Raw genomic sequence first — 71,068 nt, forward strand, 5'->3', positions numbered from 1 at the left:
AATCACGAGCTACCAACGCAGTGAGTTGTCTCCCTCCCCATGCCCTCACCCCTCCACCTCTCTTTAATGAGCTATTACTCTGCCCTTGTTCCCCGACAACAAAACAAGCGGTCGACACCCTCCACTCCCTCTTAATTACGGGTCCGTTCTGATGCCATACAGACCAAGAGGAAGAGAAAGGGTAGTAAATTTGAGAGGTCAACCCCTGAGGGGATATGACTTGATCTGTGGCACATTGAGGGTCAGCTGCATTGAACATTATCACAGCATGAATAAGGAATCAGAGAGACTGATTATTCCGATTAGCTAGAGACGAGCTGGCTTCGGGGCAGAGCGTCCACGGAGCAGAATGCATGCAGACGATCGTGTCAGTACTCGTCTTTTGACCTCACATAAACCCACTAACTGTATCAACTCAGTCACAGCCTGAAAAGCCATCATGACACCAAAGCGGCTCCGGCTGCTTCTACATGAAGTGCTGTCTGTGTGACTGGAGCGTTAATAAATAATGATTTGCCACAAAGAGTCTGTCTTGGTCTGCGCATTCCAATCTCTTAGATGTGCAGTCGCCATCACCCCCGTCTCGTGTGTGTGCGGTTACTCGTGGAGACATACTTTCCGCAGAATGCCTCCATTGATGTTAGTCAAGTCAATGGCATCTCGCAATAGTCATCCACACAGTCAATTACCTCACAGAGAGACGGGTTATCTCCCAGATAGTCTGAGCTGGAGCTGGCAGTATGCCCAGAGTGTGTCTGTTTGGCATGAATGTATTTAGAAAAAAAGCTCCTTTTTGAAGGAAATAAAAAGAATTCAAATATTGAGCCTGTCTGCAATATACACTGAAATGTGCAGAGAAACTGAAGTCAAGTGAGGAGAACAGTTTTTTATTTTATGTCTGGATCAAATCAAATCTCATATGTCCCCTCTCTCAGCTCGGGTTGTGTATGGGTTTGTCTCCCATTAGTTATCTCATCATCTTTGGTATGGGATAAGCAGATTTGACCGTATTTGCGATGCAGGTTAGAGGCACTGGCTTTAATCTCTCCACATCCAGCTGACACTATCACCCAGGGGTTGTCACACTTCTGCAGACTGGAGCTCCAAATTAGTTTTTTAATCTTGCTCCGGGAATTTAGCTCATTAAGTATTCTTGTAGTCTCATGATGTGGGGATGAGACAGAAACTGGACTGCAGTGATGCCAGAATCATCCCTTTGTTCACACACAATAGGGGTTTGCATCCACTACATTTGACATATGTGAAGAATGGATGCATTAGCTCAACGGTTTCGACTTCATTAAAATCCCCTCAGAGATTCCAACATTACACAAACGTGTTCTTTGAGCAATTATTGGGAAGAAAGCAAGATAGAGAGGTGTAAAACAAAGATGAGACGAGCTGGATATGAGAGAGGGACACAGGGCCTGTTTGAATACAACAGAGTCAAACCCACCCGGGGGTTTGTAGCTAGCGCCTGTTAATTGAGCGCCACAATGAATAAGCACGCATCAGATGAGCCCTTCCTATTTAGGCGTTGATCAGCTGTGGGAGACGGATGAGAATCAACTGAGAGTCTCAATTTCCAATAGCAATCACAGTGTGACATGTCTTTCTCCAATTAGTACTGGAGAGGAGAGATGACTCCAGTGGGATCTGGTGTTGCTTTTAATAAGTTGTTGCTTACTTTAATAGTCTCTCTCTCTCTCTCTCTCAGTCCCTCTCTGACCTGTAAATGATTCGGACACTGTGTTAAGCCATGCACATGTTCCGACGCCGGGTATCGTGCGCTGCTGGGAGAATTACTTTTCCACATATATCGTGTTACTTCCAAACAACTCTTTTATTTTTCTTGACTTGATACGGAAAGCAATTTGGCTTCGCGCGGGAACGCAAGTCATCCATGAAGACCACATTTGTTCTGGCGAACGGCAGGAAGCTGTGCCTATAAACAAGATAATTTACGGAAAGGGGAACACAATCGCAAGCGGTTAGTTGTTTCTGACTCCGTGATCGCACGGCAGACCTGGTCCACCAACACGTTCACGGTAGCCACAGAGACCGTGAAAGCCACCGAGGAAATGTAAGAAAATTAGTGTCAAATGCAACCACTTGGGATTTTTTTTAGACTAGCCAGCCTTATGTTATAGAGAGTCGTTTTGCCGGACGTCTCGCGCTCGATGGAAATCAGGACTGGAATGCGATGCGATGCTTGCCATTAAACAATATTTAATGGCAAGAAGTCTAAAAAACAATCAAAGCTCACGCTCGTGGGTTCGAAGTGATCCGGGCTCCACAGGTACGAGCTAAAGCGAGTGTTGCTGTCTGACCAGGTCAGGAACGAAAGAGCGATTTCTCCCAGCACAAAGAGGTATTAGTCGTCAGCAGCCAATCAGCTGTCCTCAAAAGTTAGTCCTTTGTTATTCAGTCCTGCAACACCTTCTCGTTGGCTAAAAGCCCGCTATCAAAACGGAGAGGTCAAACGTCACGACCCCGGCTCACAACGTCACTTCTGGTGAGACTACTAAAAAAGTTCCTTCACAATAAAAGTCCAGTATTGTTATTCTCCGGATTAAAGTAACGTCACCGGCTTCAACCGGCTTCGACATTTCTGAAATACTAACTAACATTCATTCCCATGCAACATACATATAAACAGTACCTCTTGCAGTTCACATTATATCATCACACAGTCAATTCAGAAAACAGTGTCTTTCCCTAATGCTTCACAATAAAATCATAATAGTCAGAATAATATTCTCCCTAATATTTCCTATTATAATATCTTTCGATATGTATTAATTTGAAGCATAAGATTTCCTCTATGTACATATGCAGAATCAAAATAATCTATTACAACCTAACAGTTATGAATATGTTTTTACACACATTTGCTTTCTTGTATTCTTTTCTATAAAGTGTGTCATTGTACCGGGAATATTTTGTATATATGCAAAAGGGAACAACTGTATGTATAGGTCACTAACATGAATGAGTCTTATTATAAGAACATATTATTTCTGACACCATTAATGGTATAAATTATATTCATTTTGCTTGATGCAATTGTTTATGCAAGTCTGCTGTACATGTATCAGTAACAACAACACCCATTGTATTCCTAAACCTATTGTATGGATTCCTTCAAGCGACTGCCACATAATTAAGTTGATCCATAAAAGTTGTAATAAAGAAAAGACCACAGGATGAAACACAAGTAACAAAGCTGAACCCAGAAGAAAAAAATATTAACACCTTATATGCAAACGTCAAATGTGACTTCATGTGTCAGCTGCTAAAACATGTCATCTAATTATAGCTAATTAACACATAGCAGCACGTGTTTAAAGAGCTACAGGTGTCTCCGTGATTCAATATTTCCTTCTGGATAGTTGTTATAATCTGAAATGCAAAGATATATATATATAATCAGCTTGAGATCTGTGTTTCGTTGCTCAGTTACAGAATGCAAAGTAACAAGGGATGATAGAATATAGCTTCATAGATCACCAGTGAGAATCTTTTTTTAAATTATTATACATGCAGTACATAATCTTAGGGCATTTGCATCTATAAACAAAGAGAAGTGTATTCTTTTATGAAGAGACATTGGCCAACGCTGGAGAGATAGCTATCGATTAAAGGTATAAGCAGTGTACCTCAAATATGTTCAACATTGTTGAACATATTTTTTTATTTCTCTGGAGAAGTACAGACTTGACGGTATTGATAAAGCATAAGAAGTAACGGGCTATGGGGACCAATGCTTGAATTTCTGTTTTGTTACCTTCGCATTCGAGAATGCGGAAGGTTATGTTTTGATTGCTGTGTATTTATTTATTTGTATGTGTGTTATTCGCATAACTCAAAAAGTATTAAACCGAATCGCATGACATTTGGTGCGATGATTGGTTATTATCCGGGGACCATTTGATTAAATTCTGGGATCGATCGGGTCAAAGGTCAAGGTCAATGTCATGAAAAGGTCAAAATCTTCTTTTTACCATAGCATGGTCAATTTTTATCCAATTGGCATGCGACTAATGCCAAAATGTTCATAATTCAATGCCCAATCTTGTGATATGCGAAGGTATGCGCTCTACCGAGTGCCCATTCTAGTTAGTTGTTAGTTTGAGATGGTCTGTGTTGTGTGCATGTGTGTGTAGCTCCTTGCCAAGGTTGGTTAGTGCAGCATAATTATTTGTATCACATAGTAAATTACACACAGTCCTGTTGTGTCTTTGTCACGTCCCAACACACTTTTTTGTCAAATATTAAATGCAAAACATGGCTGAAGACATCTCCGGTTTGTTGCTGCTAGGTTACTCTGATACAGGATTACTTGATGAATAAATAAACTCCTAAAGTCCACACTACTACAGTACAGTGGGATCGATCGGGTCAAAGGTCAAGGTCAATGTCATGAAAAGGTACCAAAAAAGTGCCTGCGGCGAAGGTATGCGCTCTACCGAGTGCCCGTTCTAGTTTGTTTTGTTTTTGTTTGTTTTGTTTGGTTTTATTATGATGGCCTATTTATGGCCTGCACGGTGGTGTAGTGGCTAGCACTGTCGCCTCACAGCAAGAGTCCGGGTTCTCCGGCTTCCTCCCACAGTCCAAAGACATGCAGCTCAGGTTAATTGTGTATGTGTGCGTGACTGGTTGTCTGTCTCTGTGTGTGCCCTGAGATGGACCGGCGACCTGTCCAGTGGATTGTGCCCAAACATTCACGGTCCCCAGAGGATGAATCCTATAAACCAACTTTGGGGTTCTTCTGACTTTTTTCTTTTCACCAGCAAGTCACAGTTCACACATATTTAGGGAAACTAATGCAGTGCCTGTTTAAAAACATGCCTGTAGTACTCAGAAACCCTCGTGAGATACAGTCTGGTTCATGGCTTACAACATGTAACAACTCAAATATAAGGCATTAAATAAACTATCCAGCATTATATCAGAATTGAAAGTTCAACCTTGAAAATTAGCCTAAATCTAAAGTAACATTATATTGCAGATTGTATCTGGTAATGCCTCTCCTATACTCTTCACCTGAAGTACACATTTGAATGCATGATTTTGAACTGACTATGCGGTATTAATAGTTTCACTATACAGAATGCATCGTGTTTAACATGCTTATTTATTCTACCACTGACAACAGAACAATTCCAAGTTAGTGAGAGGCTGAAAAGTAAAACGAGACGACGTTAAGCTGATCACTGAAGATGCCCTTGTTGCTGCGGTCACAACCGTCGTTGAAAAACAACGATCCCATGGAGTGTAATTTCGCAACAGGCTATTAGTCCCATGCTCTGGCATTAGCGCTGTAAATAACCCCTTAAAAGGTTTATTGTTTTATGTTGATTGCCTTATTTTGTATCTGCTTTATTGGTTTTGATGTATGCCTTTTTATATTGTATTGTTTTAATGATTTTGTATATGTTTTAATCTACTTCCGCTTTGAGTTAAATTTGACTTTTATTTTGAAATGTTAAAAGGAAGCGCACCTTTATTTTACGTTAATATGCAAACTTGATGGTACGGCTAAGTGTTACGGACGGATGCGCAGTTCATGTGAAGTTTTAATAGTTTTAATGGACCCGTATGAGGCTAATGCTCTTACGGTGGTGACAAGGTGGTTTTTATTCAAGAGTTTTGGTTCATGTTTATACAACGAAAGAAAGGAAATAAAGAAGTTCACCAGCAGTAAAGTCTCACGCTGAATGATATACGGGGATCCGTTACAAGCGCTGTGGTTAGAAAGTAGAGCATGGATTTAATTGACGCCGGTATCTTGCTGGCGGTATCGTAATTAGTGTTATAAGTTAGCGTCATGCTCGGGAGTAATAGTTCTCCTCAGAGCTGGAATAAATACAAGTGAGTCAGAAACAGGCAGGGATGCGGTCTCTGCTTCCAGTCTCAGGTGAAGAGGAGTCTGGGTAACAGCGGCAGGAACGTCCGGCAGCAAAAGAATATGGAGCAAAGAAAATTGACCTCTAGTGCAATATATGAGTCTGCAGAAGGCTATACTCGAAAAGAGCAAAAAGAGTAAAGAGTCGCATCATCACATCACACCAACGCATGAAACACACCCGTCATAGATTATAATATCACTCTTTTGAATGCAGCAGTTTTCAATACCATCTGTCACTGTCACTGGATAGATATACAGGACTGTCTCAGAAAATTAGAATATTGTGATAAAGTTCTTTATTTTCTGTAATGCAATTAAAAAAACAAAAATGTCATGCATTCTGGATTCATTACAAATCAACTGAAATATTGCAAGCCTTTTATTCTTTTAATATTGCTGATTATGGCTTACAGCTTAAGAAAACTCTAAAATCCTATCTCATAAAATTTTAATATTTCCTTAGACCAAGTAAAAAAAAAGATTTATAACAGCTGAGTGTTTGTCAAGGCTCAGGAAACCCTTGCAGGTGTTTCGAGTTAATTAGACAATTCAAGTGATTTGTTTAATACCCTACTAGTATACTTTTTCATGATATTCTAATATTTAGAGATAGGTTATTTGAGTTTTCTTAAGCTGTAAGCCATAATCAGCAATATTAAAAGAATAAAAGGCTTGCAATATTTCAGTTGATTTGTAATGAATCCAGAATGCATGACATTTTTGTTTTTTTAATTGCATTACAGAAAATAAAGAACTTCATCACAATATTCTAATTTTCTGAGACAGTCCTGTACATGCACATGTATTGTTGTTGTTGTGTATTTTATCCAGTCAATCATTGCAATACAATACAATATTATTCTATATAATATACAAAACAGAAAGACTGAAAAGGTATAGGTAGAAGCAAACATGCTTATATATTCCTATCCTAAATGATTATTAACAAAGACATCAGAAAATTAATATAAATTAAAGGTAATTCATGTATTCATGTAGTGGCCCAGGTCCATTCACTATCTATTTAATGGCGCTTGTTTCGATTTATTTATAAACCTGTATGGAATTCAGTATTTATATATTCAGAGGGAGGGAAAGAAATGTTTTAAAATTCAGATAACATTTAAAGAAAATTATAATTACTACTAGTTTCACTCATCCTAAAGTAACTGAGGACTTAATTACAGAAATATGCTATTAAAACACATCTCCAGGCCGGACCCACACACATACACACACATTTTTATATATGCATACACCTTGAAATATGTATATTTTATGTGTTTTTACCATATTATTTACGACAAAGAGGCCATTAAATAAATCTCAGTGTGCATAAGGATGCTCCTGTCTATCGCAATAGAGAAACAGAGACAGAAGGCAAGAGGAAATGATTGGCTCTCGTGAGGAGTGAGCAATCTCTCTGTTATTAAAGATTACAACAACGCAGCAAAACATTGTTAGGTCGTCATATTCAAACACAATGTGCACTTTACAAAGGGCTGAATGTTTGATTCATTAAAATTAAGCAACAGGGAAGGGATGAAGAAGCCAGGGTGCAGGTGTTGTCTCATTGCAGGGAGTCTTCTTCAGGCTCCACTGAATCCTCACGGTGTGGGTGAGAGAACAAGAGAGAGAGAGAGAGAGAGAGGCCGAGGAGGAAGTGTTACACACACCTTTATAAAGTACAGGCTTGGATAGGAAATGGTCTTTAGAGATGAGATGTGGTCTTTTTCCTCCCCAAAGTTTTTCAACTTCAATAATTAGTTGCTGCTGTTGATCTTTAACTAAATGTAATCCGTGACTGATGCGATGTGTGTTGTCTTTGAGAGGACGAGCATGTTCAGTGAGCATGACACGCCCTCATCGTTCCCTCAGACTTTGCATTTAACCAATAAGGGATAAGTATATATAGATAAAACAGAGTTATTGTCATCACTGCATATGTTAAATGATTGCCAATATTATTTATTCAATTCCCTTTAAATCGATATAAATATCAATGTGGCTTTGTGGATCGGTGGTGCGCGGGGTCTCCCTTCAATCAGAGGCTCGGCGGTTCGATCCCCGACACAGACTCAATGTGGTCATGGGCAAGACACTCAACCCCGAATATGTTCCTACCATGTCTGAATGTTAGCTGCTCCTGATGGGCCGATGTCCCCGTTAACCACAGCCATATGGGTGTGAATGGGTTAATGATCATGTTAAAGCACCTCGAGTGGTCAGAAGACTAGACCATCGCTATACAGACACAGGTCCATTAACTGTTAAGGAAATTACATTAAAAAGACATGTTCTCCATGTCCACAACATTGGTTGAAGTGGCAATCAAAGGATGTTTTTTTGGGGTTGACATTTTGGCATTAGAAAATAAAAATGTCTTTGTAGAAAGATGACCTAATCAAATGGTCCCCGGATAATAACCAATCATTACTGGTCCTCAGAGGCCGTGAACAGCACACATCACACATTCTGTAATTATTATATTCCGTGCATTCATACGCACAATGTAGCAGTGACTTCTCTTTCAGACGTCCTCTCGCTCTCGTCTGAAAGATCCGTTTGAAAACAGACGAGGCCAGACGGTGTGCTGCCTTCCTCTAGCGCCACTAAAAGGGGTTTTCCATTAGTGGCTAAAAAGCAGCAAACTAACTCCCTGCTCACAGAGCAACATGTTGACATACGTGCGTGTGTGTGTGTGTGTGTGTGTGAAAACACCTACTCTGTCTGAAGAGGCAGGAAGAAGCGAGCAGTGCGAGATGCAGGTTCACAGCAGCAGGTAGAACGCCTGTTTTCCTTTTAGTCAAGGTAACTCAAAAACATGCGTTCTTTCTTTAAATTTATAGACGTCACCAGAAAATGCCTCATATCTCATACATGTGAGCACCGAATGTGCGTTTCCTCCGAGAGATGGTCTATCGTTTATCGTACGGCATTTTTCCAACTAAAAAAACAGTAAAAAGTGCGTCACAATCAAAACAACAAGACGGACAAAAAAATACGCCGAATGTAATCTGAGGGTTATGATGTCAGAGGCAGCTAATAGCAAAGCAATAAGTGGAAGGTCTTGATGCTCAAAACCTCGAGCTAACACCTATCCATCAATTCAATCCAGTTTATTTTATACAGCCCAATAGCACAAATTATGAGTTTGCATCAGAGGGCTTTAGAATCTGTACACATACGACATCCCTGACCTTTGACCTCACATCGGATCAGGAAATACTCCCCCCAAAAAAACAGAAAAACCCTTTCACGGGGGAAAAAAGGGAAGAAACCTTCAAGAGAGCAACAGAGGAGGATCCCTCTCCGGGATGGACAGAAGAATAGATGTCATGTGTTACAGAGTTACAACACATTCAATGGATATGACGTCTAAAAAGTGCTAATTAGTAAAAACAGTCAAATAAACAGTAGAAAGTGTGTTCATTCGTAACTGTGTGACATTTTAAGCAGTAATGCTACCAGGTCTTAAAAAATCAACTCACAAAGTCACGTTAACAACATTCCTTCCTGGAGCGACTGTCAGTCGGTTTTCTGTTCACGCAAAATTCCTTAAATGTGACAAAATGCAGTGGAATGACCTGAAACTCTGCGCTGTGTGAGACGGCCTGCTGCGTGTACCACGCCGGTTGGTTGCCTGGAATTAGCTTTTAAATCGGTGTCGACTAAAGGTAGCAGAGCTGAACACCTCACTCTTTATTTTAATGTGTGGACGAGCAGCGAAGAGTGTGTGGTCCGACATTTCTCCCAGAAAGGATCCATAAAGGTTTATGATACTTTGAAAGTGTATCGTTTAATTCGATCACACACATCCTGTCATCACCGCCTGTCTTCGTGATGATATTTGCACATAATGTATGTTTTAAGTTCCAAGATAACTTAAAGTAAGGTCAGTTTATATTACTTGGAAAATATATCACACACACACATTCACACACACACCTACACACACATACTTCCTCCATTGTGAAACACAACCTGGGATGTGTTGTCTAATATCATGGATCACTCTGGATAAATACATTTGCTTCCCCACTTCCTCCAAACTCAATCCCGTCTCCACACACACACACACACACACACCACTGGCCCCTGTAAATTGTTAGCACCCGCTGCCAGTAATGTGAAATTACAACAATTAGAAATTAGACACTTTACAACATTGGAACATTGAATTTATGTTTCTGTCTGCGTCTCTTGCAGATGCGATGGTGCCGGGTGTCATTGGGAAATTTTATCGCCGCTCTGGTAATGGAATTGTGGAGGGAGGTGGGAGGGGTCTGAGAGATTGTGCTGTCGGAGCTTACTGAATGACGAGCTCAGACCCCCCCCCCCCCTCCCCCCACCATTCCCTCTATTCACTCTTAATGTAATGAGCATCATTGGTATGAAAGTTCACAAACAATAACATACGATGTACGTATAGTTGAGATAATGATGACCTTCTGTAGGAGCGAGCTTATGGATTTTTGTGTTTCTGAGTGTGTAGCAGAACAATTAAATAAAAAAAGGCAGGACAAATAAAATGTTGAGAGCAACAAAACTATAATAATAAAAAAACATAAGATAATGAGGAGAATGTTCCCAGCTTCATGTGTTGATCAAATGCCTCTGAATGCACCACTTTATGTTTCTGTCTCCCGGCCACTGGAGGATTTTTATTTTCCTCTCGTACATTTTTTTGATCATTAATTTTGCTGAGGATGTATCGAATGGTTGGCATGTATGTATTATTTAAGTTAAGAAGCTCATTATCTGGTTCCTCGCTATCGATAGAATTGACACGGGGAACTTTCTAGGCAGCCGGGGATGCTCGAGTCCATGATGCGGTTGTGGTTAATGAGTCTACATAGTTCATATTTCTCTCAGCTTAAATTGGTTCCACCGGTGAAGTCGTCTGCTAGATCTTCGGCTACTTGAAGAGGAAGAGGAGTGACGTGTGCTATGAGTCATTGTTCATTGATTGTCTATGCTTGCGTTGAAGCAGCTTGTCTGAGGTTGTTAGTGGAGAGTCGTACACCGCCGCCCAGTCCAAAGGGCAACTCAAATATACCCGGCACCGTCCAATCTACATGTATATCATGAAAATGCATCAAGCGACTGTGCGCTCTCGTAGCATCATCAGAAAGTTCCGCAGTCAAACGTCACAGTTTTAAAGCACATATGAAAAGTCATGCCAAAGTCAATAATCATGAAGAATAATGAACAGTATACTTTTTTTTACATTTTTTTTTTTTTATTAAGTCAATCAAATCAAATACAATACAATATTATCCTATAAAATATACAAAAGAGAAAGACTGAAATGGTATAGGTAGAAGCAAAAAATGCTTTTAAATTCCTATCCTAAATTGAAATCAAAATAAATCAGAAAATTAATATAAAATAAAGAAGAAAATAAAACAACAAAAAAACAACAATAAACAAGATAAAAACCAAAATATATTTATATATACTACCACATACATCTTCCATATTAATCCGTTTTTAATTACATTTATAACTCTCAATAATTTTTTTCGAAATAATTCCCTTAAAAAACAAAACTCACTATGTACTGTATACTAGACCACCTGAAAGGTCGGCAACAGAGACGTGACAGGAAAGCCATCGCTCACACACAGACCTGCTGGAGCCAAATCCAGGCCGATAGTTTTGTTTGTTTGAAAAGAAGATTTGAACCTGAAAATTCAAGTTTTGGTCTTGAACGTTGAAAAAGTTGTGTTGGTTTGAATAGAATTTTGATTGATTTTTTTTTCTTTCTAAAATAAATAATATTTTTTGCATTTTTTCAGTAGCAGATTTCATATTTTTAACTTTTCGTAGCAAGTCGTAAGCCTTCTCTGTAGTCACTCATGATACCACGCCTCTGAAGTTGAAACCACGTCCTGCCTGCCAAAAGTCTGAATCTGAATAAACGATATCTTAAGGTGAAAAAAGGATTTGAACCCAAAAAATAAGATTCAAAACTGTAAAAAAAAGTTGAAAGCTGAAAATATAAAATCTGCCACTGAAAAATGAAAAAATATATTTTATTCAAGAGAAAAAAACATAACTGAATCCAAATTATATTTAAATCCAAAAACTTTCCATACACTTATTTTTATTTCGCATATACATTGTTGAATTTTTCAATGTTCAAGACCAAAACTTGAATTTGCAGGTTCAAATATTTTTCTTCAAATAAACAACTATTGGCCTGGATTTGGCTCCATAAATGGCCATTTAAAGGATTATTAATCATCAGTATTTCTTTTTCCAGTCAAATGTGTCTATCTGCTAACTTAATGAATTATTTTTGGGTGGTTTAGGATATTTTTTGGATAATTAATTCAACAACAGCGGATGCCTGAGTTGACACATGCTGTCAACGACAATTAGTTTTGGTGGTGATTTTGGTGTGAACATGTACACAATGTATACAAGAAAATGTGATGATGCAACCCAAAACATTTGATAGACACATCACATTGAACCATTGGTATAAGTGCTGGATTAATTGTCATGTCAAGTCGTTAAAGTTGTGTTTAAAACTTGTTAATATTGCTCGTACGGGGCAAAACAAATCAGTTATGCAGGTTTAAATCATTATATTTGAGCTATCCACATCAGACTTTCAAAATAGAGTGTAACCTGCAATGAAAACGATTGCCAACGGCACGCCGCCAGAGCACATTATCTTGCTTCGCCGATGGCCGAGGGTCACAAATGTTACCTGCTCAGCAAAGCAGAGTAATACCTGGGGTGATTACTGGGGGGGGGCTATTATATATTATGACCCTCAATCATTCTTGTGCAGGCGAGCTGATAGCAGGAAAATAGGTCAATGTCGACATCTGATTTGTGTGATCAGCCATAGAGAGACACAGAAAAGGCATCACACAGCCTCAGAGGCGACGCAGTGATGGCTTCCGAACATCACGCGGGGAAAAAACCTGACATTTACCACTTTCGGCGTCCACACATACACACAAGCGGATGCACTTATTGAGACCGAGACATACATACAGACACACACGCACACACACACACTCCATGGGGTTTATACCCTCGATCCCATTTTAGGAGATGGGCCTCTGGTTGGATTGGTTTCCCACTTTGGAGAGCGAGAGATGGAAATGTATTGTAGAGCTGTCCTCTGATTGATAAACCATGTACGTGGTTTCCACGGATAACCCTCTTTGTGTGCGTGTGTGTGTGTGTGTGTGTGTGAGTATACTGGTGTAAGTGTATACACTTATTTCATTCAGCTCTTCCTCGATCTAAAGAAGAAGTTGTAAAAGCAGCAATGCCACTCTGTTGTATCGAACAAGAACATTAAGACGTTTTCTTTCTCTGAGCTGTCGCCCGTCATTTATCACACACACACACACACAAATACACAGACTTCACACGGACCAACAAAATGCGAGTGCTGCAATAATTGATACTGTTCTCTTTGTGTTCTTATTTTTAATTCACAATGTGTGCTCCAAGAACGGAGAGAAAGAATAAAGAGGGAACGGTGAGTTGTATGTCTTCAAGATCCAGACTAAATACACAGGTTAACGAGACACAGGTGTACACAATGAGGGAGGGGCTTGCAATCAAACAAGAGGCAGAGGAGTGGCAGAGACGCTGCGTATTAAACAGGCAAAGACGGTTTCTTCTATATTTCTGTGTTACTTATTCAGTCTCTCTTTCAAACTCAAACAGAGTTCGTGATTTGTTGGAACAATGGGAAGACAAGGTAGCATTGTTGAGTTTAATTTGGTTTATTAAAGTGTGTTTTTACCAAGATCAGCCAGCAGGCTTTGAGGAAAGCATATTAATGCCATGTTTTGTACATTAATTCATTATAATAAGTGTCCACATGTACAGTAAAGACATCAAAAGAGAATTTGTTTAATGTATTACATTTTTAATTTTTGTCATTTACAATGTTTTGTCACACTTTTTTTTGTTCAGTGAAACAGAAAAAACTCTATAAATAAAAAGTACAAAATGAAACCATAATATTTTTCCTAACAGTGTCAAATGGATACACATGGCACATTGGCTTCGGGTTTAGTGCCTCACAGTAAGAGAGCTGGAGTCCTCATGTTCTGCCAGTGGTCATTTGGATTTCCCCCCTCAGACATCCACGTAGGATCATCTGACACTGCGTTGTATATCTTGAAGAAGACACAGACTAAATACACAGGGTAACGAGACACAGGTGGAAACAATGAGGGCGGGGCTTGCAATCAAACAGGAGGCAGAGGAGTGGCTGAGGGGCAGGTGAAGGGAATGAACAATCAGGGGACAGGGCAGACAATCACAGGGACAGGAAGTGCAGGGAAACAGAGGACACTAGAGACAGGGACTTCAAAATAAAACAGGAAACAAGACATCAAAACCCAGACCATGACACAGAGGATTTATTTTGGACGCACAGACACAAAGTTTTAATCTAGGCGCATTTGAAGGCCGGCAATACTTCCACATTCCGACATAAATCAAGATATATTTGTTTCTTTATAGCCGCATCAGAATCAGCAGCGTAACCCGGGACATACAGAAGATGAGCTGCAGGTATTTTGAGGCCACTTTTCTAATAACACACAACAGAAGTGTGTGTGTGTAGTTCAGTGAGAACAACAAAACCAATAAATTCTGAGAGGCTTGAGTCTAAAAAAAGCAAAAAGTATCTGGTTTGATGTGCAATGCACACGAATGGGGACAGGGAGGTTTCAAGCTAAATTTCCAGCAACCATTCAAGAGGTCTTTTAAATGTGATCAGCATCACGGTCTCATGTTGTGGGATGAGAGCAACGAAGCACATGAAGTGTGATACAGACAGGAATTAAAAAATCCCCATCATGAAATCACACCAGGAGGACAATGCCAAATTACAGCTCGTGTTCAGTGGTCGGTCGATGGCCGCCATGAGGGACACTCGCAGGCAGAAGACGAGGCGATGCAATAAGCCAACGGTGTCCCCCAGTGCTGATATTTAAACAAAAATATACAGCAGTTCAGATCAGATCCAATATAGAGAACATCTCTCTTGTGTGTGGCTGTAAAGCACAGCCGTACAATCTTGAGGGAAAGGTTTTTAGCACGAAAAAAAAATAAAATAAATAAATAAAAAGCCATGATATTGTGTTCTGCATTATCGTCAGATAAAGTGACTGCGAAATATAATCTGTTGTTCCAGCAGCTGCTTTTCTCCGGTGCTAATGGCGGAGGGTAGAGTGACTCAGCTGGAGAGAGGTAGTACCCGTGTCTCGGCTGCAGGATTTTCCATTTTTTAAAAATTGAAAAAAAGCAGCACGCTTTATTAAAAAAGATCAAATAATATTGAAAATATCTGTCGAAATCGAATTATTTTTCATACAGCGAACTGATTTCAAATCCGGAGGACATTAAGTGACCATAACTGGTGCAAAGCAATATTTATTCTAAATCTTATTATTATATGATCCAAAACCTGAGACTAAGAAATGATTCCTCTTAATTTGCAAATTATTGATCACACATGGAAGCTCACACTAAAAAACAGTAATAGCAAAGATTTGTATCATTTTATGACACACAAAGGAATAATGTAATAATTGTGGATGTGCATAATTGCACATGATGATGTCTTTATAGAATAAGTCTTAAAGCCCTAAAAAAAAGAAGTGTTTTCTTCAAATGTAGCCTGCTTGATCAAATGAAAACTTATATTCATTGTTTAAACAGTTACACGCTTTTGGTGATTTCAATAAACTAATGCATAGTTTGCGGTTTGCTGCTCTTTAAGTTGACCCATTGCACATATCCTGATCAACATCAATTCCATCTGGCTGCATGAATATGAGCAAAAGCAGATTTAGATATGAAACCAGTTGCAGGAAGAAACACTTAGATTCACTGACATTCCTTCTTGTATTTTCTGATGTTATTCCTGAGACATCCAATAATAGTGGGGTCTGAGGGTCGCACACAGACGGTCCTCCCAGCTGGGGATGTTCTTTTCACGTGGCGGCTGTGGAGGCTCTTCTGGCGCCGCCACATTTTCTCTTCCAAATATCCGGCTTCGAACTGCACCGCTCTCTTATGTGGAGAACTTCTTGAAGCATTTGTTCAATATTCAGATTACAGAGAGATGTTTCATGCTCAAAATGTCAAGATTGCCCTAATTCCAGGGAAATTGGGTTTCATAAACGCCTTTAATGTTCGTTTTTTTAAATTATTATTTATTTTTAATGAAAAAGTGCATGAACGTGGACTGTGGCGTTGGGATCAACGAGCAGCATGATTCATATCCGGTCCGTGAACCAGCCCGACTGAGAAGAGGGTTCACTGGATTCATATTGGGGTTTTACCCAAAGCTCTAAAAAGTAACGTAGTTTTTACTAAAAGGGCACATAAGGAAAGTTGGTAACACTTTATAATAACTGCACACTATGAAGCATGAGTTAAGTATGAATAAACACTTCATTATTTATAAAGCATTGTTCAACACTTTATTTTTAAATAAAGTGTTATATAAAGCTTCATATTGTGCAGTTAATATAAAGTGTTACCGTTTATTTGTGTTTCTGTTTGTCTCTCTGGTCTTATGGCTCGGGAACACTTTAATAACTATGACTATAACTATGAAGCATTATACAAGAATACATTTAACAAGGGTGAATGCGTTATAGCGTGCAGTTACTAAAGTGTGACCGGTAAAAAAAATATATATATAATCATTTAACTCCCATCGTGAAAACTGGATTGTGGCGCCATGCTAATGCTCGAAAATGATGGAAAGTCTACCAGAATATAGAATCGTCTTTAATAGAGCAGCAAAACAACTATTTACCATGTGAATGAATAGAGGAATAATGTCTCCCTGAGCAGAGAACTCACCGTCTGTGGTTGTTGTTATCCGAGCTTCCGTGTTCTTTGTTGACATGTTGGACGGCTGCTTTTTATTTTGGATTATGTCTGTGCTTTTGAAGCATGTCAGTGCTGTTGGATTATGTCTGTGCTTTTGGATTATGTATGTGCTTTTGGATTATGTCTGTGCTTTTGGATTATGTCTGTGCTTTTGGAGCATGTCTGTGCTGTTGGAGCATGTCTGTGCTTTTGTATTATGTCTGTGCTTTTGGATTATGTCTGTGCTTTGGGATTATGTCTGTGCTGTTGGAGCATGTCTGTGCTTTTTTATTCTGTCTGTGCTTTTGGATTATGTCTGTGCTGTTGGAGCATGTCTGTGCTTTTGGATTATGTCTGTGCTGTTGGATTATGTCTGTACTTTTGGATTATGTCTGTGCTTTTGGAGCATGTCTGTGCTGTTGGAGCATGTCTGTGCTTTTGGATTATGTCTGTGCTTTTGGATTATGTCTGTCCTTTGGGATTATGTCTGTGCTGTTGGAGCATGTCTGTGCTTTAGGAGCATGTCTGTGCTGTTGGATTATGTCTGTGCTTTTGGATTATGTCTGTGCTTTAGGAGCATGTCAGTGCTTTAGGAGCATGTCAGTGCTTTAGGAGCATGTCTGTGCTTTAGGAGCATGTCAGTGCCTTAGGAGCATGTCAGTGCTGTGAGTCGCTCTGCGCGGCTCTCGCGTGGCGGTCACAGCGGCCTTCCTCCGGTTCCCCTTCAGGTAAACACTGATCGCTCTTTTGCTGTTGTTGGCACGGTTACCGTACGGGCAATCCAGCGTGTTCCCGATCTGGTCATAATTGCAACATCGGTAAAGCAGGCGAGGGCATCCTGACCTCGAGTCACGGGTCACGCTCACAGCAATGTTTTAAAAACCATTCCCCAGCATCACCGTAATGCAACTTGGCATATTCTGTATCTTTAATCTTTAAAACTCCACAGACCAAGTTTATGATATAAAAACCAAGTCTCATGTCAAATCACAGGATCTGATGTCACAATCAGGCCGAGTCGTGTCATTCAAACAGAGTTCGTAGTATTGACTGGACACTACGAGCACGAGTTACGAACGGGGATGCATTACAGCGTCCGATTTTAATCAGATGTCAGAAAAGAGGACAAAAAGAAGATTCCCCCCCCCCCAAATAAAGCCAATGCGGTTCTTTAAATCCATCGAAGCGCAGCGCGGCCGGTGTGTTCCGCTGCAGCTGTCAGAGCTGCTTCTTCGCTCCAAACTGGATTCAAATTTTTTCTTTTTAACCTCTGGGTCACGGGAACCGACCGAGGATACGGCACCGGTGACGGAAGCAGAGCAGAACATCACAGCGACGAGTGGGAAACGAGCGGAAAGAGAGGACAGTTGAGAGGTAAAGCTTTGAAAAGACGAAGGAGCGTAGGTGAGAAAGTCGGGGGAAGTGAGAGAAAGAGAGAAAGGGGGAGAGAGAGAGATCCATAGACGCTGCACAGCTTGGCTTCTGTTTAGAGAATTGAGAAACAGGAAATCAATAGCGGCAGCTACCCAGACAGCCAAATAATGGAGGCTTAACACCGGCACACAGCAAACGATGATGACTACACACTAATACGGAAAATGCTATTTGGGGGAAATGAGACGTTCTGTCGTTGGTTTTTATTCCTCGTTGTGGAATCAGAAATACATCAGAGAGGGAGAGCTGCAAAAATATGAAATGCGATGCAAAAACATCGAAGGTAGGGCTCTCTCTTTCTGCGTAAGTAATTAAAACGATGACATCGTGCTGTTTATCCCGTAGCTTCAGCTCACAGTGGTCTAATGCGAAATCAATATTACTTTGTGCAAGCAGAAAATGTTGCAAAGAAAACATTAACGGTTGGACCGAAGGGCCTTCGAGAGTTTTCTTTTTAGAAACGGGTTAAATTTGATTATTCTAGCGGAGTTGTTACCTTCGCATTGAAAATGCGGAAGGTTATGTTTTGATCACCGTGTATTTATTTATTTATTTATTTGTATGCGTGTTATTCGCATAACCAAAAAAAATTTAAACCGAATCGCATGAAATTTGGTGTGATGATTGGTTATTATCCGGGGACCATTTGATTAGATGTTGGGATCAATCGGTCAAAGGTCAAGGTCAAGGTCATGAAAAGGTCCAAATATTCTTTTTATCCAATTGGCATGCAACTAATGCCAACATGTTCATAATTCAATGCCCAATCTTGTGATATGCGAAGGTATGCGCTCTACTGAGTGCCCGTTCTAGTTGTGCATGTTATTCACTGTGGGGATTGTTTAGCCTTCAGTTTCCTTAAACTACAGTGTGTGAAGCAGGTCAATTAATCAGGTGAATTAGATTAGATTAGATATTACTTTATGAAATGATATCATACGCCTCTTCTCTCTTTCTTTCTACAGTTTAATTGCAAAATTGACATCAAATGAAAGCAGAAAATGACACACCGCCTTTATCATTAAGATCAATAATGCTTTGTGAAACCGAGCTCATCCCGAAACCTCCGGCGTTCCCTCCTATGCATCATCTAGAGGCCGACCGCACTTTAATACAGACGTCCCCCTTCGTGGGTAATTCCTCATTATAGTCTCACCCTTTCAACCGGTTTAGCTCACTCTGTTGAAGTCATTCTAAAATCGAAGAGAAGTGTACAGTCAGCGGCTTCCTTAAAGGTCACAGGGAAGAAGAAAAAAATGTCAGACTGACAGTAATGGCTGCAGTGGGATGGGATCTTCCAGCGCCACTTTTAATTTCCTCTTAAACCCAACCAAATGTCAGCAGCCAGTGTGAGGCTGCTGCAGCATGGTGACAGTGTGCAGTGGTGAGGGATGGGTGGGAGGGTGCTGGAGTCATTAGCTATGGGTTTGAGAAGGGATTATGATGTGTATATATATATATATATATATATATCACACAAGTCACCCTCAAAGAATATTAACGAATGCATCTCAACTCTTAATATATGTCAACAATATGTGGGCATCTGAGGTGACATTTCAAAGTGATTACTTCATGATAGTTAGATTATATATATATATATATATAAATGTATATATATGTATATATATATATATATACATCTATATGTATATATACATATATACATATATAGATACATATATGTATATATACATATATATATATAAATGTATGTGTATATATATGTATACATATGTATAGATACATATGTATAGATACATATGTATATTTATATATGTTTAAATATATATATATACATATATTTACATATATATATATCAGTCAGCTTTATTTTCACTTCTTCCATTTGTGTAAAAGATCTGAAAGTACATTTCTTTCTTGTCCAATATAAGGTGTATTGTAGTAATAATAATAATAAAAGTAGTAATAAAGTAATAAAGTGCAAAACAGCGAACAACAACAACAAAGAACATTTGGACAACATAGAATTTAAGAACTATAAAAATATATACATATATATGAATGTTCCTTTACGAGACACTAAGATAGAGTGACCACAGTGTAACGTGTGCACCGTTGATATAATAAAACATGTGTATCCACTCGGGGCAGCAGAAAGAAGACGTGAAAACCTTTATGCTCCACTTGTTGGAGCAAATAGCAAATTACACATCCAACTCAAACAACAACATTCTCGACACTTTATGAATGTAAGTGCAATATATTCACACTGTCGGCCAATGAGAGCAGCGAGAGAGGAAAGAAGTTGTTTTTATATCATTCAAGCATCAACTTTGACCTGAACCCTCCTGTTACCTTAGGGTCAATTTGACCCCATTCAATGTTTAATGTCGGTGTTCTTTCGGGTCAATTTGACCCCAGGCTGTTTTTCACTGTGTCAAATATATATGAAATATCAACTTTTTTATATATTTAAAGGGCTATTTAGGTAGTCAACAAACAAACATAAAGTACCTCACACTTAAACTTGGAAAACAATATTAATTCTAATAATTTTCTGGAGGTTTTAATTGCTGGGGTCAAATTGACCCCAGGGGTAAAATATGTCAGTAAATATAAAGGTAACAGGAGGGTTAAACATTGAATGTGGTCAAATTGACCCGAAGGTAACAGGAGGGTTTTAATGTCATGTTATGATTTCATGATTTACTTTCTCTGCGGCTGCTTTGTTCCTGTAACTCTTGAAATGGATTAAATGAAATCTAACGCAGCCTTCCACTCCTCAAGGTGTTCTGCCATATGCACGGCTCCATTCCGGTTTGAAGATCAGTATTATTAAATCTCTTTTGACTCAATACGCTCTGCTATGAAGATCTGATTTCCGTTGTGTGTGTTGCCTATTTGCATAACAAATGAGGAAGGAGCCGTCATCCGAGTTAAAGTGGATATAATCAACGTAATTACAGACACGCAATTACAGCCAGTGTGCGACAAATGTATGAAGACTAATAAGTGACTTCAGCTTTAATTAGGAGACGACACGCGAGACGGAGAAACGTGATCACCTCGGACATCGTTGCCTCCATTGCGCAAGAGTTTGATCTTTTTGAAGAAGCTAAATCCAATATGCTAAACAAAGTAAACTGAATTTAATTTAATTTAATACAATGTTGGAGCTATTTATTTGATATTATAATGTAGTTATTTTATTGACATGTAGTATTGTTTAATCATTCGGGTTGTTTGCTTATTAGATGTTTTGATATATTAGAATAGCTTTTTCTTGTGATACTTTTTAAGTTTAATTTGTTGTTGTTAAGATATATTTACTATTGATTGTTCATTTGTTTGCTAATTGGCTAACACTGTGGCCACCTGTGGTTATATGTAAGAGTATAGGCAGGTACAGGACCAGCATGCACCTGGGTAGGATGGTACAGGACCAGCATGCACCTGGGTAGGCTGGTACAGGACCAGCATGCACCTGGGTAAGCTGGTACAGGACCAGCATGCACCTGGGTAGGATGGTACAGGACCAGCATGCACCTGGGTAGGCTGGTACCAGCGCAGGAGAGGCGGCGTTAGGAGTTCCTGTTGTTCTTTTGTTTGTTTACTTGTTTTGAATCCTGAATGGATAAAGCTTTCTTTGGTCTGCGTCAGTGGAAACTTTATTGATGTTTGTTTGGTGATGTATTGGACCAATGGCCACGACAACAAGGATGACGTAGAGACCGGGTTCATACACATGTGGACCAATGGATTTCCAGGACTCTTACATAAAGTAAATGACACAAATGAATGAGACAATTTAATTAAAAGAATAAATATATGTATAAATGTTTATTCTTTTGATCAAACTGCCAAAATGAACATAATATGAATACACATGTCCATGACTTTTCCAAAAACCTTTGGGATTACATTTTTTCCCAGGACTTTTCCCGGCCTGGAAAAAACCGTAGGACCCCTGATAGAACTACTGTGAGCCAATCGAGGCTTGTTTGTTGAGCTGTGAGGAGATTATTTACCCACAACATTGTATCCCCCCCCCCCCCCCCCCCCCGAAAATCCCCTCTCTTAAAAACTAGGCAGCCTCCGGCGAGCTGTCGGTTCCGACCCGATCCTGGCACCGCGCTCCATCCTGCGTGTCGGGCTGTAATCAAAACAACATAAAACACAAGAGAGTGCACACACCGACAAGCAAAACAAAAGAAAGGGCTCGCGGAGAAAAAAGACAGATGGGGGGATTAAGATTATAAATTTTTAAAAAGATGCATTCCAGCCAAATTCAAAAGAAGAAAAAAGCAGGTCCATATCTACTGCATTGGAAATAATTGGGAGTTAGAAAAGAATATCAGCAATGAGACACGTGCCGCCTCAACATATGGCGTATTGTTGTAGAAACGAGAGCAGAGGGAGCTTCAAATTGACCCTATAGAAATGATATATTTCATGTTTTTAAAAATGCATTCAACAAATATCAATCCATCAGTTTTTGGGATCTCCTGGCATGTTAGATAGCCCAAAAGAAAGGATGATATAAAGACTTTTCAACCACCTTGACCAAGGAGACATTTTTCATTTAGGTGCCGACTGGCTTAGTTTTGGCACAGATTAGACGAGGAGGAGGAGGAGGAGGAAGAGGAGGGTGAGAGATTACGCTCAGGCCACGTGATCAAAAAGCATCTACAGACGTTTGAAGATGCTTTTTGATCGTGGCCACATGTGTTTCCTCTTTTCCCACAACATCAATTAGTGCGGCCGGCTCGGGACTCGGGGCTCCGGCTCGGGCCTCGTCGTGCCGTCAGAAGTGTCTTCCGTCAGAATTCTCCATGGAGCGAGCAGACATGTTCACACACGAGCAGATATGTCCAGTAAATGTATGTTTATGGAAACCCTCGTGAACATTAAACCGTTGTTTACATCACTTTAAAAAGGGAATTGGCAGAGAGCCAGCAACAAGTTGCAAGGCTTCAACTCTTCACTGACAGCGACTCACATTCATCATGCAGAACATGATGACATCATCCCACTCCTAAATATCAACAACAATCCTCCATCTTTTCATCAATAAGCACACTCGAGATATATGTATATAATACATATGTATATAATATATATATATGTGTATAGATACACATGTACATATATATATGTATATAATACAAATAAATATGTATATATATACAAATATATGTATATAGATACACATGTATATATATATATGAATGTGTGTATATATGTATAGATACATATGTATATTTATATATGTGTATGTATATAAATATCAGTCAGCTTTATTTTCACTTCTTCCATTTGTGTAAAAGATCTGAAAGTATGTTTCTTTCTTGTCCAATATAAATTGTATTGTAGTAATAATAATAATTAAAGTAGTAATAATGTAATAAAGTGCAAAACAGCTAACAACTCCTAAATATCAACAACAATCCTCCATCTTTTCATCAATAAGTCAATAAGCACACTCCAGATGTTCACACTTTGTCTAATCCAGTTTATTCTTTCGCAGTAAAAGAAAATTTGGAAAGCGGAAGCATAAAGTAAAAACAATGGAAACAAAAAAATATAGAATTGTCCACGTTCATCTTCCCATTTTATAACCACATTACAACCCAACAAAAAAGAAAGCAGTTCTACACTAAAGTGTAAGTGAAAAGCAACAAAATAAAAGGGGGTTAAATAAGATGTTCTTTAAGATACAGAATATTCATTTATTATGCATGTTCTGTTCACTCCTTCCACGGTCCACAAGGAAAACATTTGGAAAAGTAATTATTTGAGTTTAAACTTTCAGCCGCGCTGCGCACCCCAGCCGCCCCTCCCCCTCTCCCGCAGGAAAGAGGGAGGGGGGGAGCAAATCAAGAAGGTGAGAGACGAGATATGAAAAGTGGAAGGCCGGAGGAGGAGAGCTCATCGAAACACGGGGCCTAAAAAAAAAAAGGAAGGAGGGAAATTAAAGTACTGTATCAAATCACCTTTAAATGTGGATAATAGAAACGAAGGTCTAAGACATCATGGAGAAACCTGAACTATAACAACCAACACACACACACATCTTAAACGGGAACCTCCGAGTGGCGCTCCGCCGCCTCGGTCCCAACTTCAACGGCGGTGTCCGACGCTGCCGGCTTGTGCTCAATGTGAACAACAGTCGAGCGCAGAAGACAAAAGAAAGGGTGCGAGAGAAACGAGTGTGAGAGCGTGGAGGTGTGTGTGTGGGCGTGCACAACGCAGACATTTCAGGTCCGAGAGCATACGCACATTTTCAACACGCGTCACGTCCTGTTAAACGTCGTCTTCCTGAAGTTTGTACACGTAATCCACATTGTCGTTGGGAGGGGGGGGGGCGTGTCTTCGTGCGGGGGAGGGGCGGCGAATAGGGACGAAAAGAGGAAGACAGAGAAATTAAAAGTCTCCACCGATCACAATCCCGACGACGGATCGGCGTGCGCTCCCCGAGGGCGAGCGGCTCACTTCCACCGGCGTGAAAATTCGGGAATTTGGATTTATAATAATCTCCCCAGATTAAGTGTCCACAATGGCCTCCTTAAAAAAAAAAAAAGAGCAGAAAACACCTTTTGTGTGATTTTTTAAAAAACGGAACAAAGAGGCGGAGGGCGATGCAAATCGGAAAGGGGCGGGGCGAAGATCCTGAGGCGGAGGATTAACTGATGGTCTGCGGTGGTGGACGGCCAGTGGGGGGGGGGGGGCGGGGGGTAACACACCGACTTTAACTGAGGCTGGCTCGCTTCACAAAGTCCGTGTCTCGGCGCGGAGTACAAATCAGCTCTGTCTGATTTTGAGGTAAAGAGCAGTCTAGAACCGGCGCCGCAGCAGAGGTCGACACGAAAGGGCGTCCGTCCTTTTCACTTCGTCGTCGATCTTTCATTTTCTTTCTTTTTTTGAGGTAAAGAGTAATCGTCTTAAACTGGCTTTCCGGGGACAAACATTTGTATCAAGCGTTGCATTTTCTTCTCCGTCGTCTCGACTCTCGCTCGCGTCGTCTCATCCGCTCGCAAACAAAGTGAAGAGGTTGTATATATTCTTCCGTCGCTCCTTTTATTGTTCCGTCGTTCCTGGGTTGGGATTTTTTTTTTCATTCCAAAAAACAAAACAAAAAAAGGCATTTTAGCAGCGGGGATACGATGGAGCCGAAACAGAAGCAGAAAACAACGGGGGGGGGGGGGGGGGCATTATGGGTAAAAGAGCGAGCATAATTTAAAAAAAGAAAAGGGTGGAGGTTTTGTATCCCAAAAAAAAAAAAAAACTGCAAGAAAAACTAAATGAGAAGAAAACTAAATAATCAAAAAAAAATCAGATCCCTGTCGGTGCTAAGACGCCGTGTCTGAACACTGAGACTCTCGGGGGAGGGGCCGGCGCTCAGGAGCACTCCTCCCCGATGCGCTGGCACGAGCGGCCCAGCTTGCGGTCCAGCTTGACCATCTTCAGGACGGCCTCCTGGCGCCCGCGGCCCAGGTGGTCGAACAGACACTCGTGTTGCTCCGGAAGCCGGTGGAGCATACAGAAGACATAACCTGGGGGGGTACAAATACACAAATATTACTCAGGCTGTATTTCAACGTAGAGAAACAGCACACGGAACGAAGGGAATTAAACTTCGTATGATAATTAAATGAAAATGTTTGAAACCCATACAATGTATACAAAGAGATAGATAAAGCAACAAATATCTGTATAATAAAAGTATTTTTAAAATGATAACGGACAGATGATATTTACTGCGCTACATTAAACAAATACAATTTCAAAAAGGGACAAGAAAGGAATTGAATATAATTTGATATTTAATTAGTAAATTAAACAGACAAATTATGTGAAAATGTTTGAAACCCACAAATTTATAGAAAAGGATAACAATAAAAAAGTATTTTTGTTGCGGGCCCGAAAGAGGACTCAACAATGAAGACGCTAGAGACATCTTAACGCTGATTGGCCAATACACGTCACATCAAAAAAAATGTATTGCGAAGATCACAACGTCACATTTTCGATGTCTCACTCCAATCTCAGAAACGCTGCCCTTTTTTTAAATTTATTTTAAAAAAGACGAATTTCGCCAAAAAGTTTTCAGGCATATCTTTGAATGGAAAGATAATAACGAGCAGATAATATTAACTGCTGCTGCCGCCATTTCTTTGTGAAAAAGCTCCGGTTACCAGAGAAGACACTGGTGAATATCTCCCTCCTTTGACTCCATTAAACAAAAAGGCAGAGCGTCCTCATCGGCTCTCTCTGCGTCTGCTGGAGCGCTCTACACACACACACACACACACACACACACACACACACACAAAACCCCGAAGAAAGCCACTGTTGGAGGCTCGTTAAGCTCGGAGCAGCTCGTTAGCTCTCGTCTTAAATTCATTCATTAATACACATAATAACACGGCTGGCATTCAATGAGCGGTGATTAAAAAACCCAGTCTGACAGCTGGTTGCTATGCAATTAAAAACCTCTGTGATTACAGCGCACTTCAACGGAGTGGAGGGGAGAAAGTTGTGTAACAGTTGATGCTTTTTGAAAAAGGGAGTCTGGAGGCAACAGAGGGAATCAAATACACTTCCAGTAGCTTTAGTGCAATGAACGGACAAAATAAATTTACACGCACACTAATTTAGAAGGCTAATTATGCTATTAAATGGGGTTTTTTAAAAACGATTTTAAACACAACACACAGCATGCTGGGAAGGCCAGATTGATTGCAGCCATTGTGTGATTATAATGTGCTCTCTGGACTCTATTTTCTTACTTAAATAATGGTAAAATAAGAATACCACAGCTTATCTTCACACACCGGACTCATTATCAAAAGGTTACGTGTTATGGAAAAGGTTGTCGGACCGTTGCTCGGGAAGTGAAGGACAGCACCGGTGTGGGATCGGGTCTCCGATGAGAACCTGTTTGATCTAATTAGCTTTTTAAGCTCCGTTTCATACTCAGACGTCGTCGGATGAATATTATAGCCGCCGATGCCAACATTGGATCAGATACCCCACCGGAGATTTATTTTCTCCCTCCCCATTTCCCATCTGAAAGGCGTCGGCGCTTTCAACTCATTATCGGACCTTCTTGGCTTACACCGAGAAACATTTTGCAGGAGCATTAGCAAAGTAATCTGCAATTAAAGCGATAGTGCCGATATCACCATAATTGCCACCACCCCCCCCCCCCCCCCCCTTCGGTCTGTAAAAGCACGTTTTCATAGTGAGCGTTGGACTATTAAGGTCGGACGGCTCGTGCGTTAAAGCAGCGCCAGGCTGGGAGAAACAGAAGAAAAACAGACGAGTCAATTTGCAATTTCGAAATTGTTGCGTGGATTTAAGCAAAGAGCTGTGACTTAAGTACTTTAATTTGTATGCAAACAAGTTGATTAGCGCGCCGAGTATTGCTTTAAACCGCATTAGTGTTGGTGGTAATTGGCTTATGTTTTATGTGCAATGTGAAACATTCAGGCTTTCTGTAATGATCCCCCCGAGGCACCCACATCTACGGCAACACAAAAAACACACATGGTGAGGGAGGAGATGCACTTCACTGCACTGGATGTACAATCATCACAGCTGTGACCAATCCAACCAGCACAGTCGTTATGCACACGGTCCATACACAGGTTGACCAATAGAATTCAAGGATTTTTCCATGACTTTAAATCAAATTTTCATGACCAAACATGTTGTGAAATCTCGGTGTATACACGAGTATATACCTTAACCCTCCTGTTACCTTTACATTTACTGACATATTTTACCCTCGGGGTCAATTTGACCCCAGCAATTAAAACCTCCAGAAAATTATTAGAATTAATATTGTTTCCCAAGTTTAAGTGTGAGGTACTTTATGTTTGTTTGTTGACTACCTAAATAGCCCTTTAAATAAATAAAAAAGTTGATATTTCTTATATGTTTGACACAGTGAAAAACAGCCTGGGGTCAAATTGACCCGAAAGGTAACAGGAGGGTTAAATGCCAAATGAATGAGAGACAATAGTTTGATTAAAAGAATAAATATTTATATAAATATTTATTCTTTTAATCAAATTGTGTAAATAAAAATATGAAGATTACAAATTTTCCCCAAAATTTTGAAAAGTAAATTTTTTTTAAAGGACTTCTCCAGGCCTGGAAATAACTATTTTAAAATTAGATAACTTTTCCAGGTTTTCCATGACCGTACGAGCCCTGTATGTATTGAGGAGGCCGATATTAACGGCAGAGATGATGCACGTGAAAGGTCTTTAATAATAGCCGCCGCTGCTTGATGTGTATATGCTCTTGTGTGTGAGTGACAGGTGTTGGCGTATGTGTGTGTGTGTGTGTGTGTGTGTGTGTGTCGTCGTACCACAGCGACAGGAACCCAGCTCTTGCTGAACCAGCTCCAGTTTGGTTTGGCAGCGATGGCAGCGCTTGCGGCTCCGCTGCTTGGAGCCGCCGCGAGACGACGACGCGGATAAGGATGACGATGAAGACTCTTCGCCCTCCGGCCCGTCGCCCACTCTCGCCCTCTTCTCGGGTGAAACGTCACTTTCCGACTCCGAAGCTGGAGGAAGAGAAGAAAATAAAAATAGCAATCGCCGAGGTCCATTAACTGCGATGCGAGGAATTTAAAAAAGAAATTTGGTATTTGTCACATCCGTAAGTACCGCAGAAGTTTCGGTGTATACTGATGTCTAGAAGTTTGGGACAAAAATTTAAATGAATAATAAAAACCTTGATTGTTCAACAATGGATATTAGACATCTTTCTCTCCATTTCTAATGGGTTAAAACTCAACAATGCAACTAGACATCTCCATCCTGTTTACACTCTACGGATCAACGAAGGGTAATAAAATACTTAAATTATTGTATTGTAATCGGTTCTCTGTAGTTGTCGGATACAGAAGCATGTCAAGGTTTATCAATCTGCAATCTGGTTTTGAATCAAATCTACTAATCCAACGACATCCTTAAAAGTCAAATATTTCTATGAGTACCACCCACATAATAATCCCCAAAAAACATTTGTCTACTGAGTGTCAAGAACATCCGCTTTGACTAGAATTTCAACAAGAATATTCGATATTATTTATTTTTGTCTTTATTAAACCAGGAAATGCCTCATTGAGATTAAAAATCTCCTGTACATGACAGTCCTGGCCAAGACAGCCAGTAGCACATTAAACAAGTTTCAGACATACGACAATAAGACAGTGACAGACATTAAAAAACATTTTTTTAGATCATCAAACTCAAAGTCGTCACATCCCAGTTCACACAGGTGCACATACCTCAGTCGTAAAACATCTACGACCAGCTGACCCTTCCTCCAAAAGACAAACTCAGTCACAACTTTCCTTTAATACAAACTGGGAGAGAACAATCGATGGGCCGCTGCAACAAAAACACCTGTTTGTGGTCAATAAAAAGGCGCTTTGGAGATGAATGACTCTCCGGTATTAGACGACATTCCGCCCGGCGCCCGAGACCAGGGGAGAGCACGCCGCCGCTTCCTCTGGTCAGCTGGAATTTAAACTCGGCTTTTTTCTCATCAATCCAGAAGACTTTTTTTTTCTTCCCGTGGCCCCGGACCGAATGCTGATCGGCGCTCAATAAATCTCTGAGAACTAGGCCAAGCCGAGCAGCCAGATCCCCCCAGCCGGACCCATCGATCCCCAAAATGTGCTGGAGCGCGTTGCGCCAGCCTTTCCCTTATCCTGGTAAATCTCCGTGGCCAATTTACAGCGGCGGAAACGACGACGACGCAACTTTTTTTGGATTGATTTGTTAAAAAATAAAAAAGCATTTAAAGATTTTAGAGTTATAGCTTGCACTAAAAAGCGTATGCGGGCTTTAAACCGGAATTTAGAGAGACGGTAAAAAGTGAAACCTCACGTTTAAATGATGCTGCGTGTGGTCGCGTGTGCATCTGTACGTGCACGCGTGTGGTCGTGTGTGCATGTGTGTGTATGTACGTGCACGTGTGTGCTCACATGACCCCCGCTGCATCAGACAAGGGATCGACATGCCCACACAGCATTGCTAAGCCGCGTGCTGGTTTTCACGAGTGTCGTCACGGCAACGGGTCGTGTCGCCTGACGGGGAAGGCAGAGTGAAGCGAGACGCCGCCGTGTTTAGACGCGCCGCCTTGTTCAAACTTATTTTAATAAGTCATAATGCTCCGCCGCGCCGAGTCTGTCTGAAGAGCGTCACTGCAACCGCCTTCTCGCCTTTTCTCTTTTCGTAAACGCTATTTCTGAAATTGGTAGGATCAAACACGGGACAGTGACAGTGATTTAGAAGCACAGAGAGAGGGAGAGAGGGAGAGAGAGAGAGAGGGGGAGAGGGAGAGAGAGAGCGAGAGCAAGAGCGAGAGAGAGAGCGAGAGAGAGAGCGAGGAGGCGAGAGAGGAGAGGAGAGCGAGAGAGGGAGAGAGAGAGAGGGAGAGAGAGAGAGCGAGAGAGAGCAGAGCGAGAGAGCGAGAACGAGCGAGAGAGAGCGAGAACGAGAGAGGAGAGCGAGCGAAGGCGAGCGAGGCGAGAGCGGCGAGAGCAGCGAGCAGAGCGAGCGAGAGCAGCGAGGAGAGAGGCGAGAGCGAGCGGAGAAGAGCGAGAGAAGAGAGCGAGCGAGAGGCAGAGAGGCGAGAGAGGCGAGAGAGGCGAGCGAGAGCAGTGAGGCGAGCAAGCGAGCGAGAGGCGAGAGCGAGAGCGAGGCGGCGAGCGAGCGAGCGAGCGAGTGAGAGCGAGAGAGCGAGTGAGCGAGAGAGCGAGCGAGAACGAGAGAGCAGAGCGAGAGAGCGAGAGAGAGAGAGCGAGAACGAGAGAGCAGAGCGAGAGAGCGAGAGAGCGAGCGAGAACGAGAGAGCGAGCGAGAGAGCAAGAGAGAGAGCGAGAACGAGTGAGAGCGAGAGAGCGAGTGAGCGAGAGCGAGAGAGCGAGCGAGAACGAGAGCGAGTGAGAGCGAGAGAGCGAGCGAGAACGAGTGAGCGAGAGAGCGAGAGCGGAAACGAGTGAGAGCGAGTGAGAGTGAGAGAGCGAGTGAGAGCGAGAGAGAGAGTGAGAGAGAGAGTGAGAACGAGAGAGCGAGAGAGCTTTACATATGCACCCTCTCTTGCAGACACATTGCATCCCCACTGTCTCTCTCCTCCCTCTGCCGTTTCCACTGGAAGGACAATTAACTCGGCTGGTTAGGATCAATCCCGATGCCCCCCCCCCCCCCCCCCGATGGTTCCCCCTCTTTCCGATACCTGAAGTGGACATGCCAAGCACAGTGAAAAGCACAATAGTGGACCTGGTGATGGCCGAGCGAGGCCTACCTGACTCAAGGGAGCGCTTGGTGGGAGTGGAGAGCGAGCTGAAGACCGCGTCCGCGCTGGAGACTTCTGGAAGAGACGGAAGAACAGAGAGGACATCAGGACGCCCGTTGACTGGAGGACTGCGTTGGGATTTCTCTCATTTAAGTGTAAAACAAAATCAAACGTCTTCTGGCGATATTGATTCAGAACAGCGCCATAAATAATTCCACAATAAATCATCGAGAAGCGGAGAAGACCGCGGTGCTATCTTTCTACAAGGTAGCGAGGTGTTAAAATTCTTTAATATGCCGCGAGCAAAGACTGCAATAGATATCTGGGGGAGGGGGGGGGGGGGGTGCAGAGCTTCAGTTTACAATAAGATAAAAGACAAAAGACAAATATGAAGCTAGAACCAATGACCTGTTTCTATTACTTAAAACAACTCATTAATTATCTAAATAATTGCCGATGTCAGCTATAGTAACAAGTCATATCTCAGCATCGGGATCAGCTGGTGTGTAGTCGGCCGTTCATCGTCTCGGGTTCTTCACTCGACGTGTTGGGACTGAACAAGAACTTTTAACTTGTAGATGGCACATGAATAAGTCTCCATGAATTAAGGAGTTTGTCAGTTTAGAGTTCAGCAGAACCGAGTCCTGGAGCCCAGCAACTGCTTCTCGAAGTCAAAGGGTTTTTGGTTAGATGCATGAAAAAATATTTGAAGGTAACATACGATATAAAATACATCAGACTTGTGATTTAAAAAAAATCTTTTACTTTAAAAAAAGAGGAAAAAAAGGTGATTCTACATCAGGCTCAAATACATCGACGAGTCTGCCTTTACAGCCTTGGTGTGTAAATATACAGGACTGTCTCAGAAAATTAGAATATTGTGATGAAGTTCTTTGTTTTCTGTAATGCAATTAAAAAAACAAAAATGTCATGCATTCTGGATTCATTACAAATCAACTGAAATATTGCAAGCCTTTTATTCTGATTTATTGCTGATTATGGTTTACAGCTTAAGAAAACTCAAATATCCTATCTCTAAATATTAGAATATCATGAAAAAGTATACTAGTAGGGTATTAAACAAATCACTTGAATTGTCTAATGAACTCGAAACACCTGCAAGGGTTTCCTGAGCCTTGACAAACACTCAGCTGTTATAAATCTTTTTTTTTACTTGGTCTGAGGAAATATTAAAATTTTATGAGATAGGATTTTAGAGTTTTCTTAAGCTGTAAGCCATAATCAGCAATATTAAAAGAATAAAAGGCTTGCAATATTTCAGTTGATTTGTAATGAATCCAGAATGCATGACATTTTTGTTTTTTTAATTGCATTACAGAAAATAAAGAACTTTATCACAATATTCTAATTTTCTGAGACAGTCCTGTATATATATTAGATTACATTAGATTAGATATTACTTTATTAGTCAAATGTCAGGATCACAAGCAGCGGGTGCACATCAGAGCATTAATAGAAAATAAAAAATAAAACACAATACTAAATATACAGAGAAAAAATTAAGTGCTGAGTTTGCAAAGATCTCCAGCGATCTACTGCAATTTGTTGTGCAGCCTGACAGCAGCGGGAAGGAATACACATATATATATACACATACATATACATATATATACATATACATATATAAGTCAAAGTCAAAGTCAGTTTTTTGTCAATTTTTCATATGTGCAAACAAACAGAAGATTGAAATTACGTTTCTCTTCTGTCCAACATAAAGTGAATTGAATTGTGCAACATAAAGTGCAAAAATAGTAAAAGAACATGTAAACATATAGACAACATAAATTGAACTAGCAGCATTCAGACATGTGAGTCTGAAAGAGGACGGAGTGGGAGGATGGGGAGAGAGTTCAGCTTCCTGACCGCCTGGTGGATGAAGCTGTTGGACAGCCTGGCGGTGTGAGCCCGGAGGCTCCGGTATCTCCTCCCAGAGGGCAGGAGGCTGAAGAGACCGTGTGACGGGTGGCAGGGGTCACTCACAATCGAGGTCGCTTTGCGGGTGAGGCGGGTGTTGTATATGTCCTGCAGGGATGGGAGGGGGGGGAGTGAGGCACCCATGATCCTTCCAGCTTCCGCCCCACACAGTGATGCAGTTGGTCAGGATGCTCTCGATGGTGCCGCGGTAGAAGGTGCACATGATGGATGGGGGGCTCCCTGCTTTCCTCAGTTTCCGGAGGAAGTAGAGGCGCCTCTGTGCTTTCGTTGCCAGCGATGTAGTGTTGGCTGTCCACGAGAGGTCCTCACTGATCTCCACCCCCAGGAATTTGGTGCTGCTGACCTGCTCAAAGTCCGCACCGTTGATGGTCAGTGGTGGGTGATGGGTGTGGCCTTTCCGGAGGTCAACAACGATCTCCTTGGTCTTGCTGTTGTTGAGCAGGAGGTTGTTGGCTCCGCACCACGTGGTCAGAAGGTTGACCTCCCTCCTGTAGAGGGTCTCGTCATCCTTGGTGATGAGACCTATCAATGTTGTGTCGTCTGCAAACTTTGACCATGTGATTGGTGCTGTAGCTGGGTTTGCAGTCGTGAGTCAGCAAGGTGAAGAGCAGGGGACTGAGCACACAGCCCTGAGGGGCCCCTGTGCTGAGTGTGATGCTGCTCGAGGTGTTGTTGCCAACACGTACTGCTTGTGGCCTCTCACTCAGGAAGTCCAGCAGCCAGTTACACAGCGAGGTGTTGAGCCCCAGCTGGTCAAGTTTGCAGATTAGTTGTTGTGGGATGATTGTGTTGAATGCTGAGCTAAAGTCTATGAACAGCATTCTTACATAGGAGTCTTTTTTGTCCAGGTGGGTGAGGGTGGAGAGCAGAGCAGAGCAGATTGCATCCTCCGTGGACCGTTTGGCCCGGTATGCAAACTGGAAAGGGTCCAGAGTGGGGGGGAGAATGGATTTGATATGCGACATGACTAGTCGTTCAAAGCACTTCATGATTATGGGGGTCAGTGCCACTGGACGATAGTCGTTGAAGCAGGACGGAGTGGATCTCTTTGGCACAGGTATGATGGCGGTTGCCTTGAAGCATGATGGAACAACAGCTCGTCTCAGAGAAGTATTAAAGACATCCGTGAAGACGTCTTTAAGCTCCTCTGCGCAGTCCTTCAGCACACGACCAGGGATGTTGTCTGGACCCGTTGCCTTGTGGGTGTTGATAGACGAGAGAGTCCTCTTCACACTGGCAGCAGACAGGCACAGAACCTGATCGTGGGGAGGGGGCGGAGTCTTGTGTGGACGAGTGCTGTTCTGTGCTTCAAACCGGGCAAAGAAGCTGTTGAGGTTGTTTAGCAGATGTTGCTGTCGCAGTTCTGTGGCGTGGGTTTATAGTCTGTGATGGTCTGAATGCCCCGCCACAGGCTGCGTGTGTCTCTGCTGTCTTTAAAGTGCCGGATTATCTTTTTTGTGTCGAAATTTTTTGCTTTCCTGATGCCGTGGGACAGGTTGGCTCTCGCTGTTTTCAGGTCCGTTTCGTCCCCAGCTCTTAAGACCTTGTTTCTGGTCCTCAGCAGCCGATGGACTTCCCCTGTCAGCCACGGCTTCTGGTTAGCCCGAGTGGTGATGGTCTTTACATGGGTCACATCATCAATGCACTTTGCTCATGTAAGAAGTAACAGTGTCTGTGTACTCCCCAATGTCTTGTATGTGGCTGCCTGTTTAAACATTCCCCAGTCTGTTGACTCATAGCCGTCTTTGGAGAGCGCAGGAGGCCCCCTCTGGCCACACCCGTACCGGCTTCAGAACCGGTCTGGAGACTTTCACTCTGGCATTAGCATGACGGTGATGTGGTCAGAGAGACCTATGTGGGGGAGGCCTTGTACGCTCCTTTGTGGGTTGTGTAGACCAGATCCAAAATGTTGTCTCCTCTTGTTGGGAAATCAACATGCTGGTGTAGTTTGGGAAGGACAGTCTTAAGGTTTGCATGGTTGAAATCTCCAGCAAAGATGGTGAAGCCGTCTGGGTGAGCCGTCTGTTGTTCACTGACGGCCTGATACAGTTCACAAAGTGCCGCATTTCTATCACTGTTGTTGGCGGTCGGGGGGATGTAAACAGCGACGAGCAGAATCGCCGTGTTTCCGTGAAGATAAGCACACGGCAGCTCCTCACGTCTCGCCGCTCCGTCTGCAGCAGTCTAATGTGGTCCATTTTATTGTCCAAGGATCGCACATTAGCCATGATAATGGATGGTATGGCTGGACGAGTTGGCCGAGCCGCTAGCCTAGCTCGGGTACCTCCGCGCTTACCCCTCTTCTGCGTCCTCTCACAACGCTTGCGGCGCCTCCTTTCTGGGGGAGGAGTGGCAGTCGAGTCCGGTGTGGCCGGTGTGGTCGTAGGCCGGCGAAGTAATCCGTGCTCCCCGAGTGTTTTTCCGCTTGTTCAGCGTCCAGAGTGCCGTGTAGTTTGGTCCTGCCGATGGTTAACAGAACCTGGCGACTGTATTTGTGTTCCGACGTAGACAGACGAGGCGAAGACGAACAATTTTTGGACGAACTTTTGCACAAACCTTTAGTAATGGAACAAAACACCAAATGGTCAGGACAGAGAGGCGCCGCTGCATCCGTACGCGCCGCCATCTTGCATATACACTAGGGCTGTCAGCGTTAACGCGTTAATGTATGCGATTAATTTAATATTTTAACGCAATTAACGCAACTTTGTTTACTTCCGGTGTCGTTGAAGTTGTTGCACTCCTGTGAGTGTCGAGCCGCGGCAGTCCGCCTCCTTCCTCCCGTCTGCTCCTCCATATTCACAGAGAAGCAGAGGGCGACGTGTCGGTGACGCGGGGCGGAAGGTGCAGGTGACTTTTTTGTTGTTGCTCCGCCCCGATGCGCGCGCAGACACGCCGGCATGGAGCTCTGCGGCGCGCGAGACGGAGAGCCGAGAAGAGTGAACGACACGTGGAGACAGAATGACATGCTGCTGTAGAGACGACCAACAACAGACGTTTAGTGGTGGGGGAGGGGCCGTAGGCGCTGATTGGCTGCCACGCTTCCGTCAGTCTGCCCCAGGGCAGCTGTGGCTACTGATGTAGCTTACCACCACCGGGATGACTGTGTTTGTGTGTGACCTCTGGACTCTGTAAAGCGACTTCGGGTGCCTTGAGAAGCGCTATATAAAATAAATGATTATTATTATTATTATTATTATTATTAATAAAAGAACAAAGACGTCTTGAAGGAAAGAACCGTACATTACTTCTGCTGTAATCTGGCGCTATAGAGAAAATGACAGGGGGGCGGGGCCTCACCCTGATAGACTGGTGGGGGAAACACTGGGATGTGTCATATGCAAACGCCTTTAAAAGGTGAATTTACATTTTTTGTAAAATCGAGAAAATGAGCCCAGCCTCCAGAGGGTTAACGTGACATATTGTCAGTTTACCAAGGCCACTAGTTCTGCTGTTGTTCAATGTTAAAGATGACAGGACCAATGGGGTCTCAAATGCACCTTTTTTTTACTAATCTGGATGTTTCACTGAAGAAACAATTTATCATCCACGATATTAAATACCTCGCTGGCACTTTATAGGTAGGAGCCTCTTTGAAAACACAGCTCTGTGGGAAGTTTTGTCTTTAAAAAAGAATACAATTAAACAAGTGTCTAAAATGCACGCTGTCTGAAGTGATTACTCGCTCATTTAGAAGATTTAGTCTTTAGAAGAAAAAAAAACTTTTAATCGCGATTAATGATTTTCAAAATATGCGATTAATTAGTTAATTTTTTTTAATCGATTGACAGCCCTAATATATACATACATATATATACACATATATATATATACATAAATATATTTATATATACACATATAAATATATAAATACATGTATAAATTAATATCATCATTTTAGCTTTTTACTTCCCTTTGTATTTACACTTCAAAGATCATGAAAGGGATTAATGAAGAGTATCTTTCTGCAATAATTCACAATACAGAAATTCCATCAGCTTTTTGCCGAGGGGCCCGGAGCGGTGCATCCGGGGTCGGTCAATAACAACGTGGTCATCTCCGCACCACCTTTTTCTTTTTTATCATCTATATTCATGCAACACAGGACCACGTCAGGGTGGGAACATGAATTCACAAGTTCATCTGATCTGGAGTTATTTTATTGCTGCGTCCGGGATGCGCCTCCTCAAATAACCTTGTCACCGTGTCCAGGAATGACCGATGAACTGGCAATTGTGGGCGTCCTCTTCAAAGCGTCACTTCTAAATGGATACCCTTTGCTATCATTCTCTCCATCTGTGCCACCAGGACAGATATAGCCGGTGCATGGGGCACTACTGCAGCTGCTGCTGCTGCTGTGAGGGGAAGCGCTCTGCTTTTAACCACGAAAATGAGAGATTGTGCATTAAAAAAAGCACATTAAAGACAAAAAAGGCCACTTTACGCAGGACTTTTGAGGTCCAGACTCCAGAGTGGGGGTGATCTCTAGATTCATGGACATAGGGAGCAGAGAATGTCGTCACTCATCCCAAATCATAATAAAGAGGATTAACTGCCGTCCTACCGTCCAGAGCGGGTAGAGATGGCGCTCCCGTCTCCCCCGGCGACGGGTCCTCAGACGCTTTCGGCATCGACATTAGCGACTGACTGATGCCGCCGTTTGTTTCAGTGCGGAAGATGTCTGCCTGGCTGCTGCCGGAGCTCGAAGAGGCCTTTGGGGCGCGATCGTCGTCCGGCTGTTTCTTCTGAATATCTTTGGAGGAAGAAAAAAAAGAATTTAAAAAAAAAGAAGGTAAATGTCGAGACATGTTTGAATACATCTATCGGCTTTGGGGGATGCAAACAATTAGAACTTAGGCGGCAGGCCAAACAACAGCAAAGTGGGGGACTCAGGTGCATCTTTGGATGATGTTCAATTGAATTTAGAAAAAGCGTGGTGCTCTGGCATAGTTCTTGTTTTAATCTTATTTAAATGGATTTAGTTTTCGACTCATATCTTCGGCACTGATTTGCCAGAAGATGAACTAAGTGAGAGTGGACACAATACCCCCTCAAGACTGGAGCAAACGCCCCATGACTAGACGGAGTATTGCATTGTGTGGGTGAACACAGAAGAACGAGAGAGGACGTACCTGCGAAACACTTTGAGCAGTGATTCATAGTTTTGCTCGATCTGAGGGGGAAAAGAGCAGAGGGAGAAAACAAAGGTTCAAATAGCTTGTATAACAATTAAAGAATTGCAGAGTGGGAAAATAAATGTCTTTAGCTGATGGGTATCCACGCAGCAGGAGTAACAACATGTTTACACAATCCTCAAGATGATAACACATTATTTCTATATTGAAAAACACATAACCCAATTAAGAACATAGGTAGCATACAGCAACCGGTTCTTACACAGAGCCACTCCTGTACAGGAAAGAAGAAACAACTTAAAACAGGTGATGAACAAAAAATAAACAGATTTAACGTGTAGATTGTTCCAAACTCTGGGTTCCAGGACCCAAACGAGCAGGCGGTACATCCAATAGACTTTGGTTGGAAGATCTAAGTGGACCATCGGTGGTGGAAAGGTATTATTACCTTCGCATTGAAAATGCGGAAGGTAATGTTTTGATCGCCGTGTATTTATTTGTATGCGTGTTACTCGCATAACTCAAAAAGTATTAAACCGAATCGCATGAAATTTAGTGGGATGATTGGTTATTATCCGGGGACCATTTGATTAGATGTTGGGATCGATCGGGTCAAAGTCATGGAAAGGTCAAAATCTTCTTTTTACCATAGCACGGTCAATTTTTATCCAATTGGCATGCAACTAATGCCAAAATGTTCATAATTCAATGCCCAATCTTGTGACATGCGACGGTATGCGCTCTACCGAGTGCCCGTTCTAGTTATTATTATTATTGTTGTTGTTGTTGTGTCTGATCTTTGTTTCTGTGCATTTCAAACCGAGACTCTTTGGAGACCGTTTTGGAATTTCCCTTAAAAAAAAAGAATAAAATTCCTCTAATTATATAATTAAAACAACTAGCAATTTAAAGTCACACTCTCCTTTCTCATTATTGTAACCTTTAACATACATCAGTCGGAAGTTTGACTTGCCCTTATCGAAAACAGTGAATATGTAACGCAATCAAATAGTTATATGGTCTAGCTCAATGAACCCATAAACATTGAGTCTGTAAAAAGTAGTAACAGGACGGTGACATCAGATATACGGTGGAACGAGTTGATCCAATTTTGCTCGAAAACAAGTTGATGAAGTTGATCAAATCATCGGGCCTCTCGTCCGTGTTGGCAATGCCCACAACAGCCACTCAACGGGTCGGATTAAGGTGAGGAAGAGGCCTGTGTGGAGGACGTTACAACCCTCATTAACTTGCCCCTTTTTTTTTCCGGCGACAAACGCTTCTAAAACATACTTTTCCCTTCCAGATCGTGGCTGCGCGGATATGAAATGGCTGCTATTACGGGGTTGATTACCGAAGCCTCGCTGATTTCAGTGGCACAACTCGATCACAACAGATGGCTCTGGCTTTCCTCCGAGAGCGCTCCTCTCTCGCTTCCTCCCCGCGTCCTCGTCCTTTACCGTCGGCGCGTCGAGCGTGACGGTCGCCCCGCTATCGGTCACATTCTATTTATTTTCGGGTGCTTGGCTGCACACCGTTGTCCTCATTTCTAAAAATGTGGGGTCAGCCGCAGTCTCGTCAGTCTGCCGGTGTGTGTGGGATTGGGTATAACAAACAAAAAAAACTGAGAGGAGGAAGCAAGGGAGGTAAGAATAGAGGAGAAAACTAATCATGAGACACGGGGCAGGGAGGAAGCCGGGACCGGGTGAACAACAAGTCACATCCTGTTGTCGCCAGTCGAAATCAGGGAGGTAATCAACTCACGGATTAATTAAGGGAACTAAAAGGGGCGAGAAAGGATGAGATAAAAAAAAAACCATATATTTAAAAACACGCAGGAAAGAAAATGCCGCATGCTTGTTATGCCGAGTGGAGTTGGAACAGACGACACAATTGGCCCACTGCTGTTACTAATGAGAGTATCTGATTGGAACAGACAGGAAGATGGCCTCGGTTGCCGTGGCGATGCGGTTTGAGTGACACAAAGGCGCAAAAAGGCTTTGGATGGGTGATAAATGGTTTGAAGGAACAAGGACAAAAGGAGTAAAAGTACAAAATGAATTCAGAAATACAGATGGAAGTTTGTTAAAGAGTAAATGTTGCTGCTTGTGTACATTATGGAATTAGTGAGACAATGTGTATACACTATTGTTCAAAAGTTTGGGGTCACTTAGAGAAAAAAAAACTTAGAAATGTCCTTATTTTTCAAAGAAAAGCACTGTTTTTTTCAATGAGGATAACATTAAATTAATCAGAAATACACTTTATACATTGTTAATGTGGTCAATGAAAAATTTTTATGACATATCTACATAGGTGTATAGATGCCCATTTCCAGTGTTCTAATGGTACATTGTGTTATCGCCTTAGAAGACTAGCGGAGTGTTAGAAAACCCCTAAAAAAACCTTTTTATGTTAGCACAGCTGAAAACAGTTATGCTAGTGAGAGAAACTATAAAACTGGCCTTCCTTTGAGTTCCAAGTTTGAAGAACTAAATTAATATTTCAAATAAAAATCATTATTTCTAACCTTGGCAATGTCTTGACTATGTTCTATTCATTTGATTTCATAAAAGTGGGAATTTTCATGGTCAACACGAAATTGTCTGGGTGACCGCAAACTTTTACACGATAGTGTGTATGGGGAATAAAACGGTGGCAGAGAAAGACTCAGCGGTGGTTTATGTTCCGGGGGGAGGAGAGATTACACGTTACAGTTCGACATTGTAGCCTGGACCATATCCAGAGGTTTCGCTTTGCTGATCTTCAATAAAAACTGGAAGAGGATTAAAAACACATGCATTCAATGTTTTTGTTCATCTAAATCACGTTTGTTATGAATACGTTGGGCTGATTCATAAACTGATTCCTAATGCAATTGCTTGACAAATCCAGGAATTATCTATAGCCTTGGTAACAAATCTCATTACATAACAATGTTACAAATACTGTGTGCCAATGTGAAATCATTACAACAGGTTGGTACTGTAGTAGTGTGGACTTTAGGAGTTTATTTATTCATCAAGTAATCCTGTATCAGAGTAACCTAGCAGCAACAAACCAGAGATGTCTTCAGCCATGTTTTGCATTTAATATTTGACAAAAAAGTGTGTTGGGACGTGACAAAGACACAACAGGACTGTGTTTAATTACCTTCGCATTGAAAATGTGGAAGGTTATGTTTTGATCGCCGTGTATTTATTACCTTCGCATTGAAAATGCCGGAAGGTTATGTTTTGATCGCCGTGTATTTATTTATTTATTTATTTGTATGCGTGTTATTCGCAAAACTCAAAAAGTATTGAACCGAATCGCATGAAATTTGGTGGGATGATTGTTTATTATCCGGGGACCAGTTGATTAGATTTTGGGATCGGGTCAAAGGTCATGAACAGGTCAAAATCTTTCGCAGAACTCAAAAAGTATTGAACCGAATCGCATGAAATTTGGTGGGATGATTGTTTATTATCCGGGGACCAGTTGATTAGATTTTGGGATCGATCGGGTCAAAGGTCAAATGTCATGAACAGGTCAAAATCTTTCGCAGAACTCAAAAAGTATTGAACCGAATCGCATGAAATTTGGTGGGATGATTGTTTATTAACCGGGGACCAGTTGATTAGATTTTGGGATCGATCGGGTCAAAGGTCAAGGTCAAAGGTCATGAACAGGTCAAAATGTTCTTGAATGGCATGAAATTTGGTGGGATGATTGGTTATTATCCGGGGACCATTTGATTAGATTTGGGGATCAATCGGGTCAAAGGTCAAGGTCATGGAAAGGTCAAACTCTTTTTTTACCATAGCACGATACATTTTTGTCCAATTTTTTTTTTGTTATTAAATATTTTTGTTGCTGACAAACTTGTTCTACACTTCAGCCCACTATAGTTAGCGGTAATGCCTGAATGTGACTGGTTTCAAAACACTCATTAGAAGAAGAAGAAGAAGGAGAAGAAAACCAAGAAGAAGCCAGTGTGTGTGTGGGGGGGGGCTAATGTGGAAAAAGGGGCAGAGGCAGCGGAGACACAACAGAGGGCGGGCGAGAGTGAGGAGGTCAGAGGGGATCCCACCCACCGCCCATCCCCCCCCTGTTGAAAACTCTGTCGAACTCACATGGTCTGAGCCCTGAGCCCCCTATCTACGGTAAAACACACAGTATTGGGGTGAATACAGGGGAGTGAAAAGGAGAAAAAGAAGGAAGGAACAAAGTTTAAAGTGGTTTTTTCCGGAAACGTAAGAGTTAACAGAAAAAACAACATCAAAATTAATAAAATTTTTTCAAATGTAAACAATGAACTGATTTTGTATCTTTAGAGATCGTTTCTGAGATTTTTAACATATGCTAACATTAGAACATTTGTACTGGACCAAGGAAGAGTTTATACAAATTAGTCAGACTTGTGTATGTTAAGAAAAGTCCTGTATATAGATTTCCCCAAGAGTTCCAGGAAATGAATGATGCAGATGTGTTCCATACATATCTGAAATCCCTAAGCAATCAAACAATTGTAATGTATCAATTAGGACATTTTTCAAAGTAAAAGTCCTAAATGTTTAAAGAAATCTGTAATTTCTTTCATGTTTGAGGTGCTTTATATATGTATTTCCTCATAGTCCTCATAGCAATAATGCTACACAAAAAATAGAATGCTTCAATCAACACCGTGATCGGTATTATCGGTGATCGGCAGATACTGATTTCAGTGATCGGCACCAAAAACCTGATCGGTGCATCTCTAGAAACCAACAAATGTTTTGATTGGCCACATCGAAGTGCAACATGCACATGCTCAAGGTATGTTTTTCTTAAAATATATTTAAACTCAATACAGTAACTTCTGAAGAGTTCTCTGTTGTGAATGTTTTGCAGTTCATGAAGGCAAAAGGCATACGTTGTATATTGTCAAATTATTTATCAGTAATACAGTAGAAATGATGGGAAAACTTTGCAAGTCGATTTATACTGTGCAGGTTTTTTTTTGCATAGAGAATATTTGGGCGAGCCGAGAAGAGTTGTTAACGGGGGGGGGGCTAGTGAGGAGGTGACCACCCCGGCGGCGTGTGCGCGTGCATCGCATCAGCGGCGCAGCAGCTGCTGATCACTCACCAATATCTCGATCGCATGAACAGATGGTCTGCAGCAGCGCAAAAAATTTTGACCAGGAAAAACCTGTGCCCGCCTGTTTTTTTTTTTCGCCCTTAACATTTTTTTTAAGGGCCACTGTACTAGTAGAAAAAAAAAGTTGTCCCTGAATTGGCATGCAACTAATGCCAAAATGTTCATAATTCAATGCCCAATCTTGTGATATGCGAAGGTATGCACTCTACCGAGTGCCCATTCTAGTTTCTTTATTTATTTGTATGCGTGTTACTCGCATAACTCAAAAAGTATTAAACCGAATCGCATGCAATTTGGTGGGATGATTGGTTATTATCCGGGGACCATTTGATTCGATTTTGGAATCGATCGGGTCAAAGGTCAAGGTCATGAAATGGTCAAAATCTTCTTTTTACCATAGCGCGGTCAATTTTTATCCAATTGGCATGCAACTAATGCCAACATGTTCATAATTCAATGCCCAATCTTGTGACATGCGAAGGTATGTGCTCTACCGAGTGCCCATTCTAGTTTACTATGCGATACAAATAGTTACGCTGCACTAACCAACCTTGACAAGGAGCTACACACACATGCACACAACACAGACCATCTCAAACTAACAACTAATAACATGACACTTATAGCTAGGCTTACATCTCACACATGTATGAACACTAATCCCGGATGAATTTTTGGGTTCATCCCATCTGCGAATAACATTCTTCTGCAATCCTAATTTCAACTCGACTAAAGCACTCCGCCACAGGATCATCGTCAAGAGACGCCGATCACTCCGATACCATAGAGTGACGAGTAAACTGAAGGGGTGATTAACATTTCCTTCTGCCTTTGCCTCCTGCATGGAAGATCGAGACAACAAAAAAAGCCCGCTCTCTCGAGAGAAACACACAACAGAAGCGAGCTGCTGAATGTCAGATGTATTTACGGTTTATGAGCCGCGGAGCATCGATAACAAACCATACATGGTGCACCACTTGAATGTGCCTCTTCAAACAAGTTGGAGGCAGAAAGAAACAAAAGAAAACTAGAACGGGCACTCGGTAGAGCGCATATCACAAGATTGGGCATTGAATTATGAACATTTTGGCATTAGTTGCATGCCAATTGGATAGAAATTGACTTCGCTATGGTAAAAAGAAGATGTTGACCTTTGACCCGATCGATTCCCAAATCTAATCAAATGGTCCCCGGATAATAACCAATCATCCCACCAAGTGTCATGCGATTCGGTTTAAAACTTTTTGAGTTATGCGAGTAACACGCATACAAATAAATAAATAAATACACGGCGATCAAAACATAACCTTCCGCATTTTCAATGCGAAGGTAAAAGGAGACTTGACACTTGAGTGCCCTGATGCCATAAAACAAGCTGAAAGAAACTTGTGTTTCATACGTTAAGTCTGCAGCGGGCAAAACAACTCACGGGGGAGTTCAACTACTTCCCGTTTTCCCCACTTCTCAAACCAAATAACATAATGCAACAGTCCCCCTCTGTCTTCTGGAAGATCAAAGGCCCGACACCATGTTCACTACAAAAGCACGTAAGCAGGATGATCAGGGGACGGATTTCTACACCAAATCCATCACACCCAGACAATAAGGCCGGCCTATTTTCAAAAGGCCTCTCCTAATACCGCCGCATCAGCGTCTACTTTTCTCAGTGTACCCTCAATGTCCCACAATCCCTCGTGCTCTCGTCAGTTAATGCGACATCTCGTCTGACTCGCAGTCAGATAATATCACCACATGCGTTTTATGTGTTCAGGTCCTCATTGATTACTGGTAGAGTGTCACCTTTAGAGAGGCATGCACATATTCCCTGGGGGGTTACAGATACATGGAAGTTGAACTGTATGGAGATATTAAACGTGAGTCGAGGACACCGATAGGATAAGATCCATCTGGTAGTGAAGTGAACCATCTCAACGACTATCTGGTGTCTTCATGCATTGCCCAGGTTTCCTGTGTTTGTGATAATAAACATGAACTTTGAAATATTCCACTTTAAAGTGTTGACAGACGACAGTATTACATCTAGTGTTCAAAGCGCAGGCTCAGCTTGGCCTTCATATCCTCTTTAGTAGCGACCAACAGTCATTTTCATAATCAGTTCATCTTCAGATCATTTATATAAATTAATCAATAGATTAATTGTCTAATCTATACAAGAACGATGCTAAAAGAAAACGCTAGTACTATATTAAAAATGTAAAAATGGTGTCGAACAAACATTACAAAACACAAGCATAACAAATTCTAAACTAGAATGGGCACTCGGTAGAGCGCATACCTTCGCATATCACAAGATTGGGCATTGAATTATGAACATTTTGGCATTAGTTGCATGCCAATTGGACAAAAATGTATCGTGCTATGGTAAAAAAAGAGTTTGACCTTTTCATGACCTTGACCTTGACCTTTGACCTGATTGATCCCCAAATCTAATCAAATGGTCCCCGGATAATAACCAATCATCCCACCAAATTTCATGCGATTCAAGAACATTTTGACCTGTTCATGACCTTTGACCTTGACCTTTGACCCGATCAATCCCAAAATCTAGTCAACTGGTCCCCGGATAATAAACAATCATCCCACCAAATTGCATGCGATTCGGTTCAATACTTTTTGAGTTCTGCGAAAGATTTTGACCTGTTCATGACCTTTGACCCGATCGATCCCAAAATCTAATCAACTGGTCCCCGGATAATAAACAATCATCCCACCAAATTTCATGCGATTCGGTTCAATACTTTTTGAGTTCTGCGAAAGATTTTGACCTGTTCATGACCTTTGACCTTTGACCCGATCGATCCCAAAATCTAATCAACTGGTCCCCGGATAATAAACAATCATCCCACCAAATTTCATGCGATTCGGTTCAATACTTTTTAAGTTCTGCGAAAGAGTTTGACCAGTTCATGACCTTTGACCTTTGACCCGATCGATCCCAAAATCTAATCAACTGGTCCCCGGATAATAAACAATCATCCCACCAAATTTCATGCGATTCGGTTCAATACTTTTTGAGTTTTGTGAATAACACGCATACAAATAAATAAATAAATAAATAAATACACGGCGATCAAAACATAACCTTCCGGCATTTTCAATGCGAAGGTAAAAAGGGAACCAGTGAACTTTAGCAAATTTTGCTTAAACTTAAATGAATCGCCATATAGGATTGTTGACGATACATTTTCTATCGATGAATTTATTAATCGGCTTATCGGCTCATGTTTTGCTGCTAAAGAGGAAATAAACTACGACTGTGACGAGATCACCTCTGATTGACTTTTACCACAGAAGGGCGATGGGGGAGGTGCAGCTCATAATCAGGGTTGACTCAAATTCAGGTTATACTGTAACTGACAGCACTTCGGATTGATTGGGTTTTAAAAATTACAGATGAGTAAAATAACGTCATCTCTCACATCATAATGTCTGAATATCATCTACCTTGTCAGTCACACATTATCACCTGGCAATGTAATCAACACAACACTGGAAACTACTGCATGTAGAACTAGAACGGGCACTCGGTAGAGCGCATACCTTCGCATATCGCAAGATTGGGCATTGAATTATGAACATTTTGGCATTAGTTGCATGCCAATTGGATAAAAATTGACCGTACTATGGTAAAAAGAAGATTTTGACCTTTTCATGACCTTGACCTTTGACCCGATCGATCCCAAAATCTAATCAAATGGTCCCCGGATAATAACCAATCATCCCACCAAATTTTATGCGATTCGGTTATGCGAGTAACACACATACAAATAAATTAATAAATAAATACACGGCGATCAAAACATAACCTTCCGCATTTTCAATGCGAAGGTAATGAATTCTGCATTAGTGACTAAATGATGGTTTAACCCTCCTGTTACCTTTCGGGTCAATTTGACCCCATTCAATGTTTAATGTCGGTGTTCTTTCGGGTCAATTTGACCCCAGGCTGTTTTTCACTGTGTCAAACATATAAGAAATATCAACTTTTTTATATATTTAAAGGGCTATTTAGGTAGTCAACAAACAAACATAAAGTACCTCACACTTAAACTTGGGAAACAATATTAATTCTAATAATTTTCTGGAGGTTTTAATTGCTGGGGTCAAATTGACCCCGAGGGTCAAATATGTTAGTAAATGTAAAGGTAACAGGAGGGTCAAGAGATCTCAAGGACAGACGGACGGATATCACAGCGAGAGCCGTAGTGACGGAAAATATAATAATCAAGGTACGTATCTCAGTGACCTGTAAAATGGGCCGCTTATTTGTGGATTTGTTCAAAAACCGAATTGGGGCAAATACTTAAAGTGTCATCACTCTATGTCTGTGGAGGACGTTTAATGCAGAAAGTATAAAAGCTTGTCAGCAAACATGAAACTTTGTGGCAATTGTAATGATTGTAACAAGACACAGAGAGGCCATGATGTTGGTGCACACACACGTATGTTAAACGCAGGTTAACTCTGATTAGGTGGGTCATCAACGATACAATCGTTGGTACCGAGATCCAAACCCTGATGGAAATACAGAATTAGCTCCTGTAGCTTTTGAATATATCTTAAGAACAAACATACCTTTTTTTAGATGTTTTTTATGTAGAATATATTGAACCAGGAAAAACCTCACTGTGATTAAAACTCTCCCTGGACCAGAGAGCAGGACAGAATGTGACAGTTACAGCCGATAACTTTCCTTATCCTTATTCTCTCATTGGACCCTCAATGTGTAATGTTACAAACATATATAGTTCAACAAGCAATATCTAAAGTGGGACCTTTGTACCAAACTTAGGTCATGATAACATTTAGGTTGAGTCACCAAATGCAAATAATTGTGTTTTAAATACAAATTAATCTAAATGTAAAAGTACCATTGTGTATATATCCTCTATGCGATACTTTGAAGTGATATTTTAAGTAGTGTTTAACAATGCAAACATATATGGTGTATATATATATGTATACACATATGGTATATATACATATATAGATGGTGTATATATATATACACATATGGTGTATATATACAGGACTGTCTCAGAAAATTAGAATATTGTGATAAAGTTCTTTTTTTTTAATAATGCAAAAAAAAAAAAAAAAATGCATTCTGGATCATTTTCAAACAAATCAAAATATTTATTGCTTTTTTTTTTTTTTTTTTGCTGATTATATATTACACACAGAAAACTCTAAAATCCTATCTCATAAAATTTTAATATTTCCTCAGACCAAGTAAAAAAAAGATTTATAACAGCTGAGTGTTTGTCAAGGCTCAGGAAACCTTTGCAGGTGTTTTTAGTTAATTAGACAATTCAAGTGATTTGTTTAATACCCTACTAGTATACTTTTTCATGATATTCTAATATTTAGAGATAGGATATTTGAGTTTTCTTAAGCTGTAAACCATAATCAGCAATAAATCAGAATAAAAGGCTTGCAATATTTCAGTTGATTTGTAATGAATCCAGAATGCATGACGTTTTTGTTTTTTTAATTGCATTACAGAAAATAAAGAACTTCATCACAATATTCTAATTTTCTGAGACAGTCCTGTATATACACCATATACATATATACACATCCCTATATATACGCCACCCTGTAATTTTCGTCTACCTACTATTGAAGTCACCACACACATATATATATAGACACACATATATATATATACATATACACGCATATATATATATACACACATATATATATACATATACACGCATATATATACACACATATATAGATATATATACATATACACACATATATATATATACATATATATAGATATATATACATATACACACATATATATACACACATATATATATACATATAGATATATATACATATACACACATATATATACACACATATATATATATACATATATATATATATATATATCCTTTAAGCTCACATTTCAGCACACACTAAAATGGCTTTTGGTTGGTGGCAGGAACACTTGCATATACTGAAACGTGAAACGTGAATTGAACGTCAATAATTGTCTTAAAAACCCTTTAGGATATCTTTGGGACTTTGTGAACATGTGTCCCAACACACGAGACACGATAAGAGGTTATCATGATGAAGCATCTGCTTCTGGGGGAAACTAAAACAAACGCACTGTGTCAATGTGTGCAACTATGAGTCAGTATATTAGCACATATCTTAGCTTTAAAGCTCATTTGAGCTGATAGAAAACACCAATGGCTAATGTCCCACCCGGGTCCAGGTTCAGTGTGATATCTCTAACTGGGTTAACTAGCTAGCTGCTTCCTCCGTGGACTGAATGCTTAGCGAGATAAAGCCAGCTAGTTTCTTCACGCCGTCACATTACCTGGAGGGCTTACCCCTCCCCCCCCTCCCCGTACCCTGCGCCCACCTGAACGGGAGAAGGTGACCGAGGCCAGCTGCGGTGTTAGCTCGAGGCTCATGCTACAAAACAATGGGGGGTGAAAACAAGAAGCGCAGCTCATCCCTGTGTGAGCTGCTAACGCTAATGGCTAGCAACTGTGCTAGCCACCAGAGAAAGAAAAGCATATTGGCAATCCGAGACATTTGAGAGGTGTTTCGCCTTACCCCCAGAAACCACAGGAGCAGCGCGGGGATACGACGTTCACGTTACTCGGCGGATTGCTGCCCTCGCTCCCCGTGTCCCCCATGTCGGTCTTTCGCGTGAGGCTTGTTCCGCGTAGCAGGTGTGAATCCCGGGGTTGGGAGTGAGGGCCTCGTATTTGTGTTCAGACGTCCCCCTCGCCGAGACAAGTACAGAGTCAACGCCGCGGCCAGAGTGTCCTTCGACGTTTCACCGGACGAGGGACAGTCTGCCGACACGAGCGGCCACGGACTCCGTAGATTTATAACTGCTTAAATCGGCGTTGGAAAAACCGGAGCCGTCAAAGCCGACGACGGGCAGAGCCATCGGGGGGAATCCTGGGCCGATCAGCTGGAGTGAGGCGCAAACCACTTCCGTAGAGGGGTGGCGTGTCGGTAAAGAGACGGCCAGTTGTTGCAGGGATGTGACATAAAGTGACACAAAATAATACGAGTGTAATATTTAATTAGTATTCATGCTAAGATATCAGTTGAACTGGGTAATTGATCCATTTTAAAATGTAACATTTTAAAAGGTACTTGGTATGATCCGTATAAAACTATCTTCCTACAACTAGAAAGCCCCTAAACACCATGTTACAGTATTCTCTGCGGTTTTAACCACATCTCATGTCGGAATAGATTTAGGTTTCAGTCTATATTTCCTTTACTTACCTCAGAAACATCTGCTGTTGTTTAACTGGACCCATATTTTAGTTGTAATGACATGCCCCACCTGTCATTGTGCCCGTGTATGTTGCTTTGAAACACACCAAGCTTAGAAAAAGCATGTTTTCTGCATCCTACAAGCAGAATTATACCTGAATATGCTTTCATTGGTGAGGAATTGTAACGAGCAACCTGTCTGCAATAGATTGAACTGGACTATTTGATACACTTTCATTTTATGTTTTATTTTATTTTAATTTCCTTTATTATTTAAATTCTTAAATGTAATAACTCCTGCCCTGCTATTTTATTGTATTGTATATATTGTAAACATGCTTGCTGCTGCTTCAAACTAATTTCCCCTTGGAATGAATAAAGGATATATATGGCTTTTGACTTATCATATGAAATGCACATGTAAATAACAGAGTTCACAACAAACAATTTCCATTTAGCTGCATTGGTTTCAGGATGCTAGTATTGTGCATGTTGCCTGACCGTAGCCGTGTTATAGTTTAGTTACACATTCAGGCACAACTTGACAACGGCAACTCTGAAACCCATTACTTCCTATGGCGTGCACCGTGCAACGCCAGCTTTTCGCTGTGTCAAAGCAAAGTGTGATGTGTGCTTGATTATATTATATTATTTCAAATTAAAACGACCATTACCCAAACCTTAAAAGATTGTAACCCTGTTTTTATCCTTATTGGCTTCAGGGTGGCAATGTTCTTTAGTCTGTTTGTTCAGCACTTTCTTAAACAGAGTAAATTCATTTACCAGCTTGTGGTTATGGTCCAACAAGGATGAATCCCAATAAGTAGGTAATGGTGACCCCTGAAACTTAATGTAGCACCAAAATCAACGAGTCTGAATTTCCTCTCAACCTCAGCTGCCGGCCTACTGTCAGTCTATTGCAGCCTTTACATCAAAACGACAACTGCTAAACCAGTGGTTCTCAAATGGGGGTTACATGTACTCCTGGGGGTATGTGAGATATTTAAAAAATTCTTATTTAAAATTAGCATCTATTAAAAATCCTTTATAAATAGTTATTCAATCAATATTCAATTACATATAAGTGTAAGTTCATAAACTGAATTGTATACATTCTATATTAAACTAGAACGGGCACTCGGTAGAGCACATACCTTCGCATATCACAAGATTGGGCATTGAATTATGAACATTTTGGCATTAGTTGCATGCCAATTGGATAGAAATTGACCGCGCTATGGTAAAAAGAAGATTATGACCTTTTCATGACCTTGACATTGACCTTTGAACTGATCAATCCCAAAATCTAATCAAATGGTCCCCGGATAATAACCAATCATCCCACCGAATTTCATGCGATTCGGTTTAATACTTTTTGTGTTATGCGAATAACACACATACAAATAAATAAATACACGGTGATCAAAACATAACCTTCCGCATTTTCAATACGAAGGTAACCAGACAATGATGACTGCAGCTCTGTGTATTACTCTTTCACTCTCAGGTGGTTTATGCTATAAAACATTTTCACACGAAGTACATCATTGAAAAAAGGTTGAGAACCATGTGCTAAACATCCACATGTAAAACTATTAGGCCTATTAGACTGATCAGGTAGATGCAGTGTATACGTACTCGATTTTGGTCTTTGTCTTCTGGGTGATGAATGCGTTGGTGCCTTTAATCCATTTCACAGGTTTACCAGTAAACATTCAAAATGTGCCCCAGTTTATTTCATGTGGCAGTGCAAATAATATATGAAAGCAGGAAGGGTCATAACATCACTAACCTCACATTGGGGCTAAGCCTGTAGTATTCTATGAATTTGATTGCAATAGAGTTATTTTTTTTTATTTGCACCAGCTGACAGGAAGTAAACATGGACCTTAGCTGTTACCTATATGCAAGTCTATTGAAACGATCTATTCATTAGTGGTGCTTTGCGATGGGGATTTGGAAATGCCGCATGAAAGATCAAATAAAAATAACTGGGAACTTTTCATACAGTACATATCTTTTGCTTAAATCTTGCCATTCAGTTTATTTTGTATCGCCCCAAATCACAAATTTGCCTCAGAGGGCTTTACAATCTGTACACATACGACATCCCTGACCTTTGACCTCACATTGGATCAGGAAAAACTCCCTAAAAAATAGAGAAAAAAAACTTTCACAGGGAAAAAGAGGTAAGAACCCTTCAGGAGAGCAACAGAGGAGGATCCCTCTCCAGGATGAACAAGAGATGTCATCTGACCAGAAAGAAGCATTACAGAGTTACAACACATTCAATCAATATGACAGAAAAGAGCCGAGACGTTGTTATTTGTATTAGCCTTTAGTTATCAAGCTCCTCTTTTATGGAACCAGCTTCCAATTTCAGTCCGGGAGGCAGACACAGTCACCTCGTTTAAGAGTAGACTTAAGACCTTCCTCTTTGACAGAGCTTATAGTTAGGGCTGAATCAGGTTTGCCCTGGTCCAGCCCCTTGATATGCTGCTATAGGCTTATAGCTGCCGGGGGACGTTTTAGGATGCACTGAGTACCTATCTCCTCTTTTTTCTCTCCTTAAGGATGAATTTTCATCTCTCAATCACACGTTACTAACTCTGCTTTCTCCCCGGAAGTCCTTTTGACTTTACGTCTCATGGGGTCATCGGACCCTATGAGACGGCATAGATCCTATCTGCCTGATGGATCGTCTGGGTCGTGGAATTCCTGCTCATGACTACGCCACTGTCCTGTTGAGACTCCGCCACTCCTCCTCCCCACCGCCATCTGCCTGATGGATCGTGGAGGTCTCCATCGTGGAATATGCCTACTATGAACTATTCATACACTCTGTCATATTCATTGAATGTATTTTAACTCTAAATCTGTCCTTCTGTACACATTACATCTATTGCATCTGTCCATCCTAGGAGAGGGATCCTCCTCTGTTGCTCTCCTCCAGGTTTCTTCCCTTTTTTTCCCCCTGAAGGGTTATTTGGGAGTTTTTCCTGGTCCGATGTGAGGTTTTGGGGCAGGGATGTCTATGTGTACAGATTGTAAAGCACTCCGAGACAAATTTGTAATTTGTGAAATTGGGCTATACAAATAAACTGAATTGAATTGAATTAGTTACAGCTGCTACGATCTCCAGGTGTGTTAACCTGTATGCTGACATTAGCGCTCAAATAACAATCCACACAATAATGCGAACTCGAAAACTATAGTCTATATTTTTCACTCATTTTCAGTTGCATGCATGTTCGCCCAACACTTAACCCACTTATGAGGTAACAGTAGGGATGGATACAAAATGTATATCTTAGGAGAGCATGTGTTTCATTTGACACAAAGTAAATATGAAACCTCAAATCTGCAAAGACTTGTATGTCAATACTACATATTTTTTGTCAACCAAAACCAGAGAGACAATAGGCATCTACTGCTTATTAACTTGGATCTTGCAATGTACCAAATCAGTATAGGTTGTTAAAATATGAGTTGAAGCTCGAGAAATAACTTCCTCCATAAAACGTCTGCAACTTGTAACGACTAAAGAAACCCCGATTTAGTATTTTGCTGACACAGATGATCACAAGCTGTCTGCTTCCCTGCTTGGGAATGGAGTTGTTTCATCTACACAAATATTGATGCCGATGTCTGAGACGACAGAAAGAGCATCGATGCATCCCCAGTTTTTCACCTCAAAGAGGACTTTGAGAAGAATGCAAAACAGGAGGTTTGGATTCCCCTCAGTAAAACCTGCCAAGAAGTAGCTTCTGTCTGCAGGGAAGGACAAGAGGGGCCCTGGGTGGAATGAAGATAGATAGCTGATAGTTCAGTTAGTCACAGGAAGAGGGTTATATGTCACAGAGGGTTGCAGAATTTAATTTTTTCAGTAATGCAGAGAGCTTATATTCCAGTGCGGGGCCAAACAATGCTGTATAGGGGCGCAGTGGTTAGTCTCCTCTCCGTCTCACTCTTCTACGTTGACCTGTTGCCGCTTTTATACTTTGTATTGTGGAAGAGATATTTAAATTAAAGAGATAATGGCAATTCGGTGTATAAAAACATGGCCACGGCTAGCTCCAATTTTGGCCTGCAGTGGAACTTTTTTGTTGTTGTTTTTTTTTGCCTTTCTCCCCTCAGTCCAGCCTCGGGCTGGTTATCCTCTCGAGAGTTTTTTTTCAGAACACCACTTCAAAGACAGATCCTCCCCTCCTCCCGTATAGCCTCTCTCCCCTCCTCTGCTATAAACACGAGAACTTAAGGAATTAATTAGACGCCGGATCAAACGCGGGTTTGTAAATTCAGCTCGCGGAAGACACCGAGAGGAGCGTCATCACACGTCGAGCATCCCTTCGCCGCGCGGGGTGTCTTTGAAACGTAGACGTGGAAGGCTGTAATTCACTTCGCATCCAGCAGGACAGTTTACACTGGCGACCTCTTGACCCCTCTCTTCCCTCAGGAAAACAGATGTTGCAGGCGTTGCTCCTCACACTGAAGGAGAGCATCACAGCTCTGTAAACATGCAAAGAAAATGTCTCTGATACGGCAACTGCTCCTTAAAGGCCTCGATCTTTAAAAGAGAGTTTTGATCTTTATGGCATTTTCTTAAAATCTGTAAAAACATCACACAATCCTGTTGATGTTCAAGGTGAAGAGGTGGACTTTGTTGGTGTTACTTGAGCTCCATCCGACCTCCCCCGGTGTAACCAATATTATATCTTTATTTATGGGTAGAGTAGCTGATTGCAGCCTGCGCTGTGCATGCTGATCATCCAGCTGCACTTGCATTATTACTCCTCGTGTCGATAAAGAGAGTTGATTCATGGCTGCTAATATGAGAGGCGAGCTCTCTACAACAAGCTACAGATCGATGGAATGGGAAAATCTATGTGACTTTACGTTTATCCATGAATTTAAGTATTTCTTATTTTTTAATGCCATGCCGAGATGGGCACGATGTGTTGTTATTGACTGGAGGACAAGCAACATGTCAGAGCTTGTAGATTTGTTCTGATGAACAGGACTACATGGTTTAGTCCGATGACTGTGGACACAGTGTTATTGATTTGAATAAGTGGGCTGAATATATGTGGAATGTTGGATATTGGTTCTTCAGTATATCTGAAGTGATGTTTACTCACAGTCGAGTTTTAGGGATAATCAATAATGACAAAATAACAATCCTGCTAGTTGTAAAAAATAAATAAATCTTGTAACAGTTTAGCTCCACGCCTTCCTTTTTGTAATAGTTGTTTTCATCCTGTCACACCATCTCGTCAGTCCAACTCCCTTCACCTGCCTCTGATCACCTCGTTAGTCCCTCATTCCCTTCACCTGGTCCTCACGCCCTTCTCACCTGCAGCCCATCCCCTCATTAGTCCCTCACTATTTAGCTCCCTCACTTCCACTTGTCCTCTGCCAGATTGTCTTGTGTTTTTGTGCCAAGTTCTCCAGCGTTATTAGAGTATATTCCTGACCTGCCTGCCCTGACCTCTGATTCTCGGCCCCGCCCCTTTTTGGACTTGTTTGCGTCTTCGACTGATCTCCCGGTTTTGACCCAGCCTGTTTCCAACCAGAGACAGTAATCTGAGTCGTGCTATTGGGTCCACTCTAATCGCGTCATGACAAATCTGGTGTGTTAAATAATTTAATTCCTATTAAATTTCAGTCTGTCTTGTCATTCGTCTCGCTACATTGTTGCAACACACTTAGCAAAGCAGCGTAATGTATTGGTGCACTTTCTGTGTGTTGATTGATCTCAGTCCAATGATGCTGAGTGCAAATGCCTTTTTAATCAATGAGACATTTTCAGCGACACAAATTCTTCATTTGACAGATGATGAAAAACATATTTGACGAGGAGCTGAGAGATCATAACGCGGCCGCGAGGCAGGAGTGGGAGTAAGTCATGTTTAGAAGTGCAATCCCTTTCGTTACCTATTCGAGCCTATTGACCTCTTCCTCGTTCTTTTTCTGTCTCTCGTACACACACACACCAACCGTCCAGCCTCCCACTGTCAGGCGAGGGAGCCGGCATAACCAGCCTCTATAGCATCATCTCACTATCTGCTGATCAAAGAGACGCTAAACAGACAGAAAGTACGGCGGGTGACTGGAACCTGCACGGCAACACAATTAGCAAGCGCCACTTTTTAATATTGATTTAATTTCCTCTCTCAATCCCCCTTTTTTTCACACACAAATACAGGAATGCATATATGTGCATAGAGAATTGGAAAATAAAAACACAAAGCATGCAAATATGTCAGCCTATTTTCCTCTTTCTGTCTCTTGTTCACTCTTTTACACACACACACACACACACACACATGTGAGAGGAAGATGAACTGAGGTTTCACCTGAGAGGGACTGTTCACGATGGCTTCCACTGATCTCTAAGTTGCTCAATTAAAGTTAGTGAAGAGCCCGAACAGGGGGAGGAAGATCAAAGGGATAATAGAGAACATCCTGGCAGGAGGAAGAGAAAGAGAAATGTGTGAGAGAAAGTACATGGAGAGATAAAGACAGTGAAAGAGACAGATAGTAAGAGAGACAGAATGTGTACAGAAAGAGAGAGAGAGAGAGAGACAGATGGCAGCCCTGATACTTTCACAGGTTTCTGTGGTGAATAATTGTCTCTGATGGGAGTCATTTGCTGAAGTCATTTTGATTGTTTAACCCTGTAAGCTGGAGAGCAGCAGCAGGATCCAACGCCTCGGGTGTAACTCTGGAACTCTTCCACACCTACTGGTGGAAACACAGGGCAAACAAACAAATCCACATTTTGAGATTGGTGAGCGACTGTGTGTGTGTTGTGTGCGTTTGGCAGAGAGAGAGAGAGAGACACAAGGTAACTCAAGTTGCCACCATTATAAATGATTCATTAATACATTAAATCAATATGTGGCTTCTCCCATACAATGTTTAATAATTAAAGCAAGAAGCGAGAACACATTCATTCTTCAGAAGTGATAAAACACACGAGCATGCGCTCATTTCAAGCCCACAGTCCGACCAATAGCTTACGGTGGCTAATGTTAGCCACCGTTAGCTAACGTTAGCTAACTTTAGCTAACTTTAAATAAATATGGCTGTGTAACTGACAATACTGAGTTGATTTTGAGACTCTTTTCAACTTTTGTTTAAACTACATTTTACCAATCAACATTGTTACATAAATGCCAGCAGACTTTACATTATCACATTTTACGTATAAATCTGCAGTTTTTTCCCCATCTAGCGACTTGCTATAGCTAAAAAGAAAGACCGACAAACCGGCATTCACAGTGGCAAGAGAAAGGCTGTCAAAGCTGTTAATGAAACATTTATCAGCGAACAGTCATTTGAAACCTAATTATTAATAATTAATTATTGAAGAGCATTTTTTCCAACATGTTTTTTAACACTAAAGGCGATGCCAGGACATTTCTGGGAGTCGTGCCAGGTTGGGGGTGAGCCACAAATCTAATGGGCAATGTGTGTGTTGAGGAAGTGGATGTGGATCCTCTCATGTAAAAGGATCACAGTGGACATGAAGCGGCTCTGGCTCACTTCACTGCTTATTCAAGTGTGCCCTCCAATGGAGGAAAACAGGTCATGTTGACACAACACACTCCTGTGCTGGATGTTTAAGTGCTACTTGGTTTTGTTTTTTTCGCCACCTGTGTTAGGGCTTTGATAAAAATGTTATTTCTCACTGTGAGATGTCAAAGTCAGTGAGCTGAGTGCATTTTGTACATCGTGTTTATTCATTAACCCACGTTGTCTTTAGCCATTTTCTCATGTATTTGTCCTACTGTATTCTATGAAGTCATGTTGTTGTTATACGTGTGTGGACTGTGCTACGGCCTCTTGGCCAGGTCATCAATGTCAATGAGAATTGATTCTCAATTGATTTGACCTGGTTAAATAAAGCTCATAATAATTCACAGTTAAACTCCATTAAGTCTAAATTAATAAAACAAAATACTCAATGGCACAAACGGTGAATAAGTCAAATATCAGATACATTCTGAGTTACCGTAGAGCCCAGAAAACTTTTTGCTAATGTAATTATTTTACTTTAAGTGTTATTTCTGATAATCCAGAAACAATCAGAACAAGTGCAGACTTCACTCGTAGCATATGTTCATCACTGACATGATAATGCAGTTTTTTGGAAAGGTCGCTGAATGATTGCGGGGTTTCCAAATGCTAATTCGGTATCTGATTGGAAAAGTGCAGTAATGTGATGATAATAATATGCAGATGAGTCCTCATCAGTGCTGTCTATCCATTAATGAGATGATTTTTGAATGTACCATATGGGTGTGTGTGTGTGTGTGTCCGTCCATTTAGGCAAGGCTGCATGCTTATACAGAAAGTGTGTGTGTGTGTGTGTGTGTGTGTGTGTGTATGTTTGAGTGCACATTCATTTTCATCAGAATATTTAGCATATTAATGTTCAATCAATCTACCACTTCACTTAATGCAAAGTTTGATTAGGACAAGCCATAGTTTGAAAAAAATTAAATAGAGAGGAAGCAACTGAACTATGATTATATAATAACCAGCTTACGTGACCGGTCCATCTTCTTTTAGGAAAGTTATACAGCGAGAGAAACTTTGAAGCATGTTTTTAGGACGGGATGTGATGCAGGTCAGCGTTAAATACTGCATAAAGTGTTTTGGATGATCTCTTTTATTAATGTTGGTGTGTGTTAAAGTCGGTATCTGTCAGTATTTAAAAATCCGCCCTCCCCTCCGGCTCAAATAAATACATCCACACCTCCTGAAACCTGTGGGAAGGTGCCGGATTTTTAATGAATGCAGCCCAAGGCACACTTTGTCCTGCTGTGTCCTGTGTGTGTGACTGTCTGTCTGTCTGTCTGTGTGTCTGTCTGTCTGTGTGTGTGTGTGTGTGTGTGTCTGTGTGTGACTGTCTGTCTGTGTGTGTGTGTCTGTGTGTGACTGTCTGTGTGTGTGTGTGTGTGTGACTGTCTGTCTGTCTGTCTGTTTGTGTGTGTGTGTCTGTGACTGTCTGTCTGTGTGTGTGTGTGTGTGTGACTGTCTGTCTGTGTGTGTGTGTCTGTCTGTCTGTTTGTGTGTGTGTGTGTCTGTGACTGTCTGTCTGTGTGTGTGTGTGTGTGTGACTGTCTGTCTGTGTGTGTGTGTCTGTCTGTCTGTGTGTGCATGTATGTGTGTGTGTGTGTGTGTGCGCGCGTGCATATGTGTGTGTGTCTGTCGATGTATGTGTGTGTGTGTGTGCCTGCATGCATGCATGTGTGCGTGTGTGTGTGCGTGCGTGTCGGCCTGTGAGGTCCTTGAGTCCCGGTCCACCGGTGGGTGTAACAAAGCAGCGTGTCTGACCTGGGAATGAGAACAGGCTGCACAGCCAGCGTATCGCTCTGGTTTCACACACACACGAGGAAACACAGACAGAGGGAGAACGCTCGGGAGAGACCAACACCGCCACACAGGGTGATGATTGACAGGTCATATATTTCAGTCTTATATGGATAGTATTGCAATGTAATCATTACAACTACATTTATCATCATGAATTCAAAGCAGCGATAGAAAGTAACTAAGTAGACTTACTCAAGACCTGTACTTGAATTGATAATACAACATTAAAATGTAAAACATAATGTGTGTGCACCTGATCAATGTAGCAGGGCTGCATTCAGGACCCTGAGCTGCGGGGAAGCAGCGGAGGAATGATTCCTGTCGAGCTCCCCGAGTCGTCCGTGACGGTTCACACGTATCCGACCGAGCCACACTCTCACTTCCCTGTGATCGAAGTGAAGTTTAGTGTGTAGTTCTGAACATTAATCACGTCACAACAACGGATAGGTTGTTTTGTGAGTGTTCTTTAACGCCATCAAATCCCCGAATCCTGACACCGAATAGAGAATTGTGTTGCGTCATCTCAAAAACACCAACACCACAAAGACACACACGCTGTCACGGCGGGATTTAGGGTGGACCCAAATGCACGACTCAGGAGACAGATAATGCTCTTAAAGATCTTTTACTTAAAGTATTTGTCAAGAACGGAACAGACTGAATAAACAAACAAACAGTGGACCGCTCAAGGGCTTGGTCTGAGAACACAAGACAATCTGGCAGAGGACAAGTGGAAGTGAGGGAGCTAAATAGTGAGGGACTAATGAGGGGATGGGCTGCAGGTGAGAAGGGCGTGAGGACCAGGTGAAGGGAATGTGGGACTAACGAGGTGATCAGAGGCAGGTGAGGGGAGTTGGATTGACAGATGGGAAGCAGGATCTGGAATGACATGATACTTAGTGACAGGATGAAAACAACTAATACAAAAAGGAAGGTGGGGAGCTAAACTGTTACACAAGCGTTACGTTTGTTTTATTTCATTGTAAATTCAGAGTGATTTGACTTTCTTTTTTTTCTTCCCAGGACCCAAAATGAAAGAAAGAAAGAAAAGTCTTTCATCCTGGGACCCAACGCCCAGTAAAGAGTGATGCAACGCGATGCAACAGCTCGTCTCTGCTCAGTGCAACATTTCAAAAAGCCCAAAAGTATAAGAGGAGGAAACATAGAGTAAGCCAGAGTATTTATGTTACAGCCACACTGCGTGATCCCTGGATCACAACTCAAACTTTGTTTGCTGTAGCCGAGAGAGTCCAGCAGACACGTGCTCAGCCTTTATGTGGGACCTGTTGATTTACTTCTCTTAACACAGAACCAGCAGACTCCTTCTCAACAGCTTCCAACTAGCTTTTTTTGGGAAATTTCCTCACATTCAGCACAATGCGATTTACTTTTACAATGCAGATTTAGTGTCACATTGCAGATTTAGTGTCACCTACTGAAAAAATGCCTCACTTTTAAACCTCAGGATTGCAAATAAGAGCTCCTAGTTTACTCTCCGTATATGAAGAGACGGTCTGCCACTAGAGGGCGACACATTTAGTTTCTGCAAACTTCTTTATACTTTATGAAACTACATCGTGTTTAACCTATATTGTGTGCTAACCAGTATTATCTTTTTACTTAGATCTCCTCATTCATAATGTATAATGACAACAGCCGTGAAGACGACTGCCTTCTTCACCCTTTGGATACGATTAAAGCTTCCACTGCAAATAATAAAGTATTTTTTTATATTATTGGAAATAATATATATCCATAAAGTACTACAACTTATAGTACTAGTCAGTGGTGTATAGTAACGAAGTAGAAGTACTTCGTTACTTTACTTAAGTAGTTTTTTTGGGTATCTGTACTTTATTTTACTACTTATATTTCTGTTTACTTTTACTTTTACTTCACTACATTTTGCAATGAAAACTTGTACTTTTACTCTGATACATTTCCCCTGAAACAGTATCGTTACTCGTTACTACGGAAAAAAATAATCATGAGAAACATCGGCGACTGTTGTGGAACACACCGCAGCGCACCTGAACGCAGCACGAGCACCAGGTTGGGGATCAGTGGTCCTTGCCGCGTGTTTTCTATTCCCACATTTCCCAGTGATGCCCAGGATGCTAGCGAGCGGCTACAGATACGACTCATTTCATGTGGAGCAGCAATGGAAGCTACTCGAACAATCACGGAGACCAAGATCAACGTCCGAGGCCATATTTGGGCAAACTCTTTTCTTTTGTCGGAGTGAAAGTTTCTTCCTACCGGATGAAGTGCCTCTTATGCCGACCGAAAGCTACGGAGATATGGCCTTCAACAACTCACCAACCTCAGGAAACACATTGAGGTAAATTAAGATTAATCCCATGAGCCGCAACGTTAATGTTTAGTCATCATAAACCTGTTAAGATATCTAGCAGTGTTGTCCTCAGGATTGGAGTAAGTTATATCTTTGGCAGGAGAGGGGAGGCAGGTGTCTGATTGTCCTACACATGTTGTACGTTAGGCTAACGTTCGCTAGCTATCGTCAATTAAAGAGACAATTAGCGTGAGTGGAGTAGACAGATCGCTAGCGAGTTAATGAGCTGAAGAAGTGTTGACAGTTGTGAGAATTTGTTGATTTGAGTCGTCTTAGCTATAATATAATGCTAATCATTACAGCATTATTATAATTATTTGTATTAATATTATAAGAGTGACGGTCCAGTAATGGCGACGATATTGATTTGGGACTGTTGTTGTGTTTAACTACAGAGATACAAGTACATATTCACAAATCAACTCTGGATGCACGGACAGTGCATGAAACTAAATGTATAAACCTCAAATTAAAACAAACTATTTTGTACAAAACTTTAGGTTGGGGTCATGACATGTTAGGAAGTGTTATTAATTCTATCATGTCTGTAATACTCTCACTTTATTTCAGGAATGGACGACATCAAGCAGCACATGGAAGAACCCTCCCTGCAGCTAAGTGACGCCACCAGGTCCAGTTCATCTGATGAAGAGGACTTCTTCTTCGTCATCTCAAGCGCATGACAGCAGCAAACAGCTGGATGGAGACGTGGATCACGTTGACTTGCTGAAATGCTTCCCAACTGTGTGCTGCTGTCTGTGAAGCTAGACTCACTCTACCTGCACCATCAGGGCCTGTGAAGCTAGACACACTCTACCTGCACCATCAGGCCTGTGAAGCTAGACACACTCTACCTGCACCATCAGGGCCTGTGAAGCTAGACACACTCTACCTGCACCAGGGCCTGTGAAGCTAGACACACTCTACCTGCACCAGGGCCTGTAAAGCTAGACACACTCTACCTGCATCAGGGCCTGTGAAGCTAGACACACTCTACCTGCACCAGGGCCTGTGAAGCTAGACACACTCTACCTGCACCATCAGGGCCTGTGAAGCTAGACTCACTCTACCTGCATCAGAGCCTGTGGAGCTAGACACACTCTACCTGCACCAGGGCCCGTGAAGCTAGACACACTCTACCTGCATCAGAGCCTGTGAAGCTAGACACACTCTACCTGCATCATCAGGGCCCGTGAAGCTAGACACACTCTACCTGCATCAGGGCCTGTGAAGCTAGACACACTCTACCTGCACCAGGGCCTGTGAAGCTAGACACACTCTACCTGCACCAGGGCCTGTGAAGCTAGACACACTCTACCTGCATCAGGGCCTGTGAAGCTAGACACACTCTACCTGCACCATGTGAACGGCTCTTCAGCATCGCAGGACTCGTCTTCAGCCCCAGAAGAATGACACGGAAATCTGTCCATTTTGAAAATCAACTTCTTTTGAAGATGAACAATACATTTTTCACTTTAAAGTGATGATTCTGGTTGTTACTTTTGGTTCTGCTTTTTTCTGTGTTAATTGTGTTTTTATATTTTAGTAATTTCATAGTATTCATATATTGCTAAGTTCATCCTAGCTCATACTCCTGGTTCATGGCGGCCACAGCACCCAAACAAATAAACTTCATAATTCTCAAAATTCTGACCCTTTGTTTTTTTATTAACAGCATTTACTTTTACTTTCAATACTTAAGTACATTTAATATCAGAAAATTACTTTTGATACTTAAGTACAAAAAAAATCAGATACTTTAATACTTTTACTCAAGTAGTATTCTCATAGGTGACTTTTACTTTTACTTGAGTAATTTTCCAGTCAAGTATCTTTACTTTTACTCAAATATGACTTGGGTACTTTATACACCACTGGTACTAGTACTACTGTATAAGTAGGCTAACGAGAGCACTTTATCAACCGCAGAGTGTTTGCAGTTCTGTTTAACAATGCTGCACTGCCATCTGGTGGACAATTGGGATATTGCAGTCCAATCACAAATTGTATTGCTTCTAATCAGAACTGTGGCTTTGAACATACACACCCAGAATATATACATGAGCAAAGATTTGAAAGCATCAAGCATCACACATAGCCCACACATCCACGAATGCATATGAATAAACCACAAGAGCTCTTTGCATTTTTTTTTGTCAACTTGTTGAAGTTTATTATGATTAGACTATCAGAAAAAGAGTCCAACATATTTTTTAGAGACAGTTTTTGATGTTTAAAACATACATATCTCATAATACTTCATAGTCACACATCACTAGCCACACGTGGCTGTGTTGTGCGTGAGGTTATAACCTACAATAGAAATAATGTGCGTTTTGCAAAGGACATTGGAAAACCCAGTGGGGATATTTGCTAGAATCACAACAACAACAAAAAGTTCCCCAATGTCCACTTTCAACAAGATTGATACATTTAATAACCACCATAGATTACACAATGCAGCACTGGTTCAGTATATTGCAGTGTGAAATCGTTATTAAATAAACATCCTGAAAGAAACTGATGTTTCAGTTTACAACCACATGCAGGAGCAACATCAATAAAAGCTTCTTCTGATCTGCTGAGCCTTCGTGTTGCCTTCCCTTTGCTCAAGCACGTCTAAATCCTAACAGCTCTACCTCAAGTGCTCTTTGGCCCAGTAAAACCTTTATTGCACATCATTAAGAAATGTTTAACATCTTTTGCTGAATGATTCCTGTGCATGCTGATTATCTTCATAGTAAAGTTGTGTTTTGGTCAGTGATTTATTTCTTGGTGTGAGGCAGTGGTCCAACCCTCAAACTCCTCTGCGCCTTTATTTTTAAAGAGCATATCCAAATGAATTCTAATATCACTTTGACTCTAGGATGTGAATCCTGTGTTTTGTCCATGAGCCCACACGACAAATGATTTCATATTACACTCGTACGTATGGGTTTACATAAACACCGTGCATCCCCTTTTTACTTTTGACAAGCAGCTGAATTCAATAGAAGTGAATTGGGAGGTGGGGGTTCTGATCTGACCTGGTTGTCAGTTCCATTTCCTCCCTCATTGGGCTCTTTATCAGGAGGAACTACTTCCATCAGCAGCTGGAGATGCATGGTGATGGGCCCTGCAAGGGAATGGAGGTCATGACATCTCCACAACACAACTTTGTATTCAGTGTGTTACTTTTTCTACCTTTTTGACCACACTATACTCCAATTAATATATTGCAAAAACTTCCAATTTGAGAGTAAACTCACTCATCAGTTTGCGCGCCCAGTTGACCTTCCGGTGTACGAAAGGGTAGTAGAGGAGAAGTCCACTGAAGATGAAGATAGTGCAGTAAAGGTACTCCAGTTCTGGCTTATCAATGATGGGAGCCAGGACTAAGTAGCAGGACACCAGGACGATTAGGCCCGGTATGACGATCGGCACCTTGGAGTAAATCACACAAAACCCTCAAAAACTAAAATACAGCTTCAAATGGACACTTTCACTATCTCTGCAACTGAAAAATAAGAATGCAATACAGCCTATTGAGACTCAGAAATCGACTTGGTTGTATTTTAAATAACCAATAAAGATCATTGCACCTGCATATGGCCTATTTTAAACTTTCCAAAGAATTAGGCCTATATTTAGGTTTCTATTCGGAAAGATCAAAATCAGACTTGCACGTGTGTCGAGATACAGATTTAAAGGCACCAGAATGCATAAACCTGGTGAGTCGCTATAAAACAGGAGCTTGGTCCGAACAGACGGCGAGCCTCACCTTCACAGGGCGATGGAGCTCCTTCCGGGTGAAGCGCATGACGATGAGAGCCAGCGCCGTCAGGCCGTAAAACACCCACTGAGCAAAGCTGAAGTAGTTAATGAGGGTGTTGATGTCTGATGGGAGAGTGTAGAAAAAAGCCAAAAGACCCTAAAAACAGACAGAGAAATGGAGTGTTAACTGGAAAGTAAATAATAATAATAATAATAATATGTAATATTATATTATATATGTATAATTATAATATGTATTATTATTATAATAATATATTATATATAATTATAATAATAATATAATCATAATGTCTAATATAATGTCATATATGTATATATATAATATTATATAATTACATATATAGTTACATATGTATACATATATAATATTATATAATATATTGATATATATTATATACTGTATATGTATACATATATATATATATAATATAATAAATTTTTGGAGGAGCTTTAAATTGGAACAAACTGTTAACGTAAGGGGTAATGACCATGCATGTACATTAAAAGGTCAGATAATCATTTTAGATTAAATTAAAAAGATATTCATTGGGATCGTTAGGAATGCAAGACTCACATTGAACATAAGAGCAGGGGCTGGAGTGTAGCGCTTCAGGCTAATATAGGATAATATTTTAACCATGTGACCCTCTCTGCCAGATACATAGGCCAGTCTGTGAGAAAGAAAGAAAGAAACATATATTTATTGTGCTGTTAAATTCTGGTTGTACTTTACTTTCCTGAGTTTATTTCCTCTCATCTGTCAGTCTCTCAGTATCGTCTTTTTTTCCAATTTCAAACTGTTTACTTTCTTTTTCATACACACACATTCTACACATGCAGACAAAGGGAAATGTATTCTTTTACTTCTGCATTTCACAGATGATGTGACAGTCGTCTCTTTTACCTGCCGGCCGTGAAGCAGCTTCCATTGGCAGAGCCGAATGTAGAGAAAACGACAAAGAGAGGAACGATCCAAGAGAGTGGGTGCAGGACTCTGTCTCCAAAAGTCTGAGGAGGCACAAACAAATCCTTCAGAAAGTATCGGGAATACTGAGCTGTTACCGAGGTTTGATCTCGCATGTGGAATAACCCAAGTGTATACATGTACTGCACAACAACAAACAACATAGGCAGCTCTCATTATGTAAATTCATAATTTAACACCGCACTGAAGATGCCTCTGTTTAGAGCATATTGTACATATTGTACACCTCTCCACACGGCACACTTGTGGTTTAACTGCAAAAAAGCAACTTACAGAGAGACGACAAGTAGCTCATAATGATGCCGTGAGAATATTACTGAAGAGACCGAGGTGGAGGAGTGCCAGAGAAATGGGTGTGGCTGCAGGAGTTAATACTTTACAAGCTGTTTTAAGAAATGTAATGTATAAATGTATCTGCTGGGTTGATGACTCTTAAAGTTAAATCATCATGGTTTTATCACATATAAAGTGCAGGTCTACGGGGCTACCAGTCCCAGCTGTGGAGACATTGGTACAGCTGTTTATTTATAAAGCATTTGTAGTTCTATGTGTTTTACTTGTGATTTTGTATGTGTTTTATTCTATTTTAATGTTTTGTACTATCTGGACCTTGAGTCTGAAATAGAAGTTTAATTGATTGGTTGACAAGTCATCACTGTTTCCTTCTCAAACTCCATGACTGAAACTTTTCCTCAAACTATGAGGCAACCTTCTTTGCTTGTTACCAGGGCGACAGCCGGAGACAACAGCAGTTCAGTGGCGGTCATCGCGGAGAAGTACGCCACGTTGACCAACATGTAGCAGACGGATACCAGCGGGATCCCGATGAGGATGGCCAGTGGCAGGTTCCTGTGGAGGAGGGGAGTGCAGCCGACCTCGTCAGACATGCTGCTGTGACTTCTTATAATAATAATAATAATAATAATAATAATAAAAATAATAATAATAATAATAGTAACTTTATTTATATAGCACCTTTAACAAACAAAGTTTACAAAGTGCTCTACAGAGAGTCACGGCAAAAACAAATAGAATAGTAAGAAACACATTTTTTTATTTAATTTTTTATTTAATAATGTAAACAAATAATAAAACTGACAAACTAAATTGGGGGAACTAAAGATCTGCATAAAAGGACGAGATAAGTTAAAAGCTGTTCTATAAAAATGGGTTTTAAGAAGTGATTTAAAAGAAGTCGCTGATTCTGCGAGCCTCATCCCCTCCGATGGGTCGTTCCAAAGTCGAGGGGCTCTAATGGCAAAAGCACGGTCCCCCTTTGATTTAAGCCTCGACTTTGGAACGGCCAGAAGACTTTTTCCAGGTCTGACGGTGACAGTATGGGTTTAATTTTTGAAATGATTCGCAATAAAAAGAAGCAGGACTGGACAATTTTTCAATCTGCGATTCAAAGTTCAATTGCGAGTCAAACATTATACCCAGATTTCTAGCAACCGGTTTTAAATAAGCAGCCAGGGGACCAAGTGTACTCTCGATGAGACCGGTGTTATTGTTTGGGGAACTGAATAATATGACTTCATGATTTAAAGTTATTGAGTTGAAGAAAATGTTGTGCCATTAACGTCAGAGAGACAATCTAAAACAGCAGCTATAGGCTCTGGGTCACTGTGGGGTTTTCACCTTAAAGATAAAGCCCCGCTAGTTGAATTACCAGACCAACTCCAATGACCACAGATGACAGACTCGGGCTCGTAGTTTTACTTGTCACAAGGAGAATGCCTGAGCTGTGCCTTCGCACGTCTCCAGAACACTCTGGCTCCGTTCTCCCCCGACAGTCCTTTTATTGAAACAAGTGGTTACACAAAACAGGATGAGGTCTCTTATCAGAATGAGCTTCATGACCTTGAGTCCTGTGTGGTGTGGGTGTGGGTCAGTTATGTGGGGAGACCTGAAGCAAAACATTGTTCCTGTGTCTGCTTATTAACCCGATGTGACCCTGGAACCTTTTGCTCTCAGGGTGACCGGTACAGAATAAACAACACAGCAACAATATGATTGTAATTATTAATCTTCTTCTAATAATTACAAACCTGTGGAGTAAACAATAATTCATAGGGCTTACATTCTTTTTTACAAATTGAAAACACATGCTCTAAAACCTAACAGTCACCAGGTCTCAGCGGAAGATATATCTGTGTGTCGTGTGCATATGAAAAGATACGCGGTGTCGCTGGAGGACATGACCAAGTGGAAGCATGTAGAAGTCGAGGACAGTTTGACAGATGTCATTAAAAAGAGAGACCTGCTCTTCTGTATCTACAAGTTGATTAAAAGCAGGTAAAATGCAGCAGTAAAACCCTCGGAAAATTTGCTAGCAGACATGAAGTTAAAAACCTGGCATAGGTGTGCTCTGATTTATGGAAAGTTTGGATAAAACCATACTGAATAAAATTGCTTTGTGATCAGACACACAGATATGCTAAATTTGACGATGTTTGGGGCTGAGTTCATTGTACAGGACGAGGTCTGAATTCGACCCTTTGAATGTGCCGGTTGGTGTGTAGCCTGAATGATGTTAAAAGATTCCAAAGAATCCATAAAATCTTTGACAAGAGTCTGAGACGGGCAGCAGACATGTGTGTTAAAATCCCCTAAAATAAGAACGTTGTCATACTGTGACATGAAATAGGCTAAAAGTTCAGCAAACTCGTGGATAAGAACACTGTTAGGCTTTGGCGGTCTGTAGATTATTATAATTATGACCATAAAACCAAGATGTTCAAAAGATGTATATGTACCATGTAAAATGGGAAAGCATTTGAAACTTTTCTGTGAATAATAGCCCCCCCCCCCCTCACACACACACACACACACACACACACACACACACACACACACACACACACACACACACACACACACACACACACACACACACACACACACACACACACACACACACACACACACACACACACACACACCCCTCCCCTGCCTGACAGCCGGGGTTGATAAAGGTGTGTAAAATCAGGGGGGGTTGCCTCTATACGAGAACTACAACCTCCCTCAGATAACCATGATAGTGCAGTTTGCTAGAAGTTATAAAATCGTGGCATAAAAAAAGACTCATTATTTAGGGATCTGATATTCAAAAGACCAAAATCTGCCAGAATGCTATTAATTGGAGGTCGTGAGGGATGTTGCTGACAATGGCGCGAATAAAAGAAAGCGGAAGAGTCCGGTTTTGGGCAGTGGGGTCAGCAGGAAGAGTCGAGGTTGCTAGGGGAGCAACATTAGTAACATAACGTGCTGCCATGTCATTTCCTCAGTGCAGAGGCCATGTTCTCAGACAGCATCAATAATGACCATTACATATTGCAATTTAAAAAAAATCAGATTTCCCTTGTATAGGTACCTCTTAAAAACTATGTATAGGTACCTCTTTAAAACTACTCAGTTTAAGTACCTCTTAAAAATGAAAGATGAGTTTTAGTGTGTCTTACCTGGATGGTTGTTTGAGCTCTTCTGTTATGAAATTCAGTTGATTCCTAAGAAAAGAATGAACACGTCACCTTTAAAGTTTAATGGCATACAATATCAAATACACTCCG

The 71,068-nt window shown here is 41.2% G+C and overlaps 2 protein-coding genes across 2 annotated transcripts in view; both read right to left on the bottom strand.

Moving 5' to 3' along the window:
- Nucleotides 1-23,675: 23,675 nt before the first annotated feature.
- zfand3 (zinc finger, AN1-type domain 3) lies at nucleotides 23,676-51,265 on the bottom strand. Its single transcript, XM_056412272.1, has 6 exons — nucleotides 50,323-51,265; nucleotides 38,593-38,633; nucleotides 38,025-38,213; nucleotides 31,514-31,579; nucleotides 28,563-28,760; nucleotides 23,676-25,737 (listed from the first exon to the last, which is right to left on the bottom strand). The coding sequence occupies exons 1-6, from the start codon at nucleotides 50,403-50,405 to the stop codon at nucleotides 25,583-25,585; spliced, it is 732 nt and encodes a 243-aa protein (XP_056268247.1). The 5' UTR covers nucleotides 50,406-51,265; the 3' UTR covers nucleotides 23,676-25,582.
- Nucleotides 51,266-64,901: 13,636 nt separating this feature from the next.
- The window catches only part of slc7a9 (solute carrier family 7 member 9), a 12,160-nt gene continuing 5,993 nt past the window's right edge, over nucleotides 64,902-71,068 (bottom strand). Inside the window, exons 7-13 of the mRNA XM_056412883.1 lie at nucleotides 70,961-71,005; nucleotides 68,225-68,348; nucleotides 67,419-67,522; nucleotides 67,089-67,185; nucleotides 66,501-66,650; nucleotides 65,989-66,163; nucleotides 64,902-65,855 (exon numbers count right to left, since the gene is read on the bottom strand). Coding sequence (XP_056268858.1) covers nucleotides 65,704-65,855; nucleotides 65,989-66,163; nucleotides 66,501-66,650; nucleotides 67,089-67,185; nucleotides 67,419-67,522; nucleotides 68,225-68,348; nucleotides 70,961-71,005 — 847 coding nt within the window. The 3' untranslated portion in view covers nucleotides 64,902-65,703. The remainder of the gene's footprint in view (nucleotides 65,856-65,988; nucleotides 66,164-66,500; nucleotides 66,651-67,088; nucleotides 67,186-67,418; nucleotides 67,523-68,224; nucleotides 68,349-70,960; nucleotides 71,006-71,068) is intronic.

The sequence above is a fragment of the Pseudoliparis swirei genome, chromosome 4 (assembly GCF_029220125.1).
Source record: "Pseudoliparis swirei isolate HS2019 ecotype Mariana Trench chromosome 4, NWPU_hadal_v1, whole genome shotgun sequence".
Lineage (NCBI taxonomy): Eukaryota > Metazoa > Chordata > Actinopteri > Perciformes > Liparidae > Pseudoliparis > Pseudoliparis swirei.

Excerpts from the sequence above, each read along its gene's own strand:
- zfand3 (XM_056412272.1), bottom strand. The coding sequence starts at position 50,405 with ATGGGGGACACGGGGAGCGAGGGCAGCAATCCGCCGAGTAACGTGAAC. Across the intron at positions 38,634-50,322 it reads TGCTCCTGTGGTTTCTGGGG|ATCGAGCAAAACTATGAATC; the intron begins GTAAGGCGAAAC and ends TTTCCCCCTCAG. Across the intron at positions 25,738-28,562 it reads GCTGGGTTCCTGTCGCTGTG|GTTATGTCTTCTGTATGCTC; the intron begins GTACGACGACAC and ends GTACCCCCCCAG.